Genomic DNA, 72,089 nt, shown 5'->3' with positions numbered 1-72,089 from the left:
CAGAATGGAACCTCTAAATGGCCATTCCGGCTGCAGAGATGCATTGCATAGCTTTGTTATAGTAACAAAATTGACACAGATATTGAATAGTCACTAGGAAACAGTGAACAGAGTTCCATTAGGAGTTCCAGTGGTAAACTAATCGTAACATGTTCCACCATGTTAAAACATTTGATAATCATATTGTAAAAGCACAATCAATATTTAAAAGTTGCTATCTTAAGCTGGCTGTCCTGAGAGAAAAAGGTTTCTTTACCCAAACAAATAATTACACATTCCTTTAATTTGCACGTGTTCTCTGATAACTATGGGTTGTTCAGAGGTCACAGAGTTTCTCTTTGAAACTGAATTCCTTTCAGTGGAAACACCAAGGCTGGTGTGGCTGTCATTTATGCAGATAATTTTCAAGAGTGTCATCCTTCCAGTGATCGTCACTTGCCAGAGGACATAATGGGTTAGGAATTCCAGGAGCTGTAGCCCCCCAAAGTAACTTTGTATTTATCCCTGATAGAAACAAAAATGGATCAAGAGCCCAAGATCTTACACAGTTGTCAACTCTTTCAAGCTACAACTTCATCTCAGAAACAAATATAAGAGCTTTGTGGGAAGGATTCTTTGATAATAGATGAAAGTGCTGTACATAAAAATCACAGCTCTCTTCATTTATTTAGAGTGGATTTCTTCAACTGTTTCTTTTAGTTCAAATGCTTTAGTTTCTTTGAAGTCACTTTCAAGTCAGACCTACCTCCTTGAAAACGCACTGCAGAATATCGACAAGGCTGGTACAATGATGAAGTGACTTGGAACCATGATTCAAGCAGCAAATTTGGGGTGTGGCTTTGAGAAAGTAGATTTTTAAATTTATTTAACAGATTTTAATATGGCTTTTCAAAGTAAAGCATCTTCAAAATCAAATAAATTAATTTAGGATTAATAACTGCATACTGTAAATATACTTTTTATTTCTACCCTTTGTAGGAGTATCTTCAGTAACTATTCTGCCCAATTAACTTGCTACTGCCTTTCAGCAAATAGGTGAACTTACAAATGTGATTCATGCAATATTTTAGGGTCTAAGCAATTTTAAAATTAGAGGGAGAACAATTGGTCTCTATCCTATAGCGGTCATACCAGTTGAAGGATTTGAGGAGGTGATATCCAAAACAGTTTCATTTCCAAGGTATGCATGTATTTTTAGTATAGAAAGAACTATTCCTACATAAATGTAGTAATCCTAGTTCAGATCAGTGTAATTGTTCTCATTTTGCAGAAAGGACATGAGCAGGAGGCTGAGTACGGTGATTGTTAGGCAATTCCTCAAAGCCTGAAGCCAAACTCCAAACTCTGCAGATTCCCATTCCTGAGAAAGCTTATCTCTTGCATTTGCTAAAAGCCCCCAAGCTCTCTGAAGAGAAACTATGGTAAATGGTTTTAGGGGCTGCACAAAATACCTTGGGCTGTGAGGTGTGGTCCTATGTATTACCTGCAAAGAAGAAAAGAAAGTGCAACCTTGTGCTTCCAATCTATATAGCTACTCATTAGGAGCCCCCAGTTGTGCAATGGATTAAAACAGAGGTCACAACCTGTGGTTCGTCAGGTGTTTTGGCCTACAACTCCCAGAAATCCCAGACAGTATTAGGATTTTTGGGAGTTGAAGGCCAAAACATCTGGGCACCCACAAGTTGAGAACCACTGGGTTAAACCCTTGTGCCGGAAGGACTGTTGACTAAAAGGTCAGCAGTTCAAATCTGGGAAGAGTGGGTGAGCTCCCTCTGTCAGCTCCAGCTCCTCATGCGGGGACATGAGAGAAGCCTCCCACAAGGATGGTAAAACATCAAACATCTGAGCGTCCCCTGGGCAATATCCTTGCAGATGTTCAATTCTCTCACACTAGAAGCGACTTGCAGTTTCTCGTCGCTCCTGAAACGAAAAGTAAGAGCTACTCATTGGGGAGTCAGTGATGTGAAGGCTGGTCAACAATGTAACAGACCGTAATATTATTTCCACATTAATTAGGGCAAAGGTAAAGGTTTCCCCTGTCACGCCTGAGGCAACGGAGCACCAAGAACCATACACGGAGGCCAATAAACTATCTAATATCTTTATTAAGGAAATATATAAGAATAATAAAAGCAAGTAGAAAATATAGTCCAGAAGCAGACCTTTCAAATGAGGTCAAATATAGTCAAGAAATAGTTTGTCCAATAAATGATATTAGAGTCCAAAGATAAAATCCAATAAACCGAAACACACACTATTGCCAAGCAATAGTGTGGGGAATTGTCCAGGGTCTTTCAAGGTCCAAAGTAAAATTCTCAACAAAGCTGGAACAAAAACTTGATTCTAGGAACAGGGTCCGTGACTAAGAACAAGGCAAGGCAATTCTTGAAATACTTGAATAAGCAAGGCAAGGAAACTGGATTTGCGGACTTTGCGAAGTCCACACAAGGCTGGAACATGATTTCACTCCTGAAGCTGCTCTGTTGACTCCGCACGGAACCAACCATGCCAGGCACCTATATCTGGGTCTCGTTTTCCCGCCAAGCAGGTGTCCAGCATTCTCTTCCCTAGAGAATGGGAAACGAAACCCAGCTTTCCCCAGATGTGAGACTCCCTAGATTTTCCCAGGGGAAACATGGCTAATCAGTGTCTTGTTTGGCTGCAATTCTTAAGCTCCTGCGAACCCGCTCTTTCACTCCCCTGTCTGCTGCAAAGGACTGTCTCCTAGCAAAGGGAGGTGAGAGCTGCTCAAGGTCTGTCTTAATTGGTTCTGGGGCGAGAACATCAACATCAGGCATCTGGAAGGATTCCGGCTGTTGTTGATCCGGAGAAAACCCCATGTTTTCATCCTCATCTGCCACAGTCACACTAGGAGCGGGACTACAAGGCCCATGAGTCATCACATCCCCTGACGTTAAGTCCAGTCGTGTCTTACTCTGGGGGGTTGGTGCTCATCTCCATTTCTAAGCCAAAGTTGTCTGTAGACACCTCCAAGGTCATGTGGTCGGCATGACTGCACGGAATGTCATTACCTTCCTGTCGGAGCGGTACCTATTGATCTACTCACATTAGCATGTTTTCGAACTGCTAGGTTGGCAGAAGCTGGAGCTAACAGCGGGTGCTCACTCCGCTCCCCGGGTTTGAACCTGGGACCTTTCAGTCTGCAAGTTCAGCAGCTCAATGCTTTAACACACTGAGCCACCAGAGGCTCCACATTAATTAGGTTGAGTGAAATAAAATAGGTCAACCAATACCACCAGAAAGTATGGGATTAGATTTAAACCCAAATGAAGCTGGGTACTTTCACTAAAAAAAATGAAGTAAAGATAAGGAACAGGTGACAGAAGGGTTTTAAACAGGTTTGTTGGCAGTCTTCTAGTGTCATGCAATGGAAGTTTATAACCTGTCACAACATTCCAGATTTGTTCTGCCAAGATAAACATACACACTATAGAGCTTGCTCAATAACAGAACCCATTACCAAGTAATACATTCTACTTTGTAATAGATCTTGTTTGATCTTTCCTGAACTACTGGTATGTAAGAGTAGACCTTCTATAAGAAAAAATGAGGCAAATTCCCTCAGGTGGCATGTGTTGAGGGGCAGCAGTGACAGTTCCCCCATCTCTTCTGTGTTTTGGCCAATTTATTCCCCTGGTTCTGGAAGACTGAGGTCTAAATGCCCCACAGCCTGTCCTGTGAACATCTGGAAAATTGCCTATGCTCCCATACTGCCGCCACCCCCCTCAATATCAATATAAGGATGGACAAATAGCAACCTAGGGCTGCATGGAGTTCCAAAGCTGTTTTTGCATTCATTGACCAGACCCCCTTTCTCTGACCATAAGAAAAGGTAACATGCCTCTGTTGGTGACTCCAGGATTGGCAATCCATCCTTACGTGGTTCGCTTCTGACATGATAAATAGTTTTACTTTTTAACCTATTTTCCAAAATCAGAAGTTGACTTCTGACTATTCCGTCCCCTTAGTTGTCCCTGGACAGTCTCAAGACAAAAAAAAATGGTTCTGGCATCTCCTTCAGATAGCCACCTGCTCACCAAGAGAATTTTAGCTCCATGATTCTGCCTGGTAATCTTCTTCATTCACTCAGTCATTTCCACCTCTTCGTGACCTCATGGACCAGTCCATGCCAGATTTCCCTGTCTGATAATATTGGACTGGGGTACATCTTACTCCAAAGCAGAAAAAGCAGATTGCTACTAGAGGTTCATTAATAATGCTGTGATTCCATTCACCCTTTTAATTGGGCCCCCAGAAGTTCTCGGTAGCGTCTAAGCTTTGCAGACAGAACTACAACAAACACACCATTGCTTCCATTTTAACTTAGCGTACTTGGGACTGTATCCCCTAAGAGTTGTCCCATCAAAATCTGTGCAATTTCTTTCTGTGTATACACTTAGGGCTGCACTGTTAGTTTTCAAGTCAAGATACAAGTAGTACATGCTTGATCGCAGAGGCTAATCGCTTTTAAAAACATATTGTGCAGCCAGTAATCACCGTTTGCTGCAGGAAACGTGCTTCTAACTGAACAGGTTTGGGTGGCCCTGGAGGCCAGGCAAGAAAAATCGCCAAGCAGGGCTGTTTAGTATCAAGGACTCCACCCTCTCCCTATGCCTCTACCTAATGTTTGTACAGCTTCAGAAGGAAGATTGCTTAAGGAAAAGCAAGACAGCTGTTGGCCGCTGGGGAAGACTCTTGCAGGTAGCAGCACCTGTAGCTGAACAGCTCCAAGAGTGTTCAGCTGTGCCAGGATCTCACCTGAAAAAAAAGCATAAGGCAAGCTATACTCTTTTTTATTCTAAATTATTATTTGCATTTTGGATCTCTGCCTGATCAGAATAATTCTCCCAGGCTTCTGCTAATAGGATGAATGTTTTCTCCTTTCAAAATTTCTGCCATGAGCCAGTTAGAAAGCTGTGTAGGTTGAGCCTTTGCAGGAAATTTTGCCAGCTTCTTGAACAAAGCCTGGTTTTGTCTGCTTGCCAATGTGGCTAGCATATCTATTATTTCCTCTTGGTGAAGCCTTGAGTTTTGGGCCTCAATTGGTGTTGTTGCTCTTCTTGATCTGTGAAAAAGATATCTAAGGATAATGAGAGGTAGCAGTGTTCCGGCACAAAATATAAAGGATAGCAAAGATATTCCTTCAGAAGGCACAAGGATCCCAGGGTGCAATGATCGGCTCAGTGCAGTTTCTAAAGGGAGTGGTTTACTACTTCTTAACAACCCTTTAAATTTGCTTTAGCTCGGAGCTGGTCACGGCTCCACTATCACTTTGTGAAATGAAACAAGTCCAGAAACCAATAAACTCATTGCACATTCTTTACTAGTTTGTTCTGTGAGTAAAATGAAACAATGGGCTATGTCTGAATGGCTTTAAAAAAAAAAAAGAAAACCTGATGAAATAAGCATTTAATAGGAAACTGGGGCATAATATGAAAGTGGCCTACGTGATCCTTCTAAAAAATTTTTAAAACAGTCAAAATGCAGAACAGGCGTTAACCAGCATTTCTGCAACATTTCAAGTTATGAAGAACATTGCAAAATCCAAGAAGAAGGAAGAGTCCAGAATTATTTGTTGTTTTTTCCCTTCTTGCCTCCCTCTCTGCACCCTGACTCTTAACATTACAAAATAAATACTGATATTAGACTTCAGTCTTCTACTAATTTTGATGAGCCAGCATACAGGCTGAACATCCCTTATCTGGAATTCTGAAATCTAAGATACTCCGAAGTTCGGAATTTTTCACATAGGTGGCCAAGATAGTGATACTTTGCTTTATGTTGGTTTAATATACAAACTTTGTTTTGTGTACAAAATTATTCAAAGCATTGTTTAACATTTATCTTTAGGCTATAAGGCATACACAAAATATAAAGGAATGTCATGTTTAGAATTGGGACCTGTCTTATTCCATTATGTACATATATTTAAATACAGGAATTCCAAAATCTGGGTTGGGGCGGGGGACTCAAAATCCAATACACTTCTGGTCCCAAGCATTTTGGATAATACTCAACCTTATTATTTATTATATTTTCTAGAAATCTTCTAGATATGTGTCCATTTTAAATGCCCCTTCAGTTTGGAAATATTACCCATGACTAACTGCTATGTTTATTCCAATGAAATGTAATATGTTTGCTTTTCCATCTAGCCAGCAATTGCAATTAACAGTACAGTGTATCCTTTCCAGTTTTTCATATGCCTTCCTGTTATAAATATGTTAACAGTTTTCCAGAAGACTCCAACAAAATGACAAAGCATATAATCCCTTTAGTAGACTGTAGTATCTAGGACCAGCATATTTAGGCCTTTGAGCAATTATTGAAGTTAGGTCCACATTTTCTCTAGTACTGGCCACAATATTGTCGCTTTCATTGATTTGGACCACCATTTGCAAGGACCATCTCTTTCTATATGTTTCTGCTTCTGCCACCTCATATCTTTGCTGCTGTATAGTCCAGTTTGTCATATAGCCCTTCATGATTAGGTCTTTTTGTGTAGTTCCAAATGGCAAAATGCTGTACACTTGGCTTTTCGGCACCTGGTAAAGATTCATTCTCCCAGGCCTCTTAATCTTTAGCTTACTATTACTATTAACAATATCATTAAAGCTGCATTTTAATACAGTAGAGTTCTGGTTATCCAGCTTAAACGGACGGGCCCAATCTCGGATACCCAGATCTGTCAGATAACCGGAGATGTTTCCTCCCTCCAGCAGGGGCTTGAGCCTTTTAAGAAGAGCAGAGCACGCCGCCAAGCAGCAGCACCCCCCGCGCTTCCCTAGGCCGGGGCGCCTGCCAAAGGGAGAAGTTTCCTCCTTCCGGCAGGGGCCTGGGCCTTTTAAGAAGCGTGGAGCATATCGCTAAGAAGCGGCAAGCCCTGCGCCTCCACAGATCCATCTCCCCGGATCTCCCTTGGCCAGACCCTTGCTGGAGGAAAAAGTTTCATCCAGCAATGGCCTGGCTGAGTAAAACCCATAGTACGCTCCTCATTTCTCAGAGGGACAGGCCCTTTCTGAAGCAAGGGCCTGTCCCTCCAAGAAAAGCAGAGCACGCCCCGGATCTCCCTCGGCCAGGCCCTTGCTGGAGGAAAGAGTTTCCTCCAGCAAGGGCCTCGCTGAGGGAGATCCGGGGAGATGTCCCTCGGCAAGAGCTCGCCCCTTGGGAAGCAGCCCACGAGCACTACTGCCTAGCAGTGCTCATGGGATGCTTCCCAAGGGATGAGGGCTCAGCCCAGAGAAGCAGCCCACGAGCGCTGCTGCAGCAGCGATCGTGGGGCATTTCCGGGATGCTTCCTCCTCTCTCTCCCTCTCCTTTTCTTGAGCTCCCTTCACTCGAGAGAAGGAGAGGGAGAGGCGGGGCGCTTCCGGGGCACTTGCTCCTCCCTCTCCCTCTCCTCCCTTCGCTCAAGAGAAGTAGAGGGAAAGGGATGGGCACCCCCGACAGTGCCTCGGATGATACGGACGCTCGATTAACAAGAGCTCGGTTAACTGGGGTTCTACTGTATTGTTATTCTCTGTGTTTTCATGGTTGAAATGTATCTCCTGCTTTCAGTTTTTTTCTTTTCAAGTGATGCATTCGCTTTTATAACCGGTGTAGCGTATGCTTTCATTATGGATATGCAGACTTAAGAGCTTTGACTATGGTGCATCTCATAAACTGTACATGGGTCTTCAATTTGCCTGACCATGTATGGTGATCCTACAAAGTTCATGGGATTTTCTTAGACAGGGAATACTCACAGGAGGAACTGCCAGTTAATTTTTTCTGAAATATAGCCCATAAAACCTAGTATTTGTTGGCTGACCTTGCTTAATCTCTAAGATCAGATGGGATTTGGTGCCTTCAGGGTATAGATTTCATAAATACTCTACATTCAAGGGGGTGCAATACATCATTATAACATTACATTCAGGAAGATTATTTGAACATTATTGCAATAAGAAAGCAACATTTATAGGGCCAGAAGGAGTGGAAAAGAAAATTGCCCATTAGTGTAACAAATCGTGTTTGTGGTTTACTTTTGGGAGGGGCTTAAATACATTCTGAGGTGTTCTGATAGGGATTTTTCAGTTTGGTGCAATTTCTTATTAATCCTGCAGTTTTCTTGTTATTGTAGTCCAGAACACAACAAAAAAGCTACATGTAAATAAAATAGTGACCTGCCAAAATCCTATTGGTCATTTTGAAACAATTAAACTGTTAAAACAAAATGAGTTCATAAAGCATTATACAAACCAAAAATAAACAAATGTTTAAAATAACAAATAAAACATCCCCAATAAAATACACCACACCTTCAGCTGATACCTATGAAAGCTTGAATAAGTTGTTTTGTGCCAACTATAGTAGATTCATGAACTCGATTGTTGCATGGTGAGTCAACAAGCAAGTAAATTCCATTGATTCAATGGGTCTAATCTATTTGGGGTTAACAATGAGATTAATGCCAAATAATTGATTTTCTAACATAGTAATAAATGAAAACAAGTTCCTTTTCAACCCCTATAATTTGTACTGAGAATGAATAAGATGTTTGAAAGAAAATTTCCAGGATTTAGGAGAGGAAGTGCTTAACCCTTTTCACCACCAGCTATTTTTCTGCTCCGAGTCATCCTCCCTAACCTGTTTTGTCTTTCCTTGATGTTCTAAGTGCCTGTTTCCCTGCTGAATGTAATGGGGGAGTCCATGCTTGAAGGATATTTAAATGAAGGGCTCAAGCAATCTGGAGGCTCCTCTTCTAGGCCAAGTGGAAGGTGTAAGGCTTTAAATACCACATGAGCTCAGCTGTGTGACTGTTGGAATAGTTCAAGGGTGGTTCTTGTTTACCTTGAGTGACTAATTCTTGTTCCTTCCCTTCTCTCTTGGCGCTGGAGCAAACAGCTCTTAGCTCTGTGTTAAGAATTTGCCCTCCAGATCCAAATTGAGCAAATTTTGGTGTCATACTTTTCTTGAGATCAGGCATGTCAACAGCATTTCTGAAGATTGTCCTCAGCCTGTTTTCTTCTCTCCTCAAAGGAGCACAAAGGTGGTGTCCATTCCTGAGTTTACTGCTGGCTGTGTAGCCGGATATTTACTTAGCAGCAGGTAGTCCTATGTTTGAAATAGTTTGTTTGTTCAACAAATTTTCCCCTTGCCATATTTGAAATACAGGCTAGCATCAATGACTTCTGTATTCTGATTCTTAATATAACTCTGGTCATTCTATTTTTGGCAATGATGTTTCATTGTCCTTGTAGTGCATATTAAGACTCATAGTACTAAAGTGCTCAATGCTAAAGCAGCTTTGACTACTGACTGCTATCTATCTCTATCATCATAGATGTGGAAGCCGGAGTCGGTGGTTTGGATACAGATAACAGATCCTAGATTCTGAATTGCAGAGGTTTCCCCAGGTCATGACTCCAAGTGGTGAATGCATGGCTTTCTCATTGGAGATGTGTAGTCATAGCACTGCTGTGATTAATCTAATTTTAGTCTGAACTGCAAGGGAGCTCTCCAACATAAGAAACCCTGTCTATGCTGTAAATCTGTGTTCAGTCTGAAGCAGAAATAGCTAGTTCAGAGCCAGATGGAGGTACATTGCATTTTGTATTATAATCATTTTTTATTTATTAAGCTATTTACTATTTATATCTCACCTTCTATCATGAGATTTCAGGGCAACATACAACTAAAACAATATGAAAAATTAAAACAAGTCTAGATAAAAACAAAATAATTAAAATAAAACAAAAGTATATCCAACTAATCATTCACAGTGTTAGCATCTTAGAGAATATAAATGTGTGTGTATGAGAGAGAGAGAAAGGGAGTGGTAGGAAAGGGAGAACTTGTGTTTGTTTTTCTCCATAAGGCATGTGTCGAAGGTATGTTTATTTGTAAGAAATTGCTTGATTCTACTCAGTTTGAGTTCAGATGTTGACCCATTCCCAAAAGGGAAGAGAAGCTCTGTAAAGAAAATGTCCCTGCTTTTACATGTGGGTTTGCCTCAGTTTAAATGCAGGGAGCAGATATTATGTCTGGTACTTTGGCATAAAGAGAGTGTGCATTCAGTGCTTTCCACAAATAGCTTGTTCTTTGTCATACTGAGAAATCAGTTGAAGTGTTACAATGGTTTGTGTATCTGGCAAATACCCCCTTGGAACCTGCTTTCTCTTTTTAAACTGGTTAGACAACATTCCCAGTTAACAATTAAAAGCCTGTTAAAAATCTGGAGTTTGATGGACCAAATACATTCATGCAGCTTTGCCAGAAACTTTCCATTATGATAGTATAAACTGACAGTGATTGCAGAATGTCCAGAAACACAACTATATTCACAGTTTGGAAACCTCTGTGTACACAGTACCAGCAGTTTCACATTCCCACCTTGAACAAGAATTCTCAGTCCCCCAGGTGATTCTGTGACAAGCCTGCACAACTGAAGTAGTAGGGGCCAAACTTAAAATAGGCTAAATCTCTTCTGGTCTAAGATAGGATTTTAGCGTGTCACTCAAGGATTGCAAGAGGTGAGTTGCAGTCCTTTTGTGCAGGAAAGAAGTGCCTCAGCTCTCGCTTCTATTACTCTTTCTTTCTCTTTGCCTCTCTTGTCTCCTTCAAAGGGGAAAAAAACACAAACTCTGCACCATTCATTTTCCTCACTTGTGAGGGAGAAACTTAGCTTTGCCTTGAAGACCCGCAAAAACTTTCAGATTCCAGGGTTCAAAGGTGCAGCAAGGCCCAAAACAAGGTTACAAGAACAGCAAAGTCCAAAACATGGTTAAATGCCAAGATCCATAGTCCAACAAGGCATATAACAAGATTTCAGGAAACAGATCTGGGCATGAGGATCCACACAACCTAGGGGGGAAATGACAACACCCATGTCCTAATACAATAGTTCTCAACCTGTTGGTCCCCAGATGTTTTGGCCTTCAATTTCCAGAAATCCTCTGGTATTTTACACCTGGTAAATGGTTGGGATTTCTGGAAGTTGTAGGCCAAAACACCTAGGGACCCACAAGTTGAGAACCACTGTCCTAATAGAACAGATACTTTTCTCCCAAAGAGCAGTCTCTAGCAAAGCACTTTTATGCAGCTGATCACAGCTACATCCTATTTCAGCAGACCTCCCAATGAGCACTACAGCCTGTGAATCCTCACTGGGAAAGTCACTCTGACCTTTTACAAACAGGAGGAAGATTAACCTCCTCCAAATATTCCACAGCAGCTAATCTACAACCACCAAAACTGCTGGGCATGACAGGTACCCCCTTTGCTACAAGTCAGTTTGGTAACTTGAGGGCATAGAGAAAGGAAATGTGTGAAGAGGGGAATTGTGAGTTCCAATTGTTACTCTGCTGTAGTGCTATATGCAACCTCTCTCTCTAAGGCTTAAACTAAGAACTGTTGCAGGCTGCACCAAATCCTTGTAAGGGCTGTATTCGGCCCCTGGGCCACATGTTGATATGCTTCCACTAAAAGTTCCCATAACAGTTGTCCTGGCAGACCTAGCAAATTCCTAGAGAGGATACGTTTTTAATTTTTTAGGTACTCCAGCATGAAGTCATTTATTCCAATCTGGCTTGCTACTATCCATAGTTTTTTTTATTTCTATGGTAAGTTAAGAAATGTGTCCTCCATAGATAACAGGGCTGTACCATACCTCTATTAACTGAGAAGAAAAATATTTAAAGCATAATGTGTTGTCGAAGGCTTTCATGGCCGGGATCACAGGGTTGTTGTATGTCTTTCGGGCTGTGTGGCCATGTTCCAGAAGCATTCTCTCCTGACGTTTCGCCCACATCTATGGCAGGCATCCTCAGAGGTTGTGAGGTATGGATAAACTAAGTAAGATACCATGCAGCTGTGGACCAGTATACATAGGGACCACCAAACGCAGCGCCCAAACAAGAGTCAAAGAACATGAAAGGCACTGCAGACTAATTCAACCAGAGAAATCAGCCATAGCAGAACATTTGATGAACCAGCCTGGACACAGGATATTATTTGAGAACACAAAAATGCTGGACCATTCCAACAACTATCATGTCAGACTACACAGAGAAGCCATTGAAATCCACAAGCATGTGGACAATTTCAACAGAAAGGAAGAAACCATGAAAATGAACAAAATCTGGCTACCAGTATTACAAAACTCCAAAATCAAAACAGTAGATGGGAACCAAAACTCTGAGGGCTTGACTGACAAAGGATGCCCCCAGGCAAGAGACAAAAACATCTCCAATGCTGATTAGGGTGATTAACTGAAACATTAATGCTGGCTCCCAGTAACAAAGGACTCTTGCCACACCCCAGACTCTACACAGATATATATATTCTTTCCTTTCCTTACTTAGTTTATCCATCCCTCACAACCTCTGAGGATGCCTGCCATAGATGTGGGCGAAACGTCAGGAGAGAATGCTTCTGGAACATGGCCACACAGCCCGAAAGACATACAACAACCCATTTAAAGCATACCTTCTTATTGTTGAGATTGAGCAGGGACAATACTGATAAACCAATTTTCAGCTGTTTTTTGAAATATCTTAGTTTCTCTCTCCTTCTCACACTTTCCTCCTCTGTTCTCAGTTTACTTCACTTGTTGCAAACTGAGTCCAAAGTGCAGAGGTAGCTTGCTTACACTTGATTCAGTAGAGGGGACACAAATCTTACCTTTCCCTGTAGACTCAAGCAAAAGCAAATAGATGTACTTTCTCCTGGCTTGTGTGTTATTTCTTATTAATAGCTTTTGCCATCTTGACCATGCTTTATCATTGCTTGGATACAGGTGTTTGGGGTTTCATCTGTGAAATGTCAAAAGGTGAGGAGAAGTTTTAGGAGTAATTGCAGTGCCAATCCAAATTTCTATATGTATATTGTTGTGTACAGATACACCTTTAAAAATAATGTGTCTTTTAAACAATCCTGTGTGTTCTAAACTTTGATTTTGTATTTTCTCAGATACAGCTGCCACTATGGGAAACTCTTTCTCTTTGGAGAATGAGCCTGAAGACCAAGAACCTGTTCACGGAACAACATATTCCCCAGTAAGCTTTAGCAGAAATATTCCTGCTGTTTTACTTTCATCATTGACCCATCTAAAAGGTCAATTGTATTTAAAATACACAATCTGTATTTAGAAGTCTAATTTAAAACTTGCTAGAATTACAGAAGCTCATTGAATTAATGAGCTAGCAGGCTAGTACAGTTTTTATATTTGCATTTGTAAGTGTATTTGGGTATTTCAATATGCAAAGAGAATGGATTTAACTCTTCTGCCCCTATGTTTTTTTAAAAGACACTGCTTGAGCGTTAAATTTGTTTATGTATTTATTCAGTGTAGTTACTACCTTTCTCCCCGACATGGGACTCAAGGTGGCATATTAATAGCCACTAGGAATGCTGACTGGGAGAAAATGGGAGTTGTCATCTCACATGCTGGTTAGTTCATGCATGGTATATTCTACATTACCATATAAAATGCAGATTATCTGTTTTGAACTGGATTATTTGACAGTGTGGACTCATCTAATCCAGTTCAAAGCAGATAATGTGGATTGTCTGCTTTAATCATCTGGATTATATGGCAGCGTGAAAGGGACCTGAGAATACTGTAATGTGCTCCACTTGGGGTTGCCTTTGAAGATGATATGCAACGTGTATGGTTTTGGTATGATTTGGTGTACAGAACCCAAGCAAAAGCGGAAAATTTTGTTTTTTAAATAACTACCTTTTATGCAAGAAAACACCTTTTCTGGATTTTCCAGATTCTCCAGCACAACTCCGTGGTCACCCTCCACTAGAAGTTGACCATAGAATCATACTAGGTCTTGTAATACGACTTTATAGTCAGGTTCCATTTGAGTTAACTATACAGTTATGCTGGAGGATTTAAACATTCCTAGATAGAACATGTTAATCAAATTCAATAATAATCAAATCCACAAAAGTCAGAATCACAAGTATGGAGGACTCACTATACAGGTTTTAGCCTCTCTAAAATGAAGCAGCAATACTCCTGATGCAATCCTAAAGAAATTTCACAACCTACCAACATGCTTCTGGGCTGGATTTAAAGTGCAAGTAAAAACTTTTAAAGTTCTAAACAGAAGGAATGGAGGCAATAATCAGAAATATTTTGGGAAATGGTTAAAATGTATTTTTTGAGTGTTAAATACTCTGATAAGAAGAATTCCAGGCTGATTTAAAAAAATCTTCAAACTTTGGGACACCCACTAATTTCATACATGGTTGTTTTGTAAAGAAAACCATATACCAGTAATGTTGTTTCTGAAGAAAATGTTGCCTTCCATGCAAAATGCCTTGTGATAATTTTATGCAGAATAAATATGAAATGGGCCCCTGGTGGTGGCACAGTGTGTTAAAATGCTGAGCTGCTGAACTTGCAGACCGAAAGGTCCCAGGTTCAAATCCCGGAAGTGGAATGAGTGTCCGCTGTTGCTCCAGCTCCTGCCAACCTAGCAGTTCGAAAACATGCCAATGTGAGTAGATCAATAGGTACCGCTCCGGCGGGAAGGTAACGGTGCTCCATGCAGTCATGCCGGCCACATGACCTTGGAGGTGTCTACGGACAACGCCGGCTCTTCGGCTTAGAAATGGAGATGAGCACCAACCCCAGTCGGACATGACTGGACTTAACGTCAGGGGAAAACCTTTACCCTTAAATATGAAATGGCAAATAGTCTCCAAAAATTGGGCACTTTTTGAAGAATTTCTGACAGTTTGAAAAAAAAATGCTATAATTATTCATTCATTTTCATCTTTGAGGTGAAATTTGGGAATATTTGCATGACTTTGGAGCCCAAACATTTGAAAGACCACTTTCTGAAAGACTAATTTACATCTTCTGAAGGAATAAGGTCTGCAGAAGATGCCCTCCACTCCCTCCCCTCTGCAATGGGAGCAATACTCTGTAGGAGACCCTCCTTTGTTGTGTTGCCCCATATATGAAATCCAATTGAAAACCAAGCTAGAATCAAAATTGGCTTCATCCCAACATCAAGCTAAAACATAACTTTTTTATTATGACCTTCGGGAACTCTTTTAGCATTTTTAGCTTTTTAAAACGTGATGAATGTGCCTTTAGTTACATTTAATTGTTGTGTTAATTGAAATTTTAAATTATTTTGATAGGATCAATTGATTTTACTTGTTTACAACCCTAGATCTTGTGATTTAGGATGGGATTTACATTTTTAATAAAATAATTAATCTTATTGAGCTGACCCATTGTTTATGAGCGCAGTGCTGATAAAGGTATATGTCAAAGAAGTTACAAACATTGATATTTTAAGTTTTACCCTCTAGGTTTCTTCAGAACCTCCTGATAGCCTAAAAAATGGGCATGTTACGATCCAGCCTGTACAGACCGATCTCTTAGCAAATGGCAACACAGGTATGTCCTGAACAGGAAAGCCCACCCCCTCCATTTGTACTGTCTATTCTAGTATAATTATGGCAGTGCTCTGTTGGTAAGATGAAGGTAGTGTTATTATGGACAGCATAGCTTTAATTATTTTGAGCTGGAAGTGATTGCGACTCTGGATTTTATTAGTGGATTTTAACTTGTATTTTAACTCTGGGTATCTTGTTGTATGTCTTTTAATAGTATTTCATTTCTTTTATTGATGTTGTATCCCGCCTCAAGCCACAGAGAGAGGCGGATAATACATTCTTTATTATTATTATTATTATTATTATTATTATTATTATTTAGTACTGGAAATTGGTGCTCCTCCTCCTTACAGGAAGCCACGGGGAGAGGCGAGTAATACATTTATTTTTGTTATTATTAAATGATGGTAAAATGACAGTACATATGGTCTACAGCAGAGGAACCATCAGTCTTTTAGTTGATGGCTTCTAGCATCCCCTGCAGCAAATAGTATAAATGGAGCCCTAAGCAACTAATTCTCTGCAGACAGTCTCAGAGCTAAAATTCCTATGACTGAGTCATGCGTTTCCTAGGTTGGTGTACACTCCCTCCAACCAGGGTAAGGCCAGTGAATCCTAGGCTTGGCTGTGCTAAATGTAATGCAACACCCAACAACTGATACTAACTTTGACTGTCCCATTCCTAGTTCGTTCAGTGTGGGGATATGGCAGTTGTATTGTAACACATTTGTAGGGAATTCAGAAAAAGCTGATTGAAATTGACAAATGAAATAGCAATTTTGAATCCTGCATGGGAGAAAAGGAGGATAACAATCAATCAAATCCAATTAATATTTTGAATGTACAAATTTCCTGGGGAGAAAAGTGGTTTTGTCCTTCATATAATAGTAATAACAATAATAATAATAACAACAACAACAACAACAACTTAATTGTCAAAAGAAGACAAAGCTGATAAAAGGAAAGAAAATCGGAAGTGTACATTGTGGGAAATGTTCTTAGCCATGATCATGGAGAGTTGTGGCTTAAGGTGATTTCAGCAAAGCTTAAATGAATATGGGAAGCTTCACCTACATATTTCTATTAGTATCTACTTTGCATGAACTTTGTTTTATTTATTTTTTAAAATGTGCACTATTTTAGGTGACAATTATGATCTAATCTGATGTGTTGCTAAAATGTTCCCCAAGAAGTTGTCATATCTTCTTTTTGGTTCCCAACCAGCATACAGATAGTTCTATCCACCACTCATATTGTTGTCTCTTCACCTTGACTTTAGGCAATCTTTCTTCCAAACATCTTCCTCCAACAACCATTATCAGAACTGAACTTGTTATTACGTCACCATCACATGTCTATTCCTATTACACATACAACCTGCTTATTCATAGGTATAAATATCTGGTTTTAGGCACTTCACATCATGCATCTGACAAATTAGATATAGTCTACAAACGCTTATGCCACTCACTTCTTTCTCTTAGTCTCAATGACAATGAAAGATCCTTTGCACGCTGATCCAAAGTAACATAGCTATGTCTTTGAATAATATACTTCAGTGAATCAGCTACTACTGCTGATCAGCCCTAAATGATTGCTATTTGTATTGTAATTGTGTTTGTCAGATATATGTAGACACAAGGCGTGTATCTTAGATCAGTTAGATCATGTTCTAAAACAATATATGTACGTTTCTATGCTAGATAGTTTTTAAATTTACATTTTCATACAACTATGAAAATCTGGGCCATTTATCTTCATTATTTTACATCTGAGACATTCATATAACTAGAAACATGTAAATCATATAAATTTGTGAAGCATCGCAGATATGGGTATAGATATACTGGGAGCCAAAAATGACTGTGAACTAGACAGCTGGAATAAATAAGCATGAGATAAAACCAAGTAAGACCAAATCAGCATGATTCACCAGAGGTCTTTAGGTAACACCTGCTTGCTGGTGTGTAGCATTGTTTCTGCATTACTCCATTGCTTAGTCTACAAAGGTGTGTATTTATTTAAGATTGAGGAAGGGATATAGATAATCAATTTTTCTACCTTCAAAAGTAAGGATGAATTATTTCCACCATTTTCTCCCTGCTGTAAAGGAAATTTCAGCAGGTGGTCTTTCTTAAGCAATTCAATAACAAGCACCAACTGCTAAAATCCCATTTTCTATACTATCATTAAAGGTGCAGGAGCCCTTGATAGTTTTCTCTATTGCAATCTTGAGATAAAATAAGAAATGAAAGAATGTATCTTGGTGGGTCAAGTTTGCTAACCAAGTAAGAAAAGGGAGAAAATAGATTTTTTTTTTTGTTCTGATCAATGTTTAGGAACAAGTTTTTTGTTGTTAAAAAACTTCAGGATTGTTCACTCTTGGGTTTTGAGCCCCAAGTCCCCAGATTTTGTGCTTCATCCCTTCATTTCACCTTGTTTTGTGATCAGCCCATGTAGTGAATTTTCTGTCTTAATTTCTAAACAGGGAAATATATTATCTGTGTGTCTCTGTCTCTCCCTCCCTCCCTCCCTCCCTCCCTCCCTCCCTCCCTCCCTCCCTCCCTCCCTATAGTTGAATGGTAAACTGGAATTAACTGTATGTAGTGGCAAAGTGTGTTAAAACACTGAGCTGCTGACCGCTGTTAGCTCCAGCTTCTGCCAACCTAGCAGTTCGAAAACATGCCAATGTGAATAGATCAATAAGTACCACTTCGGTACCAGCGCTCCATGCAGTCATGCCGGCCACATGACCTTGGAGGTGTCTACGGACAACACCGACTCTTTGGCTTAGAAATGGAGATGAGCACCAACCCCCAGAGTCAGACATGACTGGACTTAATGTCAGGGGAAACCTTTACCTTTACTAGATGATACTCTATATAACCATGCCTAGGTGTCTGGTTTTGGTCCAGAAACTTCAGGACATGGAATGATCCTGAACTGGCAGCCCTGTCAGTCCACATTATGGTATGGATAAAAAGTGGAGATCACATTTGGTTTCTAAGGGCATTTTTAGGTTCATGCTCCACCCAACCCTTTTGATATATCCCTTGGCACTACACCCAGAAATTGTTTCTTCTTGTTTCAGGAGGCTTCCAGCAGTAGTTTTTTTTTTAAACTTAACACAGGATGTTACAGCCCCCCTCCCCCCGGTTATTTTAAAATGAAAGTATGCTTTCAACTATTTCCGGCCTTTTAAAAATGTAGCATTTATGAGCCTATTAAAACCTTACGTAGATATTGAGAGTTGAAACCTTAAACCGAAGTTGTTAAATGTTGACCACTAAGTATTAGACCTTAGAGAAGGTGGTGGCCCTGTGGCCTTCCAGATACTGTTGGACTCCAGATACCATCAGCCCTAGCAATGGTAGAAAAGTAGTTCATTGACATCTTGAGCCCCACATACTCCCTCACACTTGCTTGAGAAGAAAAGGCAGTTCTGTCTAGGGCAGTGGTTCTCAAACTGGGGTTCCCAGATGTTTTTGGCCTTCAACTCCCAGAAATTCTAACAGCTGGTAAACTGGCTGGGATTTCTGGGAGTTGTAGGCCAAAAACATCTAGGAACCCCAGGTTGAGTACCACTGGTCTAGGGCTTGCATCCTTGAAGCTATCCTAAACTGCTGTCCCATGTTGTCCCAAAGTAGAAAATGTAGCTCAGATAAAATTTACTTACATGTTGAATCCACATAGAATTTTCTTTAAAAAGACATTTAGAGGACAACTTTTTATTTTTAAAAAGTCCTACCTGTTGCTACACAGTGTTGAATATAAACCCAGACCTGCTGAGCGTTGCTCATTTTTTCTTGCCTGCACATACTTGAATAGGTTGTGTACAGTCCATAGGTGGAGGTGCTGTTTTTAGTTCCAAAAGCTGATATGTCAATATCATGTGTAAGTTGTGGGTGTTAGCTCAGCAAGATTGATGTTATTTGATTTGTTTCTGAGTAATTTAGAATTTGATTTGTCACTCCTGAGCTCTGCCCTGGTTTCACTACCAAAAAAGAAAGACAAAGTGTTTGTCTCTCTTCTTGTGTATTCTCTCACACAATCTGGCATTCACACTTAGCTTTCTTTAGTCATGGTGAACATAGAATCATAGAAGTGGAAGGGGGCTTTATGGTCCATAGCTTCCAATTCCCTGCTCAGTGCAACAGCAAGAACATCCCCATTGGATTCAGCCTTTTTTGAAGACATCCAGAGGAAGGAGACCCCAGCACCACTCTAGGCAATTAGTCCTACATTTCCCAAATTTTCTGTGTGAAATATTAGAGGCTATGTGCAACTCATAAGGTTTTTTAAAAGAACTCTTCCCAGCAAAAAAATGAAAATTGATATGATGGATTTTTGAATAAATTTAAGTGTTTATTTCTGGTTCTGCAGAAAAGACAGTCAGAATGATTCAGTAGATGAATGGAGTGAAAATCTTTGAATTATACCCCTTTTTTCTTTACTTATTTCCCCCCTCCCCCTTATCTGGTTTATCCCATTTCTGTTTTCCCAGCACCATGCTTGATGTTATGTATCCAACATAATATTTAGATAAAGGGTGTAGTAAACTTGCCAATCAAGAATAACAAAAGCAGACCAAATACCCAGCCTACTCAAATCATTTGCAGGGCCCTTGTGTCCAGAAAGTCATCTTTCCAAGCTTTTGATGAAAATTGACATACTGTTGGGGAGCAATGCTCTGTCTTGTGCCATGATATTGCAGCTAAAGGTTCTGATCAAGTCTACCAGAAATTAGGGCAGACATTTAGCTTCAGAGACATGTTCAGAACACAAGTATGCCTGGTGTCACATGTGTTCCACAAAACTGTTTCTGCAGCCCTTTAGCCTCACACGCTCACTGACCTGCACTGACTCAGGCCTAAAGAGAGAGAGTTAAGTTCTTTCTGAGGGGTGTAGTTATAGGGAGAAGTAAAATAAAGGCATGGCACTCCTCATCAAGAATTTTTCTATGATTAAGACCATAATCTGGGCAACACAGCAGGGGTAGAGTATCCCTTTCTGGCAAACAAAGGGTTAATGAAGTATTGGGTTTAATTTACATTTATTAGGGGCAGTGTTGCAGGAATACAACAAAAACTGTAAGAGACTGTCGACCAATGAGACAACACGCTATGGGACAGCTTTGATATATTTCTGTGATGTCGTCATTAATAATGCCTCAAGGGCCACAAAGCGATGCACACACAAAGAGAACAAAGGGTGCATCCGTATTGGTGAATCAATGCAGTTTGGAAAGGTACAAACACCCTTTGGGAGAGAACTCTCAGCCTTAGAAAACCCCATGGATAGGATCATATTAAGATCACAATAAGTTGGAGATGTCTTGAAGGCATACTACAACAAATGCTCACATTTAGATGCAAACTGTGATGTTCAGATTTTGTTGTATTGCTTTATTTATATCCCATCTTTTTCCTAGGGTGATAGAATACGATAATATATATGGGGTGGGGAATCAAGATTAAAACACTATTAAATCACAACAATATTAAGACCAATGAAAATATTACTTTAAAACAGACAGTTTTGAAGAATGATATAAAGATTCTTTGAGGTATCATGAACTTTTGGGGGAGAAAAGCAAAAGAGAAAGGGGTGGTTAAAGGGTGCTTTACTCTGAAATTGCCAGGAAGAGTGGATAAAGCCTAATTCTTTGGGGAAGTTAACATCCAAGATTATTCATTATGAAATAAAACAATTGAGTTCTTGTTTTTCATTTCCCCTGGCTTGTTTCCCCTTTTACCCGGGATCTCCCAGATATCTAATACCATTCTTCTTGGAGACACTTTTATATTGTTTCTGGTCAGAAAGATCTTCCTGTTGCACACAGAAATTTTACTTTAGCAGTTCAAAGAACACCTGTCAATATTCAAAATATCTTTTGTCTGATATTTTCAGGAACCTTCTATCCTGAACTCAAAGTATAGTTTGTATGATTTCTCCATCTTATACAATTATGATGGCATTCCAACCTATAATGAGTCAATGAAGAATGAAGAACAATAATCAGGAAGTTAATATTTTGTTAAGTTTGCCTGAAAGAATAACAAGAGTGAGACATACTCCACAGGGCATGCAAAGGCTATGCATCACACATATTTTAACGTCTTACAAATTATTCAGTAAAGTTTTCCTTTTACACCTGACATCCTATATTATGATGCAGCATCACCATATCATGAAAATGTGGGTTATTTAAAGACAACATACAAATAAATCCAAAGCCCATAAAGCTTGATATTTTAATTTAATGTAAGCTGTCTTGAGTCCCTTTTGGGGTAGAGAAAGGCGAGATATAAATAGGGTAAATAAATAAATAAATAAATAAATAAATAAATTGGGCAAACTAAAAAGCACAAAATACATCATGCAAGCTTTCAAAGCTTCATTGGGTTTTTTTCATCAGCAAACATGTTAAAAATCATACAGAAGAAGAAAAGTGAAGATGATTTTAACATCTTTGCCTGATGAAGAAGCCAGTGAAGCTTTGAAAACCTGCATGATGCATTTTGTGTTTTTTAGTTGTCCTAATAATGGTACCACTATTCTGTGGATTCTGTGTTTTGCTACATATCCGACACAGAGCTTGCTTACACAGGCACCTTAATCTATAGATGGTCCAAGGCAGTCCTGGATTCTGTGGATGTGTTTTCATGCTCTGCTCTCAGACTTTTGACCAATCAGTCACCCTTACTTTTTTCCATTGTTTCTGGTCATCGCAGTGGCTATGGAGCTTCACAGAGCTTCTGGCCATCACCGACCACCTTTCTTGATGTCAGCAAAGTTCCCCACATGACCTGGGCAAAGGAGGGCAAAGTCAGGGAAAATGGGATTTCACTAGCCTGTGTGAACAGTTCAACTGGTTTGAATTAGAACTGATTCAGCTATTAACATCAACCCTGAAGTATAAGGCTGCTCAGGAGTTTGCTGAAAACTCCAGAGCATTTCCTGTTTTCTGCTAATGTAGGATAAAATTCGGTTAACCAGTTTTACCCTCCATTAAAGGCCAGACATCCCTAAATGTTGTGTAGACATCCAGGAGTGATTTTTGGTACAAACTGGGGTATGTGATCCATGTAGATATGTCCCTAAATATCTTTGAATATGTTTCTGTGATAACATAGTGGCTTTTGGCAACCTTAACTTCTCATGCAAGCTGATACGTCAAAGCTCACACTTTGTAAAAAGAATGGCACGTACACACTGTGTTTGTTTCAACACTGCAATTTACAACCAGTCCATTACAATCAGTCCATTAAACACCCGGGCTGCTATGATTAATAGTGCATCTTTCCTGTCATGAGGGATAATTGCTGTTTTCTTGTTTGCACTTGTAGTGGATGCAAAAGTGACTGTTCTCCAGGATAATGCGGCTATTTCTTCCCAGAAGACAATGGAGATCAGCACCGTCTCTGAGAGCAATGAAAATAATCTTGGGAAGAAGGCCAAGACTCCGCCGCCAGCTGCCAAATCTCGTTTTAGCTTTTCATTTTCACGGCCCGTACCAGGACGTAATGGAGTGCAGGCAACAAATTCATCTGTTGGACCAACTCAACTTGATGTCAGCTCCGAAACCCTGAGTGAAAACAAAGCATCAAGTGAGAACCCAGGCCTTCCTGCTGCAGCTGTGGCAGAGGAAGCTTCAAATAAAAACCTAAATGAGACATCACTCAGTGAAATTGAACTCACAGCACCGGACAAGAGAGAGGATGATACTGTTCCCAAGCCCAAAGAGATAAGCTTTTTTGAACGTATCTTCAAATTGGAAAAAGGGAAAGAAAAGAAGAAAGCCCAAGAAGAAATCCAAAGCGAGGATGAAGTAGACAATCCAGGTGTACTCATCACAGCACAAGAGACATCCGGATTACAAAGCGCACCAGATAACATTCTTCAAGGAACGGCAAGTATATAAATGAAATGTCTATTTAGTTTCTAATTAAGTTTATTAAAAAAATTGCATGGGGAAATGCACTTCACAGCAAACAAATGGGAGAACAATTTTTTCATGAGTGTGGCTAAACAACTATTTGTTGTGAGTGAGCAATAAAGGTTGCTGTAGTTTTAGTGATTGTTGATGGTCAGTGCCTGATTTATGCAGAAGATAAGTAAGCTTAAGGCTTCAGTTTAAGAAGCATCTCTATTTTCTTAAATGAAAAAAAATCAAATTTTCTTAAGAACGGGTAAAAATAAAGCATTAGGAATAACAGACTGTAAAAGACATATGGATTTATTGTAACAAAGGTTGAGTATCCCTATTCAGAGTTTCAAAATACTCCCAAATTGCCTATGTGTGTAGCTGAGAGAGTTATATTTTGGCTTTTTGATAGTTCAATGTACACAAACATTGTTTTGTGCACAGAACTATTGTATATAAAATTACCTTCACCATATGTGTAAAAGATCTATATGAAAAATAAATTTTGTGTTTAGACTTGGGTTCCATCTCCTAGATGGTTATGTATATGCCTGTATTCCAAAATTTGGGGGGGAAATAGTAAAATATGGAACATTTCTGGTTCCAAGCATTGTAAATAAGAGATACTCGATCTGTACATATTTTTGTTACATTTTTGGTTTTCAGACATTTCCTCTCATATGCATTGGAAAATTTACAAATGCAACATTTGTTCATCGTCTGTTTTCATTGCCTTTTATGGAAGACTCATCCCAAGATATCCAAAAGTTACTGTTGTACTGTTGTTAGATATCTTCAAGATTTTCCAAATTTATGATAATCCAACAATCAATCTTTCTTGGCAAGATTTATTCATAGGAGGTGGAAAGAACATGAGCTAGTGGATTTATATGCCTGATCAGCGATTCTTGCTTTAGTCTCTTTCAGGCCTAGTCCAATAATAAAGCTAGCATACAACTGGCAGTAACTCCTCTAGAAGATATAGGTCAGTGGTTCTCAACCTGTGTTCCCCAGATGTTTTTGGCCTACAACTCCCAGAAATCCCAGCCAATTTACCAGCTGTTAGGATTTCTGGGAGTTGAAGGCCAAAAACATCTGGGGACCCCAGGTTGAGAACCACTGGTATAGACAAATGTACCAGTTACAGAGTTACGTTTTTGCCCCTACAGACCCATAGCAGGCCATGTTTACTTGACCTCTTGATCATGATTTGGTTTTTAAGTAGGACTCAGGTTGGTGCTTACAGATAAACTTTTACTCTCGGAGTAAGTTTTTTTTTCCATTTGTGGCTGTCACTGATATTACTTATGTTGTTGTTTGCTGTCCAGTTGGCTTTCAATCATTGCAACCACATGAATGGGAAACCTTCAAGAGCCCTGGTCATCAACAGCCCTGCTCAGATCTGGCAAACTCAGGCTAGCCATAGCTTCCTTTATTGAAGGTTGATCTTCACTGTAGAATGAATCAAGTTTGAAACTAATTTAACTGCCATGGCTCAATGCTATGGAATTCTGGGGCTTATAGTTTGGTGAGACACCAGCTCTTTTTGACAAAGACTAAAAGTCTTGTAAAGCTCCAATTCACACAATTCTTTATCAGTTAAAGTGGTGTCAAATTGCATTAATTCTACAATGTAGATGCATCTTCACCTTGAGTCAATCTGTTTGTATTATTGTCTTCCTTTTTTCCTACTGCCTTCCACTTTACCAAGCATTCATAATCTTTTACAATAAGTCATGTCAAGATATGTCCAAATTATGAGAGCATATTTTAATCCAGCCCTGTGATTGTCTGAAGAACTGGGATCTCACTGTTGACCTAGAAGGGACATTTGACTAAGAGCAATACTGCAGGATTGCAACAATTTTGCAGAATGTTAAGTGTGTCGTTAAAAAAAGAAAATCCGTTTCAAAGTTGTAAAGCATGCAGATAGTCTGCAACTGTCACAATTGTCTTTGGATCTGGTATTTACAATTTGATCATTAAGAACTCTCCATGAATATGACGACTTTGCTGTCATATGTTTGCAGTTTTTTTCTCTATCTCTCTCTTTTGTGTGCATACATTTACTCTGGTTGGTAACAATATAGGCTTTTATGAAGAACTAAGGGATCTAGAGTAAGCAAAAGGCAATGATCTTTAATGTGCAGTATGAACAGCTCTTATGCTCAGGAAGTTCTTCCTAATGTTCAGGTGGAATCTCCTTTCCTGTAATTTGAACCCATTACTTCGAGTCCTAGACTCCAGGGCAGCAGAAAACGAACCTGCTCCCTCTTCCTTATGACATTCTTTCAGATATTTAAACATGGCTATCATGTCTCCTCTCAACAGTCTCTTCTGAAGGCTAAACATCCCCAGCTCTTTAAGCCACTCCTCATAGGGCAGCTCTTTGATCATTTTAGTCACCCTCCTTTAGACATGCTCCAGCTTGTCAATATCTCTCTTGAACTGTGATGCACAGAACAGGGCACATTATTTTGAATGAGATCTGACCAAAGCAGAATAGAGGAGCACTATTACTTCCCTTGATTCATACACTATTCTCCTTTTGATGCACCCCAAAATCTCATTGTTTTTTTAAGCTGCTGCATCACATTGTTGACTCATGTTCAACTTGTGGTGTACTAAGACTCCAAGATCTCTTTCACATGTACTGCTGTTGAGCCAGGTTTCACCCATCCTTTATCTGTGCATTTCACAAAAACATTTTGAAAAACCCACTCTTTACTTTAATTTTCTGTGCTTTTAAAATGCTGGCTTTTGAGAACATCAGCAGTAGAATCTGGTGATTTTAGATAGACCACTGTGGCAGACTCAAAACCAACAACTGACTATGCAAACAGAGAAAATGGTCCATTACAAATAAGGTTCAGGTCACCTTTTAATAATAAATTTTATTTTCACATTGCTGTATTCCTTCATGTACAAGTGCATGGACACACTGACCCTCTTAGTTGACTATGTGCTTTTCAGTGCCATGATGTTGTCTGGATGCAGAGTTCATTCACCAATTCCTTGTATTACATTATGTTGCCAGATGGATGCCCAGTTTCTCACAGCTATTTTGTCCTAGGCCGCATCTATAGGGGCTGCTTAACTTAGAATTAGTCTGGAACTTAATGCCCCAGATCGGCCATGATGGCAGCCAGATGTACTGGGCCAAACCATCTGGGGCACTGTGTTGGCATCCAGACAGATCTGACTGGCTCCAGACTGGCCATAATGGTGGTCAGTTGCATCTGGCCAAATCATCTGTGTCACTGCATTGGTGTCTAGCCAATCCAGCCAGTCTGCTGGGCTGCCCCCTTGTCTTGCCGCCACTCCCCACTGGCCTGTAAGCCCTGCCAGTCATGTCCACATGTGCTGAAGTCACAATGAGGTGCCCACACAACCAGTAAGAAGGGGATAGAGTGACCCCTTTCTGTCTCCTTTTGAGAAGTATGAAGAACCTTGTGAACTTTTCTGGAATCAGTCATGTGGATGCACATGAAAATAGTATTTGGGCCACTCCCCTTCATTCACAATGAATTGTGCATCTGTTCAGGTAAACTTGACTTTTTTGTTTGTTTTTAAACACTCTCCCAATTCCTTTCCCAGACATAATTTGCTATGGTTTTATTCTGAAAAACAAAGTTGTTATTAAGATCTGGTCCTGTCCCCCTCTTTTAGGCTGTCTAGGGGACAGGAAGCGCATTTTCTGATTTAAATGGATGCTATATTTATACTGGAACTCTAAATATTTGGTCTAATATATGATAATTATAATTATCCAGATTTTGCTTCAGGCACACATTACTCTTTGAGTAAGCCATGACTGATAGCTTCTGTGGGAGCTTAATCACATCAAAGCTTTTCCCGCATGTCACAATGCCAACAAACAACAAGTAGTGTTGCTTTGAGAAGGAGAAAAGAGGAGAGAGGCTTCCATTTTAAGTTTTGGTCCCAGGAATTACACAGTCATTCTGTGTTTGCCTGAACCAGGGCCCTATTTTCAGTCTCCACAAAACTACATTCAGGAAGCTGCATAATTAAAACAAGGGTAGGATTCATGAGTTGAATGAAGAATAGACTATTCAAGCCAAGGTAAATGATGTGTCTGAAATGTGGCGCTGATTCTGCCAGGCTTTATGGGAACACAGAAGGCCTAGAAGGGAGATATTCTTTTTATGTAAGATGTCTCTGGGTCACAAAATGGCAGAACTGATACCAATGTGTATGCATTTCATAATGGCTGCATTAAGTCTGACATGAGAATATTAAATGTTTAATCTTGACCTCCTCTTCCTGTGTTATAGATTTTAAAAAGATGTAAGCACACCACAAAATTTACTTTCATAGTACTTGTCTGTTTCTGAAAGAGAATTTGGAAACAAAGATTTTTTTAAAAGTAATTCATTGCTCACATGTAATACATTTCCCTGTCACTGCTTTTTAAATTACCTTTAAGAATACTGTTTTAAGAATCACCCCCAATGGTAATGCTTTAACATAATAAGTATTTATTTATTTATTTATTACAACATTTATATCCCGCCCTTCTCACCAACAGGGGACTCAGGGCGGCTGGACCAGATCTTAATAACAAGTAAACATGATATTGTGTAAACATTGGAGCATTTTCATCTTTCTGGTTAAAATACATAAAAGTAACAATGTTGGACCACATTTCTTAAAAAGTGCCCCAAGTAATATATTACTTTCAGTTCATTTTCCCAGACCGATATAACACAGGTAGTCCTCAATATTCTCATTGTAAATTAGTTTCCTAATATGTGTGCTAGTTTCCAGATTATTTCAAAATAGTCCACACTCTATGACTAAGGGTCATGATGTGATTCTAGTATGTCATTTTTCAGTTCTAAATTCTGTTCTTCCTCCTCCACCCAATTTTTCAAACTTTTTCCATGAACTTCATCATACAGAAGTTCTCCATTTCTTTCTGCTTCTACACACTTCAAAGAAGGTGTTTGAATGAGAGGGAACCCACAAAACAACACAGGACTGCTTCTGGTTTTTACTCGTGGGACTCTTGTTTTCACCTTGTGTAGAAATGGGAAGATTTCAAAGATGGGCAGAAATTGACTCCATTGCTTTCCCTATGCATAGAAACACTTAAAAATTGGTGTTTTTTCCTTCAGATAGAAGGTGGTGGATTTGTCTGATTACTTTGTGACATTTCAGTGTGGATGTTCATATGGGTGTTTTGCTAATGCTTATTTTGTTTCCACTAGTGTTTTAAGGATGGTGTGGTCCCATTAAAAGAAGTGTTTTTAAAAATGTGCATGTCTCCTTTAACGTAGGGGCTTCAGGGATATGACTGCATGGAAAGATGTATCTTGGAAAAGAAAGCATTCCTGACTTCTTTAGAATAGGCTTCTAAAGACACCATGGAAAATGTTGTCACAAAAGGATGCCTATTTTAAAAAGTGTGCTGGTCTCCTTGAAATGGTTCATAGTTCAAGGGGAGTAAAAGCAGTCCTATGTCATGGATGTGATTAAATTCTCCATCCTCTTTAAAGACAGACCCCATAAAACACCAGTAAAGAAGACTATTTTACCTGCGCTCCCCCCCCCCACATACTTGTGGGGGGGGGAGCGCAGGTAAAATAGTCTTCTTTACTGGTGTTTTATGGGGTCTGTCTTGTGGGATGAAGTCACATGTCTACCTCCAGGTCCTCCAAATCCAGTACTGATATGAGCCCTATATATCCTCCAAATGTCTCAGTGTGGCAGGGACAGTTTTAATTAATCCTCTATTTGCTCACTTTTTCTACAACCTTTAAACTTTCTGAATTTTTATCTCCTGCTTCCATTAAGTTACTCAGAAGAAATTAGTTCTTACTTCAGTGGCTGCAAAGAGTTTTTGAAGTGTCTAAGTATGTGACATTCCTCGTTGCTTAGTAGGAATGGATGACTCTCCCAATGTAAATATATGAGAGAGGAAATAATGGCATCCAAGTACTAACTAAAACTGACCCTGTTCAGTTTCCAAGATCAGATCCCAAGCACAGTCAACTCTGGTTACTATTTGGATGGGAGACTATTAATGAATGCCAGGTGTTGTGGGCTATATTTCAGAAGCAGGAACTTGCCAAGCCACCAAAAGGATCAATTGCCTAAGAAAACCCTATGAAATTAATGGGGTCATCATAAGTTGACAGATTACTCACACAGAGCAAATGTCTCCATCTCACTGCCCTACAGATTTTTCATCTATAATCCTGACCAATGATGGCTGGGGTTGATGGAAGGTGTAATTCACCTCAACTGGTGGGGTTGTGGGGGGCTCAGAAGAGAGTAGTTGCCTCGGCTAACTGCAGTCTTTTCCCGATTACATTCTGAGTCATTGTGGTAGGAGCCTCTATGTAAACTCCCTGAATTTATGCTAGTATGTACCTTCAAGTTGTTTCTCTGCTTAAGGTGACCCATGAAGTTCATAAGGCTTCCTTAGGGAAGGAACACTCAGAGGCAGGGAGACTCAAAAGCAATGGAATTCCTAGATTATAGCAGGAAATGCACATTCATTCCTTCTGTGTAAAACAAAAGTACAAATAAATTATTGTAGGTTCCTTACTTAAAATGCCTTTCTGGGGGAGTTACCACTGTGATAACACTGTCTTACTGTGTACAGTGTAACTACTGTACCTTAATTCTTATCAAAACTGGAACCACCCAATTCTCTGAGTTGAGTAAAAGGCACAGGTTTAGTCCTTCCTAGGAGAACCTAAAAGAAGTACCTACCTTTTCTATCCTCTTTACCACAGCACCACTTCTGACCTTTTTGAATGTCTGGGTGGAAAAATGCACCAAGGTTGGCTGGCCCATTTAGTGTGAGCATTTTCCCTCTCTGCAGAATGACCTTCAATCTATCCACAGGTTATATCAAAATCCCTGTTTTTTACACCAAAACCTGCCATTGACTTACACATGAGGCTGACTTTTACACAAGTATGTATAGGTATTTTGTGTGGGACTTTTCTCTTTATCCTGTCCCAGACATCTGCCCCAAAGTCTTGTCATGATGTCACCACTGTGATTAACCAAGTACTGGAAGATCTCTTCTTGTTGGGTAGGACTAAAATATTAGATTTACTGTATTTTTCCAGCTGGCACATGAAACTAGGAAGGGTCTTGACACTGAGCAGGAAAGCAAACAGATAATGAAAAAGAATTTTGCCCACCAGCATCCCAGTACAAGATCATAATGCTGGGGAAAATGGAAGGAAAAAGGAAGAGAGGCCGACTAAGGGCAAGATGGATGGATGGTATCCTTGAAGTGACTGGCTTGACCATGAAGGAACTGGGGGCAGAGACGGCCAACAGCAAGCGACTGAACGCATAAAAAACAACAAAATCCCAGTACATGCTTTTAGTCTTTCTGAGGCTTTCACTGTCAAGCAGCTCATACCATCAGAAAATTATTTCTAATATTTGGGTGGAATCTGTTTTCCTGCTGTTTGAATCCATTGCTATGTGTTCTGGTCTCTAAAGCAGCAGAAAACATTCTCGCCTCTTCTTCAGTATGGTATCCTTTCAAATGGTTAAATGTGGATCTATTGTCCCTCTTAACCTTCTCTTTCCCAAATTGGACATATCCAACTCCCTAAGACACTCCACATGGGGCTTGGCATCCAGAACTTGGATCATTTTGGTCACCCCCCTCTGGCACATTCCAGCTTGTCAAAAGTTTACATACTGTAGGATCTTTAAAAAAAAACCAAAGTATTATCTTGTGCTCTTAACTACCATGTTAAGTTTCTTATAACAAGACATTTTGGAAGCAGGCTGGAAAATGAATTCTTTTTGCTACGCATTTTGTTGAATCTAAGAAGTGTTTTTATTGTGTTGCAGTTCCATAACTGATGCTTTTAACTCTTTGGAGGCAGGGCTGAGAATGAATTCTTTTTCCTGTGAACTTTGCCTGGAGCTAAGAAGTACTTTTGTTACATTGCAATTGCATGCATGAAAAATTCCACACATATCAAGACTCTGAGCTTCACACCCACCACTGTCCCACTCAAATATATGTTCCCTTATAAACCATTCTCTATACATTTCTTAAAATGCCACAATGAAGCACAGCAATATACCAAAGCAATATTCTCCCTCTTGGAATAAATATGGAATAAATTCATATAAGTATTTGATGTATCTTCTGTGAACCCAAAAGCTGCTGGGGAGAGGGAGAAGCACAAAACAATGAAATAACTCATGTCATGAAACTGAAGCTTTACTAGAACTCAAAATCAATCCACATTTTCGTCCTTTTGAATATACCTTGTGTAGATCTGATGTGGTGGAAAGGATACCCTGTACATTCAATTGGTGTTTTCATTCACTGAGTCTTTGGCCACATCTAGGCTTTGAAATTCCCTAGTTTAACCTGACTATAATAATCTACCATTGCAGTATTAAGACCTTTAGGGAAACTGAATTTTTCAACAGCATGTTTTGGTACTTTATTGTATTTTCATCGCATTTTATCGTCTTCTGCCTCTGTCTCTTATATTTCTTTTTCTTTGATCGCTGCCTTTTTCAGAAATGTAGAATACTTTTATGACACAATAGAATAGAAATGTTGTAAAGAACAGACATGTTGAAAGAATGGAATGATGTCATTCATCATATTTAATTGTCTAATGTGGGCAACAGTGGAGGAATTCACTGAATTCCTGAATGTGAATCTGTGGGGCAGCAGGAGAATCTGTCCCCTGCACCAGCACCTTCCCCCATCACGCGAAGGAAAGCATCACTGCCTGTTTCCCCCCCATGTTGTTCCTGTTGCTGACAACGAGAACATAGGAAGCTTCCCGTGTTCTCCTTGCCCCGTCATAGGACACTGAGAGCACAGTTCAAAGATGGAGCCCCATCAGAAGTAGTTGTGCATCCAGTGGGCTCTGTCCAGGAACCGTGCTCTTAGCGTCCTACGACGGGTCTGAAAGCCCCTGTGATGAAGTAGTAATTGTGTGCCTTCAAGTCTTTTTTGACTATGGCAACCTTAACACACACTTAGCGCTGAGATTTCTGGGGCTGAGTTGTGTGGTTTGCCTAGGGTCACACAGTGTGTTTTAATGGCCGAGCAAGAATTCAAACCCTGATCTCCAAAGTTGTAATCCAACACTCAAATCACTATGCCATGTTGGTTCCATGAATTAAATAGCAGCATTATTTATATCAGATCTGTTCATAAAATGATGGTGACACTGTACTGAGTTATCTTTAAGACTAGGTTACACATAATGTAGAGGAACCTACTTCTTAAAAACAAAAACAGTCACCTGCTTTAAAGGCAAGAGAAATTGTGCAGGTAGATGAACAGTTAAAGCCTTCTCTTCAAAATTGTTTCCTTAGTCTCTTTTCTGCCAGCTACCTGAGAACTGAAAGTACCCTTTATTTTACTGTGAGGTAAATGTAAGTGGCTGCAAAAACTGGCTCTGTCATCCAAACATGTATTAACTGCATTTCTCAAAAAGAAATGCTATATTTCTAATACAATATGATCTCTGGTACTTGCAGTTTTAAATACCCACATCCAGTAAAATATATCCTCCCCAGGAATTTCTAGGTCATCAGGCATGATTCTATGGCAACTTCCAGTGGAAGTTATTCGTTTCGATAGGCTACTATCCATGGTTTCCTGTTTCCACTGTAAATTGGGGGATAGTGTCTGGATCCAGGGAAGTCATGCTCCCCCTCTATTCTACCTTGGTCAGACCACACCTGGAATAATGTATCCACACCTGGAATACTGTATCCACCACAATTGAAGGGAAATGTTGACAAGCTGGAATGTGTCCAAAGGAGGGCAAATAAAAGGATCAAGGGTCTGGAGAACAAGCCTAAGGAGGAGCAGCTTAAAGAACTGGGCATGTTTAGCCTGCAGAAGAGAAGGCTGAGAGGAGATATGATAGCCATGTATAAATATGTGAGGGGAAGTCATAGGGAGGAGGGAGCAAGCTTGTTATCTTGTGCCTTGGAGACTAGGATGAGGAACAGTGGCTTCAAATTACAGCAAAGGAGATTTCACCTGAACATCAGGAAGAACTTCCTCGCTGTGAGAGATGTTCGGCAGTGGAACTCTCCCCCCCCCCCCCGGATGGTGGTGGAGGCTCCTCCTTTGGAGGCTTTTAAGCAGAGGCTGGATGTCCATCTGTCGGGGGTGCTTTGAATGCGATTTCCTACTTCTTGGCAGGGGGTTGGACTGGATGGCCCATGAGGTCTCTTGCAACTCTATTATTCTATGATTCTATGATTCATGCTCCATAGATATGGGGGTTGTAAATTATAAAGGGAACTTATGAGTACTGGGCTGTGGAATGTGTAGCTGATGAAATGAAGAAGGATGCCACTCTCCCTGGTTTTGTGATTGTTCATCACTTATTGGCTTAAGCTTGAAAAACAATCAGATACAGTAATAACAGTTGCCATTGGAAAGATCTCATATAATTACGTAATTTTATACATATATATTTTTAAAGCCACTCTTTAAGTTTCCCATTTCATGGAAGTAACTCTGTAATACAAGCTGTCACAAAACATGCACCTTGCACTAAATACATACCATATTCAGGCTGATCTTGGAAGCTAAGCAGGATCACCCCTTGAAGGAACATACACAATTTTCTCATCACTTCAAAACTAACACTCCAGAATACCTTGATTCCCTTTGTTCTTATTCCAGCTTGCTTTCAAATGGTACCAAAAATACAGATGTGCAAAACAAAACAAAAGTGTTTTCTTCCACTTTTTCTTTGCATGGCTGACTGGCATAAAGCAAAGAATCCAGATCATAGTCCAAAGTCCAGTTATGACACCTGTTCTGTGTCCACCCACTCCTCCCTGTTCTTTTGTCAAAGCATCCAACAATCCCTAATTGATTTTATATCTTTCTCCATCTCTAAAATGATGACATTTTCAATGTGTTTATTTATAACACATGTAATTACCACATAGCGTTATGATAATTTGCCCTTACAGTATTTATTCTACACTGGATTCCAAAGAAAAATGCACAAAAAATGGATTAGTACCCTGTTTCCCCTAAAATAAGACATCCTCAAAAAATAAGACCTAGTAGAGGTTTTGCTGAATTGCTAAATATATGACCTCCCCCGAAAGTAAGACCTAGCAGAAGAGAAGGCTGAGAGGAGACATGATAGCCATGTACAAATACGTGAGGGGAAGTCATAGGCAGGAGGGAGCAAGCTTATTTTCTGCTTCCCTGCAGACTAGGACACGGAACAATGGCTTCAAACTACAGGAAAGGAGATTCCACCTGAACATCAGGAAGAAATTCCTCACTGTGAGGGCTGTTCGGCAGTGGAACTCTCTCCCCCGGACTGTGGTGGAGGCTCCTTCCTTGGAAGCTTTTAAGCAGAGGCTGAATGGCCATCTGTCGGGGGTGCTTTGAATGCGATTTCCTGCTTCTTAGCAGGGGGTTGGACTAGATGGCCCATGAGGTCTCTTCCAACTCTACTATTCTATGACTCTATGACTCTATGACCCACCAAACAAAACACCATAGCATGCAGGACTGGTAAATGTACATATCAGTTGTATATGGAAATAATGGTAGTAACAAGAAATTATTGACAGAAGTCACAGTTTGTCTGGTTTGGTTATGTTGGTTTGTGATTACAACTACTGTACAGTATAGAATAAATGTTCATTTTTTTGTTCAACAATAAATGTGAATTCTACTTCATGGAAAAATAAGACATCCCCTGAAAAAAAGACCTAGCGCATCTTTGGGAGCAAAAAATAATATAAGACACTGTCTTATTTTCGGGGAAACACGGTATGACTCTGTGATCCCGGCCATGAAAGCCTTCGACAACACATATGACTCTTTTAATTTAAGATTTAAGTGTCTTTTTGTACACTTCCAGTTTTGATATCTGTACAGAATACTAGTTTTCAGGCTGCAGTGTTGATTATCCACAGAGATAGTTGTAAACGGGAAGAGATGCAGAACTAGAGTCTAACATGTCCTATTTTACACAAACAGTTCATGTTTAAAGATCTCACATATTTCAAGAATTGAGCATATTTGGTATTCCAAATATTTTGGAATATCTAACCCACAATACCTTACCATGGGACTTGTTGCCTGAGGCTTCTAGGAGTAGAAGTCCAAATAGGATCTTTTTTATTTGAAGGGTTCCCAAATTTGAGTTTGAGTTTGGTTTAAAACCAAGAGCCATAAGAAGGAAAAGTAGAGTACAGAAAATTGTTCATCAATAATTTTCACATAGACAACAGATTGAGCAGCAAGAAAGTCTTGGACCCTCTCCATATACTGACTAGACAGCTAGACAATCTTTTACCTGAAGAAAATAGATAGGTGTGAGATAAGGCTTTTCCATTTAGGAATATAACATAGGAGAACATATTGTGTTTCTATGTTCTCCTCCCAAAGGTCAAGACAAATCTCCTCTAAAGAAATCTTGGCAAGAAAACTCAATGACAGGGACACCTGAGGGTTTCTTTAAGTTGGAAACACTTGAAGGCAAACAATAGACTGAAGCTGAAATATTCATCCAAGGGCTTTGTGAGCTGAACTCTTAAATGTCTGGATTCAACCATGTCCCTCTATGTCTTTTAGCTAGATCTGAACAAATAATTTTCTGAACTTCAAGTAATTATTTACTTAAAATTCCAAATCTATTGGTGAACTGGGCTTTGGGGTTCCCTACATGAGATGCAGCTTATCAACATTAGTTCTTTTTTCTCAAACTAAGTTAATAGATAAGCCAAAATCCCCTAAAGTCAAATGCATTCTTTTTTGCAAATCTTTCTAAGCACTAGGGGCTCCCTATGTATGGTGTGATCTGACACAAAGTCTTCACAGTTCAAAACCACAGCGACGTGTTGCTTGCTATTCAGTGTTCAGCTGTTCCAAACAGAAGAGGAGACTTGTTTGGTGTGTCATACGCAACCTGGCCTCTTGTATTTGTTGTTCTCTGTGGCACGGAACAATGTTCCCCCAGCCAACAGCAAATGCTGCATATATTAGACTCGGCTCGCATCAATGCTCAATTGTTCAGGATATGTAGGCTGAAGAAATATGGATGGAATTAGAATTGTGCCTCAGAGAGCAACATGATGCAAGTGGCAAATAGATTACTTTTACCATCTTCTAACTGGGCATTCAAGGGAGCGAAGAACTGAGAGCACTGTTCTCCCTTTTTATTCAGGACGTGACAGATGACAGCAACCAAAAGGCTCTGCAGCAGGGGTCAGCGGATGTCAATTGCTTGGCCTCTGTGGATCTTGCCCAAGAGGAGGTAAAACCAGACAACGTGAAGACAGCCAACGGGACAGACTCCAACAATTCCGTCATGAGTTATTTTAACAAATTGGTGAGAACTTTTCACTTTTTTCTGTACAGATGTGGGTTGTATTGTAAGATTTGTGTCAAGGTTTTTTTCTATTTGTGTTTAGGAAATTTGGGGAGATAGTAGAGTAGGTCATACTCAGCATCAGACTGGAAGAGCGACTTGATGGGCAGTCGTCAGTACATAGGAAGGAAAGTTATATGAGTGCTCTGTATTGTTGGCAAAGCTTCAGACCTGCCTTGGATTAAGAGAGCCTTTGAAAAGAGAGCAAAACTTTGAACATTAGAGCCGTTATTTCCCATTTCTCAGTAATGAGGTACAGCAAAGAATATGGGAAAGGGGAGTGTTGGACTGTAAGTGGCTGGTTGGAGAATTCTGTGAGATGCAGTCCAAAAAGAAAATAAATTCCCAAAGTTTCGGCAAAGAGAATTGTTCCTCTAATATGGAAAAAGATGACAGAACTGTTACAGAAAGAGATGAGAGAAATGTTAGACATTTCCAAAGATCTTTACTCAGAGTAGGCACCACTGAAGGTGGATACATGTAGTTTGACACCACTGTAACCATCCTGGGTCAATCTTATGGAATTATGGGAGTTGTAGTTTTTCAAGATCTTTATTTAAGATAGTGTAAGGATATAAGAAAAGAATTGCTCAAGCAGATTATAGATCCACCATATCAGGACAATTACATCAATATATTTATTTGATTTGATTCATATTTCATCTTTCTTATTGGTTACTCCAAACTAGAGTTAACCCACTGAATCACAGATTGAATGTTGAGTCAACAAGTAGATAAACTCCATTGATTTAATGTGTATTATTTCAAGTCTGGAGTAAGAATAGCTTGATGTTTATGTTTCCAACAGTTGATAACTTGATGCTTTTTGGTAGTACACAAAGATGGTTACGGCAGTAGCATTCTTTGAATCTTCCCCTCCATAGCATCTAGAATCCAAAACGATAGTGCTTTGGAATTTCATTATTCCATTTCAGTTGTTAACCATGGTGAAGATTGGCCTCCTATATGTATTTTCTTGTGAGTAAATCTCACTGCAATCAATGCGTCTACATCCAAGTAGGTATATGCAGGATTGTGCTAAAACTTTTTCTGTGTGAATTTATGTTTGATTTTTTTGTCATTTTGAGCTCAGTATTTTGGCTTTATCAAACCAATGAATGTAAAGGAGGTGCAAAGGACCATTTATGTTAATCTCCTGCCCTCATACAGCATTTTCACAGCTTGGAAGTAATTAGTTACAAAACAATTAACTTTGCAATAACTAAGACATATTTATTTATTTATTTGCTTATCTTTTATTCTGTCTTTTTTGAGACCTATGGCTATTTGCCACAAATTAACTGAGTTTCATTATGATTTGATTATGACATAACTGAAGATAACCTCTCTCATTTGTGGTGCACCTGTAACTGATCTGACTTTTATAGTTACAGGCCTTACTATGTAGGGGGTTTTGCACTATGGGCCAGTTACTTTTATTGTTCTAATGGTCTTTTAAAAATAGAAAAAATAGAATATTGAAATTTCTTTTTGATAACATGAAAATAAAGTATTTTAGATTATTTGAGGATCTATAATAGTAACTATTTGCTTTTTAGAAGTAAAATAAATTATGATATCTGATTTTCTGTATCTGAGGCTTAAGATATAAGACCATTTTAAAGAGTATTGTGGACAGTATTATTTTGTCACTGTTGATACTAGTTGTTATTGTTGTTTGTTTGTTGTGAACAGGCTTTGCATTATTTTGCATGCCACAAAAACTTATGCAATATGCACAGCACAATTAACAGGCGTTCCATATTATTCTATAAATAATTTTATCTGATATATAATTACATATTTTCAGATTTTGAGGTTCTGATTACTTGTCTTTGCATGCTGACAAGGTTCTGATTACTTGTCTTTGCACGCTGACAACTTGTTTTACAGGTAACATGTTCTAGCCTTGTATTAGTTTACAGTTAGGAAGTTATTTTTTATTCTTAATTTCAGTGTATTTTAAAATTGTCCGCCTCTGGTCAAATACCTTAAATTTAAATTTACAGCCCTAATATTTGCTTTCTACTTATAGGGCAAAAAATAATTCAGCGTTTCGTTTAAAAAACTGAATACTGCATATTTCATGAATTGGTGTTGTTTTATTTATTGAAAGGTTTCTCAAAGAAAATCAGGTTCCAAGGCTGACTCTGAGGATAAGGTGCGTATTTTATTTTCTCCTGACAAATTCTGGTCATTATGGACAGTTATTATTTTATTTTATTATCTTCAGAATATTGACTAAGGCCTTACATTGAAAAGCCCTGTATTTGAGTTAGCAGCCATTAGTCAATATTAAGGACTTTCCTGTTGTATTATTGTGATTTGTTCATTATTTCATTCTTTATGTTATTATGTCACTTTTCCTTCAAGGAACTCTAAAGAGCATTCATGGGCTGAGATCCATGAGGAGAGAATGTTAGCCACAGTTCAGCATGTAATTAATGTTGCCAATATGAGTATTTTATTTTTGTTTGGTTTGGATTGGTTTGGATTTGCTGTGTAAGATGCAAGAGGAATTTTGCTGTTTGTTCATTTGAATCCCTACTATATTTCTTAATCTCTGTGTTCATTGAGAAGTGTCAAACGTACGTTAACAGTGTAAAATTATGCTTGCCTATCCAGAAAGCAGTTCCATTTAGTCTGATGTATTTTTATCCTAAGAAGATTTATTTATTTATTTATTTACATCATTTATATTCCGCCCTTCTCACCCCGAAGGGGACTCAGGGACTCACATTACACATATTAGGCAAACATTCAATGCCTTTTTAACACAGGACAAAGACGAACAACATAGCTCCGAGCGGGCCTCGAACTTATGACCTCCTGGTCAGTGACTCATTGCTCTCCCGTCTGCGCCACAGAATAACAAGAATAACAAGGATAGAAAGTGTTTTGGAGTTCAGTTTGCATCTTCCCTTACCACTGGTTGTGCTGGGTAGGTCTGAAGCCCGTTACAGGCAACCATCTTTACAGGACCAAGCACTCTACATTCGTAGTACATTTCAGCATAAATTGCGCAGAAAAGAGAATGAGGGCCCTACCCTATGGCTCATAGGAATGCTTTGCCCTACATGGAAGAGAAAAGAAAAACGATTCTGCCTTATACTAAGTCAAATCCTTGATCCATTTAGCCCAGGTCTGTCCCATGAATAGAAACACAGATTATTAAAATTTTGAAATTTAATGTTAATTTTTTTTATCAGATTTTAGGTGCACTGTGTACTTTTGTCTGCTGGTCCACAGTTTCCAAATAACAATGACGGCACCTATTTTATTATGAAGTTGGGTGCTCCTGGCTCCCAAGTCACATTCTGAAAAGCTCAGTTGCCTACATGCTTCCACATGTTGGCCTCTAGACTAAGACTTCTTGGAGATAATTGGGAGATAAGAAGACCATGTGTGGAACTCCATTTCAGTGGAGTGATAAATCTATTCCAGGCTTTAAGACTAAAATTTCAGTGAGCTTTCCAAGGTACTGAATCAACAAAATAGGTTCAGCACCTTGAACAACTCTAGTAAAAGTTTAGCCTAAAACCAGAAATGGATCGACATGGGAGCCACCAGCCACTATGGAAATAGATACAGTATGCCTTTGTAATTTTCCAGTGAATATTCTATTGGAGCCACCCAGTAATTTATGACAAACAAAGCCCATATATTACTTGCCAAAACCAGTATAATGTTTATTTTAGCAATAAAGTTTTTGTGCAGTCTAATATAGTGCAAGGCCAATGTGTTTTCCTAAAGCCATCCCCTTAGCCCCATGTGATAAGAACCAGTGGGTTGGAAGTGCTGACGTCCACATTGACTCAGCATCATAATGTGGAGTAGACTCTCTTGCTTCAATGTGGACATTGCAGGACCTAGGAATGTATTACTAATTAAAGGAACACTTTCCCTGGTCAGAAGCTAACTTTGTGATAATGGTATGAGAAATAGTGTTGAGCTGGTAGACCAAGAGACCAGAGTTGAGTTGGTAGACCAGAGTTTGTCTCTGCCCAACAGAGCTGATTGCTAGCAATTGCTGTTATATCTGCCACAGATTTCTTTTTATTTAGTTTATTTTTTGATACAAAAAGGTTTAAAACTTGAGGGTCCAAACAGAGCAAATAGATCTGCATTTGTTTACCTGTACATTTAATGAAAATTAATTGGGTTTCATGTAGAGTGTGAGCAAAGTCTGAAAGTCCACTTTTCTGAAAGTTTGGCATTCTTAAATGTCATACACATCTATATTCAGTATAAAAAACATGAAATGTACAGTGCTGAAATGGCCAAAGACTGTTGACTCCAAACCTTTCTGATCCCTGGGATGCCGTAAATTACTTAGAACTACCATTGATCTAAATGGCATTTTGGCTGTATCACGGGGCTGGAAGAAGTTTGAAAATTATGTTTATCTTTTCTCCATCTCACAATTGGCTTTTCTGCCAGAAAATCTTAACCCGAAGACCAGCACTGATATCCTACATTGGCTGCTTAGTCACAAATGCATAATTAAGTAACTCCTCCTATCCCAGTCCCTCAACCCCACCTTAATAACCAGCAGCTACATCAAACAAAGGAAATGTGTTCAGCTGCTGATTGGTATACAAGGAAGATAATGTTTCAAGCCCTATTCTGCCAAACAAGTGAAGCTGGGACAATCTGTAGCGGGACCACTGTCACAATTCCTCATAGCTGCCTCATTCACTAGGAGGAGAGGGCTAGAAACAGCCTTTCTTTCTGATTGGCAGCAGAACATACTTCCTTCATTTTATATGGATGTTGGCTTTTAAGGTGGGTTGGGGGGAGCCATTTACGATTTTGGCCATGAGATATAGGAGCCTTCAGACATATCTTGATGTAGGGGCAGTGTACCATAAAGGATAGTATTGTGTCAAATGCCCTCATCCCCTACTATCTGAGGCTTTAAAAATCAAGGCCAGCACTATTAATCATTACACTTTTCATTATTGTTCATTACACTGCAACAATAATTTTAAATGTGCTTTGGGGGATCCTGATGTTCCTTAAAGTTTTATCAATGATTTATTAAGGGGGGGGATGGTAGAAAAAATTCCACAAAAAAGAGCTTGCCTAACGTAATAGGTTTTCCACTGCAATTGGGTCACAGAACCGTGTGTTCTAGATTGTGTTCATTCAGGGCTATATTTCCTCACACGAGCTCAATGTGCATTTTAGACCATGTCCCAAGAATGTGTTGCCATCTGATGGAAAATATGTAGTACTTCCTCAACAGATGAGTCAGTTCTGGTATGCGTAACAACTTCCTTAAGGACAGATCATCAAAATAGTGCATATGCAACTGTTGGTATGTGCAGTTGTGCTTCTTATAGTGGAAATTATACTAAACAGACCATATTATGAATTTATAGCTAAATTTTATATTGTTTGGGAGAACCAAAAGCAGAATTGCAGAATTCTCTAGGCATGGCAGGGTGTATGCAGAGATGTGAGTACTACTTTATAAAGCTTAGAAATGTTACTTTTTGAACCATGGTTCCCAGAGAACCCCAAACAATATTTTAAAAAATGTAATTTTGGTCTCCAAAAGTAACTTTGCCCAGCTCTTCTATTCTACTATTTTGTTGCTGTATGTTGTGAGCCAAAGGGAACTGGAGCATTCCGTGAAAAATGAGTTTTAACTGATGTTGATGTCACTCATATAAAGGGTTCCCAAACATGTCCTGGTGGGCAGATTCCTGAAAAGAAAGCAGCTGACTCCCCTAAGAAAAGCCCGAAGAAAAAGAAGCCAGAAAGTCCCAGATTAGGACACAACACATTTAGCAAACTGTTTAGGCATAAGGTTGGTGTACAGCAAAGTGTGGAACTGAACCCTGAATGGCAACAGATGAGATTTAAGATGGTTCATCCAGTTAGGGTGAAAAACTGTAATTATCAGGATGCATAGAGATCAAAATCTATTTTAATACTCACCCTCCAGTAAAAGTCAGAGGAGGCTAGGACCTCAATTTTGGAGTCCCTCGAGTAACATCTGTGAATTCAGGGTTCAGGGAAACTTTGAAAGAGTCCCATTGATCACAACATAACAACCATGTCCTGTGTCATTTTAACAAGTCCCTTTGTAACTAACAAAACACATGTCACCATTAATCAGAAATTTAGATGTGACAATTAAGTTTATTAAAATGCTCTTTTAGAATGTACATAATCCATTCAAAATGAATGAAGAATTCTGCATGTTGTCTTTACAAAAATGAATGTATTGCAATAATTATCCTCAAATTGCAGAAGGAGTGGAAATGTGATTGAAAAGTCAGGACTGTCCCAAATTCTAAAATTTCAGCACAAAAATCTAAATAGGGACACATCCTTGTGATGTCATGGCAGGGGGAAGGAGATGCTAATACTACAAATATGATGTGACAAGGTCCATCCCTGTGATGCCAATGAGCATGATTCATACACCCATCAACCACAGGGCACATAGTATGCAATTCAAACAAATAATAATAATAATAATAATAATAATAATAATAATAATAATAATAACGAAATAAAACTTTATTTATACCCCACCATCATCTCCCTGCGGGGACTCGGGGTGGCTCACATGGGGCAATGTATGTGATATGTTCCTGTATTGATCTTGGACAGGCAACAGCTTGTGTGCATGCCAGTGTAAGAACATTTACAAGGAGCTTAAATTAGAATAATAGAATAATAGAGTTGGAAGATATCACATGGGCCATCTAGTCTGACCCCCTGCTATGCAGATAAAGCACAATCAAAGTATCCTTTCCTATCCAGCCTTTGTTTAAAAGCTTCCAAGGAAGGAGCTTCCACCATACTCCGAGGCAGAGAGTTCTACAACTGAACAGCTCTTACAGTCAGGAAGTTCTTCCTAATGTTCCGGCGGAATTTACTTTCCAATAATTTGAACCCATTGCTCAAAGTCCTAGTTTTCAAGGCAGCAGAAAACAAGCCGGCTCCCACTTCCTTATGACATCCTTTCACATATTTATACATTGCTATCACGTCTCCTCTCAATCTTCTCTTCTGTTGGTTAAATATACTCAGCTGCATTGATTCCATCAATAAAACATATTTTTGTAATGTTTTGCTGCCATATTTTCAAGAATTCCCTATTGCTTTCTGCAAGAGAACATGGGGTGGGCTGCTTTTGAACCCTTTTCTGCCAGAAAAAAAATAACACTTTACTTCTGAACTGTTCATTGTAAGGTTTCCCCCCCCCTAAAATATTGAATAATTTCCAGTAAATGGCAGATGTTTTGTCTAATAGCACAATACCTGAAAATGGGCTATCATAATACCATAGTATTTTAGAGCTGGAAGGCTTCTTGAATGGATCTACTCCCCCCCCCCCCCATAATTTCAATGGGCAATCAATATTTATTTAAATATCTCCAGCAATAGAAACTCATACTCCCCATATTTGAAGACAGTTAATTATATATAGAATCCATAATGCTGTATGATGGAACTCATATAGGTGTCTATGGAGCAGATCCTGCTGTGGTAAATCAGCAATAAAGAACTAGAATGAATGCATCCTTTATATTGGAGTAACAAATTTGGATTATAGCATTGAAATTAATATATATAATGCTAGCCATAACCTCCTTAAATTTACATGTTATGTCAATATTTTTGTTCATTGCCAAGTGAAGAACTAGAGAGAAATAATGGTGCATTATTGCCTGTGGAATCTATAGAGACAAAGACCCTTAAGCTGTGCATGGAAAAAGAAACTGATTTCTGAATACAAGAATTTCGCTGTCGTGCCCACATGGAATTTGTGGAAGTAGGAGGTTTATGTAATAATATGTATATTTATTTTGAATATTGCAGAGAAATAAATCAATTAGTTTGGGGTTTTTTTTAAAAAAGAAAAGATCTACACATTCCCAAAGGGGGAATAAGCTGTAAACATCATCATTGTGGAATACTTTTGTTACCAAGTAAAGTCGATCCCATTTACAGTCAAGAAAAAAGTTTGCACTTAAGATTTTATTTAGTGGTGGCAGAACATAAAGCCCCACAAGTATGCTTATGTCCAGGAGTATGAAGGCTCTCTGTACCTGACAATGCCTAACTGTATTGTATAACCAGGCACAACAATTACACAAGCAAGTATTAGATACCTCCATGTGCAATGCCCATAAAAGTACTTTTGCTGGTAAAAACCCTATTCACACCAACATGAGTAACCAAGAGGATTTTAGACAAATGCCTACAGTCTAAATATACCTATAATAACCATACCTGTAAATAAATGACTGAAAATAGGTCAAAACTACTTCTAACAAAGTAAATATTATTAGGACCAACGTAGATGGACGGTATAAGAAAAGCTGACAGGAGTCAGGATTCCAGATGATGTGAAGAGTAATAGTGTTGATCTACTTCCTCTTCTCATGTTTAACTAGGTTCTCAACAGCTGACTTGGGTTCCATATAGATCTCTGGCTAGTGAGGAGTGTGCATGGGCAATGGCATACAGCCAATCCTGATTCATCAGCAACTAGCCCAGAATGTTGTTTGTAACAATTGCCAGTGGGAGCCCCCGATGGCGTAGTGAATTAAAGCCTTGTGACTTGAAGGTTGGGTTGCTGATCTGAAAGCTACCAGGTTCAAATCCCACCCGGGGAGAGCGCGGATGAGCTCCCTCTATCAACTCCAGCTCCATGCGGGGACATGAGAGAAGCCTCCCACAAGGATGACAAAAACATCAAAACATCTGGGCGTCCCCTGGGCAATGTCCTTGCAGACGGCCAATTATCTCACACCAGAAGCAACTTGCAGCTTCTCAAGTTGCTCCTGACATGAAAAAAAAACCAAACGATTGCCAGTCAAATTGCCTCAGAACTATCCCTGACATTTGTTATCTACAGAGAATTCCTTGCCATTGGTGGGAAGAGGATGGCTCTTGCTCATTTGATATTTTTGTATATATTTCAGCATTGCTGGGTTTACCTCAGGCATGGGCAAACCTTTTTGCCTTGGGGCTGCACTATGGGCCTGGCTGGAAGGGCCAGGCCAGAAGAGAGGGGGGCTGTTTGCACACTAGGTGGGCAAGCCTGCAAGGGATTGGGCAGGGCCAGGTTCATGGTCAGATTGTCCTTCCAGCATAAGGACAGGGTTGCTTACCCCATTCTTATGCCGGGAGGAAGGCAGGACACACTGCAACTGCCCTGATCTTCCTCCCTCGATCCTTGGGATGTCCTCTTGGCTTTATGTCAGGAGGAAGGCGAGACAGGTGGTGGCTGAGAGTTCTCCGGAGGGCTCTAGGTGCCACGTGCCTTCCTTGAGCTGTTCTCCTGGCATAAGGATGGGGCTGTTTGCACCATCTTAATGCTGGGAGGAGGGTGAGACACGTGGTGGCTGAGAGCGCTCCAGAAGGCTCTCAGCTGCTGTGTCCCTTTCTCTGCTATCTTTTTGGCATAAGGACGTGGTGGGCTGTGGTGTTTTTATGCCAAGAAGACAGGGAAAATGAGGAGGGCCTGAGGTAAGGACCCAAGGGGCCTCATCCAGCCGCCGAGACTTAGTTTGCCCAAGCCCGATTTTGATCCTATTAATATGTGTCAAAAGATGGTAGATTGGGTAGGGGCAGCTCCACATTTTATACAATGACTCACATTTGTGTTCTCCTGAACAACACCAGAAAAAGAGGACCTAGGTGCTGATGATGTGTGTTTCTGCCTTCAAGTCACCTATTGAATTACAGCAAACCCATTTATTTCATTGAGTTTTATTAGCGAGGAATAATCAAAGGAGGTTTTGTCAGATCCTTCCTCTGAAATATAGCTTACATCACCTAGTATTTGTTGGCAGTCTCCCATCCAAGTATTAACCAGGGTGGCTCCTTCTTTGCCTCCAAGATGAGATGGTTCTGGTCCTACTGTTGATGGCCAACCTCAAATCCCCTCCCCCAACTCTTATGGTTCCTGATTTTTAAATTGGACATGAATCAGGAAGCCCTACAAACTGTATGCATAATTGTTTTCACAATTATGCATACACATACATCAGAAAGGCATGTAAATCATGAGAGAAATAAATGTTTCGGCCCACTTTGAATGTTACAAAATAGAATTGAGAAGTGAATTACTAGTCATTTATGCTTCTTGTTCTCCTTGTGTTGCATACCACTGGGATGAGAAGACATTAAGTTTTATTCATTTTTTAAATGGAGAACAGGAAGCACCAGTAATCCACATTCCTTCCCTTGTCATATTTCATAATTCTTCAAGTCAATGTTATTATCTCTCTTCCTTCCCAAAGATAACACTGTGTTTCAATCCATAGTCAGGCAATACCTTTATCAAAATCACCTAAAGGTATTGTCCAACTGTGGATTTTTCCCCATGGACCAACTTACCTACGTTCGTTTTTGTAATTGTTTTTTAATGTATTTTTGTTAAATACTAACTGAAAGCTGTTGTCCCTGAAGTAACACAGATAATAATTGCTGCATAAATTGCATTGCTGCCTTGGGATTACACAAGGTGTTCACAAATTTACATGAGAAATTAATGGTAGAAATTTTAAAAGCCTACCATAGGTTCAAAAATGATGTTATTTCCATAAGATCATTCAAATAACTTCATAATGGACCTAGAAAAGTCATTAAATTGTCATCTTGATAATAACATGGTAGAAATTTTTTCCAACAAAATAGAGATTTTAAAACTTTATTGCATAGTGCCCAGACAAGTAGCAATATATTGATTTTGTCATCCAATAGCCCCTCTAATCCAGCATTCTGTCCCTACATCATCAACCAAATGCCTCTGTAAAGCTCAGAAAAATGGCATGAGATCAACACCATCCCATGTTCATGTTTTCTCACATGTGATATTGAGCCTGTTGCAATTGTACTGGAGGTCATGTATAACCACGAGAACTAGTGGCCATTAAGAGCTTTGTTTTCCATGAATTTGTCAAATCCATGTAAATTTATCAATGTTCACCAGTACATTGTGTGGTAGTTTAACAGTGCACTTGGTGAAGAAGCATGTCCTTTGACTGTCCTGAATCTTCATTTCATTGGATGACTCTAGTTGCAGTATTGTTGGAAAGGAAGAAAGGTTTCTTCCTTAACACTTTCTCCAGATTATCTTAAAATTTATTTTTTCCATCTTCATTATTTATGTGAATGCCTAAAAGACATGTGTAGTTTCAGATTCCAATTTATCACCTATTGAGAAACTTCAACGTAACTGGGTCACAATATCAGCAGGCTCAGTATGTGTTGACATAAACACAACATAAACCACCATGCAACCTCCATGCTAAAGTGACTCCATCAGGTCAACCTCACTGAAAAATGTTTGTATTAACTTGTTCATATTAGACCCTTGAAAGTAATCCCATGGCACTCCCAAAGGTATTGTAAGGAACGTTCCCCAAATGAATTGTGTGCATGTGTTTTCCCCATTTTAGGTAAAGAAAGATGCGCAACAGACAGAAGATACCAAAGTGAGTAACACTGTTGAAAAGCTTGCATGCCAACCTTGCTAGTCAATTGATGTAAGGATGCCACAGTTTTTGGTCTAATAAGTAATGGAATCACGAGTTGGATTATCAAGATGTAATATCCGTGAAAAACTGATAGATAAAAGTGGGAGATAAAGGTGTAATTAGCAAGGATAATGTTACTAAGAATATATCATTTGATATATATAGTGAAATGGTGATGGATTTTGATATTATTCTACCTGTGTGTACAATAAGAACATATTTTAAAAAGATGTAATCTTTATCCTTCTTATGACATATTTCACTTACACCCTGCAGTTTGTAGACTGAATTGTTTTCAAGATGTATTTACTGATTCTCTTGATTTCCACAGTATGATCCACTTCCCCATATCCATGGGAGACTGTAGCAATGTAATTATTTGCAAAGTTCCATTCTCAAGGGAAACAAATTTAACAGTTTGCTTCCTGCTGTGAAAAAAATCTTTGAAAACTGTGGAGTCTTATCAAAGGCTTATTCAGCTTTTTATGGAAAACAGCAATTTCTATGCAGAAAATATTTTGTGTGCTCAAAGATAGCACTTCTGTGAAGAAATATTATTTTCTGCACCACAAAAACCTTATAAATTTTGCACAGAAATAATGCTGAACTGCAAAGATTTCTATCAGACTCTAAGATATAACGTTCATGCATTTTTGAAATCTCTTTGGAAGATTCTTTCTAACCAAAATAGTTTGTACTGGTTCTATAGGTGTGCTTTAACTGTATCCTCGTCATTATATGTAGTACATGCTCCCGTTGGTAATGCTCAACATTTGTCTTTTGGTTTACTTATTCCCTTTTCATGGGGCTTGTAGATTACTGAGCAACCTGCAACCACCACAACTATTGTGAAAACAGAAATAAGCATTCCTCCGCCACAGGAAAATTTAGCAGCAAATCAGAACATAAAAGTTCCTGAACCTCCAGTTCAGCAACAAGCGACAGCAACAGTGGTGATCACTAATGAGGCTCCAAAAGAGGTGACAAAAGAGAGATCTCAATCAACACCCACACCCCTCAGTAAATTCTTTCGAAAAAAGGTAATTGGGATTTTGGTACAAAATCCATGTCTAATCCTAACTGTAGATAAAACAGAAGTACATTAGGCCTCCCTCTTTCCCCCAAAGAAAGTGGGGATGGGCAGGGAACCAATTAAAACATTTTTTAAAAAATTGAGAGAACACCTCTCTGGAAATCTTAGGTACTCTGGTGCAACACTCTCAAGCATTTAGAGAGGAGGTTATATAGGACCTTTAGCACAGACACTACAGAACAGAAATAGCATGTTATTATGGCTAAGTTGGCTTTTAAATTTTACACTGTCACTAATTTTTAATCTTATGTCTTGTCTTTCAGTGTTTAGATGTGGAATGTAATTTTTGTAATGTGATTATTTAATTTTTATAGCATGTCTTTATTATTATGGCATTGAATACTTGCCATTACTTGTTGGAAACCATCCTGAATCCCCTTGGGGAGATAGGGCGGGATATAAATAATGATGATGATGATGATGATGATGGTGATGGTGATGGTGATGGTGATGGTGATTATTATTATTATTATTATTATTATTATTATTGTCAACTTTTATAGAAGTGTGCTAGAGAACATAGAGATTCCTGAAGAGCTATTCTCTAGGAATCTCCAGGTCATCTGGCACAACTCTATTGTTAACGTCCATCAGAAGTTGCACTGGAGGACCTAGAGATGCCTAGTGAGGCCATATTAATCAAATCCACAATCCTCATGTGGATTTTAAAATTATATATACATTTTAAAAAACAAACTGAAAAATTCAATCACACTGGATCTCTTCAGAAACAGAGTTAGTGTGTTGATTAAAGTTGTCAGCCTGGGACCTGAGGATTCAGTTTCAGATCCTCACCCCACAGGGTTGTTGTGAGGATAAAGTGGAAAGAATATTGTATACCCTGCTTACTGTTCACTGCAAAGGTGGCAGGAGATAAACATATCCGAAAGTGCCATAAATGATAAATAAATAAAATCAAAGTGAAGGCATCAGAATATCATCAAAAGTAGCCATCATCATTGTCAGCATGAAAGGCAATTTCATTTTAATTTCCACGATGATGACAGTGGTCATGGTGATGTTGACTGCTTTGGCAAACCTAGGATAGTCCATTAGATTTCCTGGGTAACAGAACACCCCATTGTTTCTGTGAATACAGTGGTACCCATATTTATCTCCAGGATACAGTTGTTAATCATAAATGAAGCTAAATCCTTTGCATGAGTATAGTGTAAGAGATAAAGCACATTTGGACTGCAGCTGTAGCAGCACAGCTGTAATGTGATCCCACCCTGTGCTATTTTTTAAACAATATGAATTCATAGAGGACAGTGTTTGCTGTATCATTAAAGCCTGAACCAGCTTTGGGAAGAGAACCAACACCTGCAGCTAAATAAGTGGTGACTGCATGTCTGATTTGGAGGAGTGAATATTAATACCAGACAGGTAACAGAAGTAAAATGGTTAAAGTAGCTGCTTGTGGCAATATGCCATCAAAGATCTGCAGATAAAGTATACAGCATCAACATTTGTTATTTTAAATGTTTTAAAGGACTTTATTCAAACCCTGCTATTTAAATGAATATAGTGTGCTTTACATTTAGTAGCTCTGTTTAAATATTGGATATTCCATTTCATTGCTTTACTTCTTCCAATTTTCCCCTTTCTGACATCTGATGTTACATTACAGGGTTATTATTGCATTGTATATCCATGAATATAAAGAAAAATATATAACAAAAATGGCATGGCGAGAACAAAACCCTTGCTTGCTATGACAAAGAATAATGATGCTGGTTCTTTTTAATGTCATTCTTTTATTGAATCACAAGTGCGTACTGTTTCTTCTGACTAGCTATCCTTGTCAGTAAATGTAACTAACAGAATTCTATTTCTTTCACAAGAAAAATGGCTAATTAATACTTTGAATTTAAGGATCAAACCACAAGTTACAATGAAAGCCAGTACAATGTAGTGGTTTAAGCATTGAATTGCTGCTCTAGAGACCAGGGTTCAAATCCCTCCTTGGCTATTAAACCCACTGGGTGACCTTGGACAAGCCACATTTTCTCAAGCTCCGAGAAACCCTCTCTGAACAAATCTTGCAATTAAATAAAAACATTTGATAGATTGTTTTAGATTGCAAGTTACTTGAAGGCACACAGAACAACCAAAACCCGCCCAGAATGTGAATATCCCATATTGAACTTTCTGTCTTTTCTACAACTATTTTGCAAACTTTAATCATAACATCGCAACACTGTGAGTTTCCTGCAGATAATTTTCCTCATAATTTTTAACAACTGGTATGAAATTAGACAGATGTCAAAGCTATGGGAAATTTCACTGAGAGACTGTGTCCATGCTGGCGAGGGAACTCTAGGGGCTGCCCCTGTTGCAATTTCCAACTTATGGAGACCCCTAAATTCATCTCCAACTTCTGGCAACAATGAGGCTGACCTAGTATAGATTTTTCTTGGCAAGATTTGTTCAGAGGGGATTTGTTTTGCCTCCCTTTTAGGCTGAAAGAGTTTGCCTTCCATAAAGTCATCTAGTGGGTTCCTGAATCCAAGTACAGATTTGAACCCTGATCTCCAAAGCCATAGTCCAATGCTGAAATCACGATCACTGTATCATGTTAACTCTAGTAGTAGTCCAGAAAAGCAACTTTTTCAAGCTCTGCTTTTTGCAACACATTGCAAAGAATAGGTGGGAGAATTTGGTTAGAAAATGCCAGTTTTTTTCAACAACTTGGTTTGTCTTGAGAAGGAATGTAATTTTTTTCTCAAAGGCAATGGGTAATTGTAGCAATTTTCTTCCCACTGTGAGAAAGTCTTGTCAAACCATGCTGCTTTTAAAGTCAGTTTGCAATTTATGACTTCTTCAGTGCAAAATTCGCATGTCAACCTTTTTTGAATGGCATTGAATATTCTTTTCATCACTGCTGAGGAGATAAAAACTTACTATGCATGGATACAATGGGATTACAGAACATGAAACGTATCTGTCCGTACAATACACTCACATAGTAGACCTTCTTGCTTGAACTATTTCATGCTAAAGGAGTGCAATGTGTCATGAAATTCCTCATTGAGGGAAACACAACCCCCTTCATGTAAAAATGTTGCATGTAAGGGAGAAAAAAATCCCACGCACACATGCCTGTGTGTGCACACATACATATTGCTGTAGGACTTTTTCTGTCACATATATACAGTTAGCTATTTGTAGCAAAGAATTAAATTCATACCTCCAATTACAGTATTAGGATCATCTCTTAAAGTCCAAAAATCTAATTTGTTAACTTCTGTTTTGAATATTTTGCAGACACCAACAGATGACATTGAAGTGATAAACACAGAAAAAATTGAAGCATCCCCGGTTGTCCCAACTAAAGAGGAAAACAGAAGTCAGGAAGCTGCAGAAACGAAGTCCAAAGGAGATGAGAAGACCCCCAAAACAAATTTGAGGAAATTTTTCAAATTGGTAAGAACTACATAGCTGTTTGTATCATGGACAACGAGACTTTTCAAAACAGCTTTCCTCCTTTGAGCATTATAATGGCCATTCGCTGGTGGCTAATGACTTTTCCAATTAAATGCTGAACATATGCCTCAACTTTCCCAGTTTGGCAGGGAGAGTCCCAATCAATCCACTGTTACTCTATTTTAGGCTGTTTTTAAAACATCCATTTTTTTCTCCTCCTTTTGTTTTATTACTCTGTCCCAAGCTTATGTCACATGCTGAAAAAGGAGTGCAAAGTGTAAAAGTTATTTGCACTCAAGTCCTCAGGAGGGAGGGAAGAGGAAGAGGCAAAATCTTGCCCTTCCCAGTAAGCTTAGGCAAAGGCAAACTGCTGCAGTTCCTCCTAGCTCGGGATTTCTTCCTGCTTACTGACTTTTATCATCCTGATTGACTTTTGATGTTGCTTAGCCACATGTAATCGAAGGAATGTTGGTGGGAATGGAATTATAAAATTGGAATAGACTACAAGGGCCACCCAGTCCAACCCCTGTCATGCCAGAATACTGGTAGGAAGGTAGGAAGAAGACCTACCATATATACTAATGTATAAGTCAACGCCATGTATATGATCAGGACCTTTACCATAGTGAACAGGCTTGTTAATCAGTGGTCCCTTGAACAATTTTTAAAAATTAGATTTTAAAGGTCAAGTATTTGCTAATTTAATTTGAAGGGATTTGTTCAAATAGCTTCCTAGCTTGAAAACTGTTCCCATCATTTAAAGTGGAAGAAAAAAGTGTGCTTTTTGCCTGACCTTGTTAGCAATTTCAAAAACAGATAAAAAGAGACGAGGGACTAACAGGCATCACCTATGAAGTTTTAATTATGACAACAGCATGAGAAAAATGCATATAATTCCTTGTTGTTTTAGTCAATCAAAAGTGATGCAAAGGTAATTCCTTCGGAAGAGGTAAATGAGCAAGCACCTGATCGCCAAGTAAGTGCATGGGATCATTCCCACTTTCCTTGGTGATGGGTGCAACTGAAATGTAGTTCGGAAGTTTCACCTTCTACTTCAAATGATTTGTACTATACCAATTCCTATGAGACAGTTATTTTCATGCTCATTCTCTGGCCTGTTGTATTCCATCTGTCTTTGTTGTCTAATAATCTTTGCATTATAAGTGGCAGTGTTACATTGTTGCTGTTTAACAAGTCCTTTGGAACCAAATGCCATCAGCCTTTTTTATCCACAGATTTTGCATTTTCAGATTCAACAAATCACAGCTTGAAAATATTTTCAAAAAATAAAATTTGCAAAAGAAAACCTTGATTTTCCATTTTATACTAGGGGTGTCATTTACTTATGCCATTGTATATAATGGGACTTGAGCATCCAAAGATTTTGATATACATGGAGGAGTCCTTGAACCAAAGTACAGCAGATACCAAAGGCATGTTGTATGTGTGTGTATATGTACAGACACACACACACACACATTCATACAGCGTGCCTTTGATGATCAAGTCCCATTATATAAAATAGCATAAGTTAAATTGCATCCCTTGCATATAACAGCAAATCAAAATGTTTAAGCCATGAGTCCTATGTTATAACAACTGATAGGAAAGGAGGAAGCTAACTCTATAAATAGACTCCTGGAGGGTCTTTCTAAGTTGCAACAAGAAATCAACTAAGGCTTGAAAAATTCAGCAACTATGAAAATTTCATGTCATTTTCTTCAAAACCGAAAAATTTGATGAGTGTTTAAATCTGGAACTGCAGGAATACTAACAGTGTCATTTGGTTCCATTTTTCTTTACTTGTAAATCTTCTTGAATGTTAAGTCTTGAAAATATCTTGTTCTTCTTACCTTTCTGTCATAGTGACCTGCCTTGTAATTGTTGGTCATTTACAAAAAATAATATGAAAAAAGAATCCATGTTTTCACATTTTCAATTCCATGTAGAATTTTCTGTGGCGTTGGATTTACTTGATCCAAAGCATGGCTTGTCTGTTTGCTGCTAAAGTACTGTAATGTTACACAATTTGTTCTCACAACTTTTCCTTTCTGTATTATGGTGTGGGTTATCTCTTAATCTTTCAAATGTTTAGCTTTGTTTTTCTTTTAGTTTCATACTGCATGGCTTGTGATGAGAATATTATTTCTGGTTTGTTGTAGTGCTGATGTTGTTGCATGCATGCATGTAAACATTTTCTTTCTCTAGGGCTGTGTTCAAATGGCAACTTTCTGGGCTCCAGACTGGATGTTTCTATTTATTTATTTGCCGACTTATGAATGGACTTCTTTTCTGCCTAATGTTGGTAGATGTCAGAATAGAGTACAGTCAATAGTTTTTAAACAATTTAAAACATCACAATATAATATAATAATATTAAACAAGATTTGTACAGAAATAGAAAATAACAATCAGACAAACAAGCTAATTTTTACTTGTTTCCAAGAACTGAATGTTATAATATATGCTAGAATATATGGTTTGGGAATGCTAAAGTGGCACTGCCCAATGCCAATAAAGGAGCCATTTGGACAAAGCCTTGTGTCAAAATGCCTTTCCTTTCAAAGATGGTCATGCAATAATATATTTGTTGTGTAAAAAGTGTTCTTTAAAAGAAAAAAAGAAATGCTATGCAAATAATTATGCTTTTTTCATTCACAAGAGTAACCTTACAATTGTCAAAAAGGATACTCATGTCTATGAGAGTGGCAGATTTAAAATCTTTGTTAATATATTGAATAGTAACCCCTTGGCCCACATACCAAGGAAGTAAACACTAATATGAATGGTGTTTTTTCCCCCTGATTTGGTGCGGAGAAGCCAACATTTGGGAGAATTTACTTGTTTGGATTACAACTGGATGGAGCATTTTTGTAGTTGTAATCTTAAGAAAATAACTATCCTAAAGTCTGGCTGAGCCTATGAAGAGACTGGGGAGATAATTTTACTTGATTTATGGGGAACCTCCTGCCAAATCAAATGCATTTCTTTTTTGCACAACAATGACTCAAATAACTGCTGTTTGAAACTGCTTTAGACCTTAGACTTCACAGACAGGCCCTTCACCCAGGCTGAGAACAGAGAACCTGTCCTGGGCGAGAGAAGCCAAGCAAGTTCAACAGAGACCCTGAGCAAGCCGGAAGGCGACAAGCAGGAAGTCAAAGACCCACAAGACGTTGTGGAGCAAGAAACAGTGGAGACAGCCTCCTTTCAAAATGGAGGGGATACTGCGAAGGAATACACCCCTAAGAGGATAGAGAAGAGACAGTCCTTCGGAGGGTTTTTTAAGGGTCTCGTACGTTATGTTTCATCTTTCTTTAATGACCTTGCCATAGTTGCCATCTGTGGCATCTTATTGTGTATGAGCAGATTGGGATTAGCTGCAGTGTTTATTTCCAAGGCATTAGATGTATGCCAGAAATGTGGAACTATGAGTGTAATGTATTTCACCGAATCATAGAAAATACCGCAAGGGCCATTCAGTCCAACCCCCTGCTATTTGATTGCATTTGGTGAGGACTAGGTCAGCTTTGCTGGTGGAAAGTAGACCCCGCTAGCTGCTAACTGTTCTCCTTTCTGTGACAGGAAGTAAAATAGTTTGTATAACAAAAGTATGGGTGCCTTCAAATTGCCTGCCTGGTTTATGATCATTCCATGAATTTTATGGGGTTTCTTGGGCAAATAATAGAGGTGGTTTTGCCAGTTCCTTCCTCTGAAATATAGTCTACAACACCTGGTATTTGTTGGCCATCTCCCATACAAGTGCTAATCAGGACAAGACCTTTGGGCTATCCGTGTCTCTATCACTCTACTGTTGCAGGCACTAATTTATTTTGTTTTTAATACAAAATTTGTTGTCAGTTATCATTTTGCTGCTGTCAACAGACATTACTAAAGAACATAGTGGCTTATAATTAAACATGTTTCTATGATAAAAAACAAAATGAATATCACAATTGGGAAATAGTGTTTTGCATATTGGACTACAACTATGGAGACCAGAGTTGGATTCTCCAGTTAGTCATGGAAACTCACTAATGACATTGGGCGAGTCACACTCAACCTCAGAAAATGTCACCATACATTAGAAATTACTTGAAGGCATACAACAACGTACTACCTATAAAAGAAAGGTGGATTACTAGAAAATTTATAGTTTCTTGATCAATATGAGAGGCTTAACTGAAGCTAAATATAGACTTATACTTTCCAGCAGCAGATAATAATGCAAAGTTCAGCTGTTCTGTTTGGACTACAAAACAGTTCTGCAAAGTATTTTTGTTTATTTCAGTGTGTCTGTAAGTAAGGGAAACATTACTGCTAGAAAGTGATTACATTTGTTTGAAAACAGTTTTGTGAAATGTGTCTTAGTTTGTGAATCTGACTGCATGTTTCATAGGATTTGTTCAGAATTTTTTCATCTCCTTTTCTTTTCCAACTGCCTTTACATGTGTATCATCTCTTTTAGACTGTGAACCTTTGGGCAGGGCTTGAGTTTGTGTGTGTTTGTAAATCATTTAAGCAGTGGGCACTAGATTAAGGTGTACTAGAAAGATCAAATGGAACTCATAGCCATAAGGGAAGCTAAAAAATCTCCTGAAATGCCTCGGCATCCATCTGTAAACTGAGATTTTCTTTAAAACTTAAACAAATGCTGTTCTGTAGTTGAAGTAGTATCCATAAGAATTGTGAATAATGATGATGCATTAGAAGTTTTCTGTTCACCTCCTTGTGCTCATAATGCCCTATCAGTTACATGAGTTCTTAAGGAAAAAGATCTGACAGGATAAAGATCATTATATGAACAGCATGGAGCCCTTGGTGGCGCAGAGAATTAAACCTTGCTGACTTAAAGGTTGGAGGTTTCAATCTGGGGAGTGGAGTAAGCTCCTGCCGTTAGCCCCAGCTTTTGCCAGCCTAGCAGTTCGAAAACATGCAAATGTGAAATCAATAGGTACTGCTCTGGTGAGAAGGTAACGGCACTCCATGCAGTCATGCCGTCCAAATGACCTTGGAGGTGTCTACAGACAACGCCGGCTCTTTGGCTTAGAAATGGAGATGAGCACCAACCCCCAGAGTCAGACATGACTAGACTTAATGTCAGGGGAAAACCTTTATCTTACTATGTATAGCACAAAATGAAAAAAGATATGTCCTCTGATTCTTAGAAAATTGGATTGTACCATGAGCTTTCAAATGTAATGGCCACAGGACTATGCATACTTTGTCATTCTGCATAAGTATAGAAAAAGTGTAGAACTTGAGACTGGTGAAGATTCTCAGCTTTTATTTATACAGTTTTGTAGTCCTTATGCAGATAAGGAAAAAGACAGTCTTTAAGTGAGAATGGTGTTGATTCTTGTGACTTGGGTGTGAGATTTTAATATCTAATAAGACCAGAACAAAATATCAAAAACAAGGAAAAATTTGCATATTTTACAAGTCATTCTTAGTATGATGCACAAAATTATTTTTAGCATGAAATGTATGAAGCACTCTAGCTAATCTTATTTCGTATCTGCAGAAAGATACATTGAACATGAATACAAAATGCCCATGTGTGGATCAAACATTGTTTAATCATCTTCATTAATATTTAAAAATTTCTCTTTCTTTCTGCTTCTCTTGTCAGAGCCCCAAACGGATGTCTGATGCACAAGTACAAACAGATCCAGTGTCTATTGTGCCTTTTGTGCAACCCAAGTAATGAACATGCTGAAACAGCTCAAGAATAATTGGAACATCATCATTTTTCTCCTTGAAGTTTAAAAAATGACTTGTTTTGGATCATTTCTTGCTCCTACTCACCCGCCTGCCCATCCTCCTACTTTTAATGGCTATTTCCAAATAAGCAAAACAAGTGGCATTCCTGAAGCAAAGAGTTACGCACGTTTTCAATATTTTAATGTAAAGATTAGCACATAACTAACAGCAAGTCAGAAAGGCATAATGGGTAAATTATTAAAACAGAAGATAAGTCAATAACCAAGGTGGTTAGTAGGCTATTGGATGGCTTATAGGTTGGTGGAAAAATGAAAGAGTATAGTCTAAGGGGTGAGGAGATGTATCAACAGTGTCCCCTAAATCCTTCTGATATAAAATCCCTGTCCCATGTTTCTTAAAATGCCATTTTTGAACTAGATTAGAGAGAAGCTGAAGTAGGTTTGTACATATCTTTAGCTGAGATTGACATGGGATTGTCAATTTTAGGTTCAGTTTGGAAAAGAAACAAAACTTGGCGATGTTTCCTTTTTGTTTTGTTTTTTTGGATCACTAAGTCTATGTCTTATAGGCCATCTAAGCTTGTATTAAACCAACTTTTCTTGCTATGCCTGAACCAGGAAATTCCAACAAAGTTTAGTATAGACTTGACTAAACTCTCATTTAACACATGCTTGAAACAAGATGCCATGATTGCACACAAGCAGAGGAGAGACTGGAGTGATGAGAAACAGCCCTGCTTTGATAACTGCTTCATAGTCCTAAAGTTTATAAAGCTAAAAGCAACTGTCCAAATCTGGACAGTCTGTATAGAGATTGCTGGAAAATGGAGAGATTGGGCAAGCTGCCTTAATCATGGTTTGTTCAAATGACTTCTGCAAACTATGGTTTGCAAACAGAGTTTATGTCTTGTTTTCCAGCTGACCCTGAATTATAGCTCATTCAAATATAGGACATAATAATGGTTGGAGAAAAAATGTATTATGTTAGTAAAGCTGATGTGGGGAGCCATTCTAACCACTAAGGCAAGAAAGCATTCTTAGGCTAAAATCCTAAAAGAGACAGATACCTAGAGGTATGATGGATTCAACGCAGTAGGACTAAGCAAACATATCTAGAATTACATTTCACTTCATAATAAAAATGGAAGAAGGCTAAATGTAACTATGGTTGGATGCATGTGCTGAGAAGGATTTTCTTTGTAGGAAAACATTGTGCAGGTGTAAAATAACAAGGATAAAGCTTTAAAACAACCATAAAATGCCTTTTTAATAATCTGTACATTGATATTTTTTTAAAAATAAAGAGTTCATTGTTCATGGTTATAAGTACAAAGGAAACTGAATCATAAACCTTCAAGAGTATTCTTCATGTTGATTTTCAAGTTATTAATATTATTGAAAAGTCTGAACTGTACAGAATAATTCTTATCTAGTTCTGCCTTGATATGATAAAATCAGGGAAATTAGCTTTATAAAAAAAAGAAGAAAAATAAAGTATTAACAAGAATGCAACACAAGGGGGCAGACCTGAAGCTCTGTAGATCACTGTACTAACTATTTACTTTTGTGTTAATTTCATTTCAGGCATAAATAATGCAGTTCCATAGCCACTTGCCTAGGAGCAAGCCCCATTGAATGCAATGGGATTTACTTAAGGCCAGATATACATAGAGTTCCATTGTATCTTGAGGGAAACCTTCAATTTTTCAGAAATCTTTTGTTTTTGTTAATGTCTATACTCAGCCTAATACCTTGTTTTTAAAAGCGCCAGATTTTAAGACTCAACACCCTTTTGCCTGATTTATAAAGGGCATGTGATCAAGTTTAAAAAGTATTTGTCAGAAATCCTGATACATACATTACTGTAAAAGTAAAGAAAAATAAAACTAATGTTATAATTTAAACTAGCACCTGAAATCTATATAATTGTATATTTTGATTTCCTTCTAATTCAATAAACAGTCCTTAAGAAAACTCATTTAGATTGTTTGTCTCTTATTACGGGTGCATCTACACTGCAGAATTAATGTAATTTGACACCACCTTAACTGCCATGGCTGCTGCTTCTTTACTTGTTCAGTCATTTCCGACTCTTCATGACCTCATGGACCAGTCCAAGCTAGAGTTCCCGGTCAGCCTTCGCTGCCCCCAGTTCCTTCAAGGTCAAGCCAGTCACTTCAAGGATACCGTCCATCCATCTTGCCCTTGGTCGGCCTCTCTTCCTTTTTCCTTCCATTTTCCCCAGCATCATGATCTTTTCCAAGCTTTCCTGTCTTCTCATGATGTGACCAAAATACTTCATCTTTGCCTCTAATATCCTTCCCACCAGTGAGCAGCCGGGCATTATATCCTGGAGGATGGACTGGTTGGATCTTCTTGCGGTCCAAGGCACTCTCAGGATTTTCCGCCAGCACCAAAGTTCAAAAGCATCTATCTTCCTTTGCTCAGTCTTCCTTATGGTCCAGCTCTCACATCCATAGATTACTATGGGGAATACCATTGCTTTAACTATGCGGACTTTCGTTGCCAGTGTGATGTCTCTGCTCTTCACTATTTTGTCAAGGTTGGCCATTGCTCTCCTCCCAAGAAGTAAACGCCTTCCTGGCTGCAGTCTGCATCTGCAGTGATCTTCGCACCTAGAAATATAAAGTCTGTCACTGCCTCCATGTTTTCTCCCACTATTTGCAATTATCAATCAGTCTGGTTACCATGATCTTGGTTTTCTTGATGTTTAACTGCAGCCCAGCTTTTGCACTTTCGCCTTGGTGATAAGGCTCCTCAGCTCCTCCTCACTTTCAGCCATCAGAGTGGTATCATCTGCATATCTAAGGTTGTTAATGTTTCTTCCAGCAATTTTAACTCTGGCCTTGGATTCGTCAAGCCCCGCACGTCGCATGATGTGTTCTGTGCACAAGTTGAATAGGGAGGGTGAAAGTATGCAGCCCTGCCATACTCCTTTCCCAATCTTGAACCAGTCTGTTGTTCCGTGGTCTGTTCTTACTGTGGCTACTTGGTCTTTATACAGATTTCTCAGGAGACAGACAAGGTGACTTGGTATCCCCATACCACCAAGCACATGCCATGGCTTAATGCTATGAAATCCTGAGAGTTGTAGGTTGGTGGGGCACCTGCACTCTTTGGAAAAGGTGATTTCAAACTGCATTAATTCAGCAGTGTAGACATACCATACATACGATCTACTACTACAAGACTATAGTTAAGTGACTATTAAAAATAACAAAACATGCACACTCAACAAACAACAGATCTACACACTTCTCATTATCTATCTGATCATCATTATCCATTTTTAGTATTCTCCCTTTAAATAACATTATATAGTCACCTTTCTACTTTTGGCAACACTACTAATTCATGAATCATACACTTGACAAATGCACCCATCATTGTTGTGAAAAGGTAATGAACAATTTCCAGTCTTTCTTAAAGTTAGTCAAAGATTTCTCCTTTAACCAGCTCAATCAAATTCTCCATATTGGCTAATTCACTGATCTTTATCAGCCATTGGGATAACTGGTTCCTTACATTTCTGAGCATATACAATTCTTGTGACAGTTATCACATATTGTAAACATTTTCCAAATCAACTATGGCTCAATGCTGTGGAAATGTGGGAGTTGTAGTTTTATAAGGTTTTTAGCCTTCTCTGTCAAAATGTAATGTTGCCTCACCAAACTATAAATTATTGTATTTCATAGCATTGAGCAGGGATACTTAAAGTAGTATCCAACTATAATTCTACAATGGAGGTGCATTTTCTGTTGCTGGTCATCGACTGTAATAAAATAAATAAAAAATACAATGGAGGTGCACTCATAGAAGACTCATAAAGGGAGATATGATCCTCCAAATAACCTGTACCTGAGCTGTAACATACAATGAAGTGAGCCAAGAAGATCGTTGTTAGACCAGTTTTTCATCTCTTGTACAGTGGATTTATTTCTACTGGCTTAGGCAATAGAATTATATAAGTGGTTTAAAATATAATTATGCAAGAAGAGGAAAAACAAATTAGGAAATGAGTAACCTTGGAATCGCATCTCATCTGTGTTTTATATAAAAATTGCTTTATTTTCCTATCTCTTCATTTGAAAGTATGAAACAAAAGTCTTGGGAGAACCACAAACGTCGTCTTCTCCATTTAGTATGTCTTCAGCCTCATTAACTTCTCAGTTTAACAGCAGATGAAATGCAAAAACAGGAAGTTCTGCACCAGCTGTTGAAGGTATGCTGATCCGCGAATACAACTGTTGAAATGTGAGCTCTCTGAAAAGAATCATAGATGTAGCAGAGCATTTCAAAATGATTCTTGTATTTTCTTCCAAGTCAGCATAGGAATGGTTTCCAAATGCTACCAATATGTTCTGAATTTTTGGCAAAATAAGGAAGAACGGAATATACCATATAAGAAGGTGTGTAGGAACACATTAATTAAACATTCATTGTATACTAACAAACAAGTGCAAGCTAGAAACATCCATACAGGGATTGTGGTTTTTAGCCTTTCCTGTCGTGACTTTTGCATACAGAGAGCTTCCTTTTGTTTTCTATTAATTCAGGGGAGAGTTAGCCCTCATGCAGCAGTGTGGAGGGAAGCATCCTCACTGTACAAGTATAGATCTACTCCACTTTAACTGTCATGGGACTTTATCCCATTTGGGGCAGAAAGAGTGGGGAATTGTCTTCTTATTATAGCATATCATGCCTTTCTCTCTTTTTAAAAAAATCCTCAACTTACTGAACTATCACATGGGGAAGTGTAGTTTCTACACACAAATTGGAGATATATTGAAATGGTGCATTTTCTGAATATTTTTTTAAAAATACAATTTAAGTTGTATGAAAGATGATTAATTGCAACAAAAGGAACATAGAGGCACATTTTAAGAATGCCCACACTTTCATGTCACTAAGATGGAGAAATCTGCTAGTTCCCATCCTACCTTTAAATAAGTGCCTTTAGCCATTTCTACAAGAATGGGGAACTATAATTACTCCATGATTCCAAAACCCTCCATTTCTACACACTTTAGAAACAGAATCCTATGAGCAACTGACAGAAGTACTCTTGCGTTGTTTGATGGGCTCCATGGGACTACATCTTTAAAATGTCTTCTAAGTGTTTAGAAACAGGGTGAAAGCCAGCATATGATGAGGCCCATGGTTCTTATAACTTAGGCATGGCAGCCACAGGATAGGGGGAGGCAAAATTCCTAGGGAAACACAATTTGCTACAGCTTATTGTCAGGCACTCAAACCTGACCCACACACCTAAAAAAGTGTTTCATCTGTGGTCTATATAGGTGTTAAAAATGACCAGCTGGGGAACACAAGAAGAAAGCTTCTAGAGCAGTGGTTCTCAACCTGTGGGTCCCCAGGTGTTTTGGCCTACAACTCCCAGAAATCCCAGCCAGTTTATCTGGGGACCCACAGGTGGAGAACCACTTTTCTGGAGTATACTTCTCACTTGCTGTTAAAATTCTTAACAGAAACTATTTCCAGCAACCAGAAGATTTGATGAGTCACTGGAAATTATGTTTCTGGCTCACCCAAATTTCAATGCACAAGGAAGTGGGTGTTCCAGTTATAAGCAGCTTAGTCAAAATAGCAGTTCATCCCAATATTTCTTCATTGTATTTGACAAATCTCCAACTTTCCATCCTAAATCCTGTGAAGATGTTTACAGTTTAGTCCTGGTGTCACCCAAACATTGGCAATGGGGAAAACAAGCATTGAGTGTGCAATCATGTGAAAGTCTCTGTCCATTGATATTCCACTGACATCATTTTGATACCAGTGAAAAAAGATGAGAGTGCTATTGGAACAAGAGCAAGGTCTCTTCTGGCTTCTGCCAAGAAAGAGTTAAAAACTAAAATTGAGGAAACTAAATAAAAATATTTTGGAATAATTTCCCCTCTCATTGCCCTCAGGTTGAATGTCGGAGCACTAGAAAATGTAATTATCTTACAAACAAGATTGCCTTTAACAGGTGTCAGGTCAATTTTGAGTAATGAATCACAGATCTTCAGATCACCACACAAGGGAGAAGACAGGCACAGGGTCAATGCTGCATCAGGTCAGTCAAATGTTGGGGCACCCATACTTCTTTTACAGTGAGACATAGATTTTCCTAATCTATACCACTGCCACATAAACTGTGCATCACAACCCCAAGTAGGGTACCCTTAGGTCAACACTGGGGTCCTGAAAAATTTTGCAACGGCAAAAGTTTCCTGAACATCACCTAGACATTTACACAAATCTGTTGTGTAGTGTTTTAAAGTGGATGTTGCAGAAGATGCTTCAGTTGTACTTCATAAAAAGGGAAATCAGCCCGTTTAGCAAGCCTTGCAAATTCTGATTTCTTATCAGTAAATGTTTGATTTTTATACTTTTTTATATATATTCTGGGCAAGTAAAGAATTTTTAGTCCAAAAGGATCATGAGGGGAAAAGATTAAGAAACTATGATCTAGGCAACCAAAAGCTTTGTTATAATCTATAAAGCACAGGCTGATTGTCTTCTGTGATTTTTTGGTATGCTCCATTATACAACACATGTTTGTAATATGATTCCTAATGCATCTTCATTTCCTAATCCCAGTTTGGACATATGACATTTTGTATGATAGTACAGTTTTGTTTCTGCTCTTTACAGACAACACTAGCAATAAAAAGCAGTACTATCAAAAATGTGATACCAGAATAACCTCCTGTAGTGAACTATCTATTGATGTTCATGTTAACCTGTAAACAAACATACATACTGACCAGAATTCTGTTGGTGGCACCCGCAGGCATACACTGTGTATAATCAAGATTTGGAGGAGGGGGGCAATGACAACCAACTGACAGCAGCATGAACTGAGTTGCACATGTGATACTGTTGTATAGGCTAAAGCACATTAAAGCACCTAGAATCAATGTGCATTTCCTGTATGCATTGCCTTTGTGCTCAAGTGCTCTGCAATTGATGGCAATGAATTTCCAAATATATTTATATGTATCTCATGATATAGGCATGATTTCTGCACTTCAAAGAAAAGCATGATTACTATCTCTTTGAATGACCCTTTTAAAATGCTATATAAAACACAAGATATCACATAAAATATAAAATATGTGTTTCATATGTGTGTGTTTACAGCAGTATTTTATGTAAAATAGAAAAATATAATATCAATATGAAACACCAGCTTAAATCACAAATAGATGACAGTACTTCATGATTGATTTAATTATTTGTGAATCTATTTATCTAATTTACATCTTGCCTTTCTCTCAATATGAGACCTATATGATCAAAGAACTCTTGAATCCTATAATGAGACAAAAAAGGGATAAAAATAAAATAATAATAAATGTAAGCTTCAAGCACATAGATTAGAAAATAATGATAGAACTGATTATAGTAGTAGGTTCAGGCACACTGTTTTGTTGCCATGACCTAAAAGAAATTCTGTCCATATTACAATTGCTTTAGAAAGAATACTTGAAATATGAAAAGGATCATCCTTTAAAAATACACTTCAATAGGTGATATAATCAGCAAATGTGTTTCTCTCTTTCTACCTTCTGGTACAAGGAGTGGCTGAAAGGATGTTGTAATTCAGCTGGTTTCAAAATATATGTATTTTAAAAACAACTAAATGTCTCCACCCACACCCCCAGCCATAAAATCCTTAGGCAGAATGAATATAACAATTTTGCTTGGTGAGGAAGCTGCTGGGAGACCAATCAGTTCCAGATTATATATTTTTTCTGCTTGTTGCTTGTTTTCAAAATTTTGGTCAAGCACAACCACAAAGAGATAGAGAGAAAGAGCAAACACAACTGGGAATAATACAATCCAAACCAGTATACCATTTCCAAACCTTGCCCAGATTTATTGACTAAGCACCTTTGACGGTTGCTTCATTTCAGTTCCACCTCTGCTTCCTGTTTTTTTCTGGTGCTTTTCTCATCCAGAGGCATTTCTCATACTTCCTCCTGCAGTGACCAGCAGAGGGTGCCTAGATTTCATTTCTTCTCAGCAAAGAGAATGGAGTGCCCCTGTCCTCACTGGGAGACTGGGACACTTTTCAAAGTTATGCTCTGGAAACCTTCTAGTTTAGAGTGGAAGTCAGACCTCTTCCTAACCTAACAAGACCATCTTATGGTTGGTGCCACAAAGCTGTATCCTCGGGGAACTACTATAGGCTGCTATTCCTGAAGCCCAAGTCTAAGGCCCCTCCTGCAAATGACTGTATGTGCCTTCAAATCATTAGTCATAAGCAACACCATGAATTTTGTAAAGTTTTCAAAGTCAAGGAATACTCAGAGATTGATTTGCCAGTTCCTTCCTCTATACCTTAATATAGCATTCTTCCAAAGACATCAAAAGGCCAAGGGCCCTAAATCAGAATCGGGAACTCCCTTCCCAAGTAAGACAGAGTGTTTTAACCCCTGCGGCTCTTCTGCTAGCTGTTGCTGCTTGGGAGAACTGTGCCAAGACCTTGAAATAGGGAGTTAAAAGTAAAGTAGGTGCCTATAAGAAGTCATATGGTGGAGCTGGAGGAGGAAAAACAAAGTCATATTTCAAAAGTAACCTAAGAAATCGGAAGCACTTTTATTATTTTGAGGAAGATATGCTACTTCTCAAGTGCCTCAGAGGATTTGGAGATTTTTTTCACATTTTATGCCATTCTATTATCAATGTGAAAGCATGTACAACAACAACAACAACAACAACAACAACAACAACAACAAATAACATTGTTGGCATTCATTTATTTTTGTTTTTAAAGTAACCTCCCATACTCTTTGTTTGACTGGTTGCAGGTAGGTGGACTGGTTTCTTTTGAAAGCTACTTTTAAAAACTCTTTTCTTAAACTTTGATTGTAATGTTATGTTTCAGTTACATTTGTTTTTATTGGGTACCCGGCGATGCCCAGGTTGAAAAATGTCTAATTTGTTTTTGGATGTTAAACAATATCACTTAGGTAATTTGTAATGCTATATATTAGAAAAAGTCAATTCTTGCTTTTGTTTTTTATGAATGCTCTCATTAGAAAATGCATAAGGACATAGGTGAACTACAATTCCCAAAATTGTGGGTCAATCCTCCCCAAACCCCGGCAGTATTCAAAGTTGACCATGTTGGGTCTGTGTGCCAAGTTTAGTCCAGATCTGTTGTCGTCTGGGTTCAATGCTCTTTGGATGCAGGTGAACTACAATCTAATATTCCAAGGTTAATCAGCCCCAAACTCTGCTTGAATTTGCAGTTGGCCATGTTGAGTTTGTATGCTAAGTTTGATTCAGATCTGTCATCAGATGGGTTTAGTGCTCTCTGGACAACACCCATTACTACAGCTTTTGATCTATGTTAATTTTATCAATATTTGTATGTATGTTTTTATCCTTTACAATTTTATCTTGTAAATCACCTAGAGCATCTTGGATGGAGGGTGATTAATAAGTAATTAAATGATGATGATGATGATGATGATGATGATGATGATGATGATGATGATGATATTCCAAGGTCAAGCCAAGTTTGGTCCAGATTCTTCATTGCCTGGGTTCCGTGTGCTCTGGAGGTAGGTGAACTACAACTCCCATATTACAAGGTCAATCACCCTCAAACCCCACCAGTATTCACAGTTGGCCATGTTGGGTTGTGTGCCAAGTTTGGTCCAGATATGTCTTCGGCTAGGTTCAGTGCTCTCTGGATACGGGTGAATGACAACTCCCATATTCCAAGGTCAAGCACCGCCAAACCCTGCTAATATTCAAAGTTGGCCATGTAGGGTCTGTATGCCAAATTTGGTCCAGATCCATCATTGGCTAGTTTCAGTGCTTTCTGGATATGGGTGAACTACAACCCCCATATTCCAAGGTCAATCGCCCCCATACCCCCTTCCTGCATTCACAATTGGCCATTTTGGGTTTGTGTGCCAAGTTTGATCCATATCTGTTATCAACTGTGTTCAGTACTTTCTGGATGCAAGTGAACTGCGACCCCGATATTCCAAGGTCAATCACCCCCAATACATCATTCATGGGGGTCACAGTGGTCTGTGGAAGTGAGTGAAGGTACTGAAAATCCCATTGTCTGTGATCCATCCTCTCCTAAACATGGCCAGGATGTAAAGTGCTCAATGGGGTGTGTGTGTCCTAAATATGGTCCACATCTGTCATTTGTGGGGGTCGCAGTGGTCTGTGGAAGTTGGAGCTGAATCAGGAGATGGTACTGTAAATCCCATCATCCATGGCTATCCTTCCCCAAACCACTCTAGGGTGTAAAGTGCATCATGGAAGGTCTGTGTGCCAAGTTTGGTCCAGGTCAGTAATTCATGGGGGTCACAATGGTCTGTGGAAGTGGGAGCCCCGGACAGAGAAATACACCACCTGCTGCACCACTGCCAAATACATACATATATAAATACATATGTATAAACATTCACTTTTATTATATATATAGATATAGATATTGTGACTGATAGCCACCTTACCAGCCATTCTTTGGCAGAAAAACAGCTTATTAAATAAATAAATGCTTATTTGCAGGCCTCAAAAATTATTTGGCTTGCAAAGCAAGTATACTAAATCCTTTGATCTAGAGAAATGCAAAGAAGGAGAGAGAGGAGCAAAAGAGAGAAACTGATAGAAAGAGAAAGTGGGAGAGAGGAGATTGCAAAAGCAGGAAATATACTGATTTACTTAGTTCTGTGCTTTGCAATACTTTTGGGTGAGTGGGGAAATGGAAATAGAAATAATAGTAAAGAGGAATTCACTGTTATGCCTTTCTTGGTAAGAGTTTATAAGCTGTTGCATATAGTATATATTGGAGAACAAGTTTCATTGAAGTTATCAAGAGATAATAATATGATAGCTTCTCCTGGGTGGTTTCCCTCAACTGGTAAAATAATGTATAGATCCTTGGCTCTGAAAAGAAGGCCTGACTGGTGATGTTTCGGAAGGTTACATCACTTTGAATTTAAAAGGCATGCATAAATTGGCTTCACCAGCTTGCTCCAGCAAAATAATGATGTGATAAAGGTGAAGTGAGCATGAGAGTTGGGAGTATGTCATACAAACATGGAAACAAAAACAAAAAAACTGCAGGCCACTTCTTTTTGCTGGATCTTCCCCACCTCTCCAAACCTATTTTCAATTTTTAGACCAGGAGGGGTAATCTCCTGTTTGCTGGGCACATAGGCATCACATTCTGATCTCCAGTGGCCAGGCACTTGGATAGAGCTCTGAGATCAATGGAAGCAACAGCAGCACACCCATTATCTATCCCATTTCCCAGTACTGATTCATGCAGGAAAAGAGTGATAGCACTGGACTCAAACTTGATCCCACTGTCCATGCTGCTCCAGAGCTCCGGGATATTCTGGAATTTCCAGAAAACTTCAGAATATCACTTGAATGAATGCGGGACAAGCACAGTTTCAAACCAAAACAGCTACAATACTCACTGGAAGTTGCCATGCATCATGATGCAGCCAACTGTCAATTCGTGGTGAATATTGGGGTTTTGGTTAATATAGACAACTCCTTCATTTATGTTTCAAAAAATATATCATAAAAATCCATTCTTTGGCATGGTGTCAGAAATAAGCTGATGTTGAGGTTAAAGGGGGGGGGGGGTGCCAGATGCCAGAACCTAGAAGGTCCTCTCCTATGTCCCCTTTCTAGAGACCTCAGTTTTCAGACAGATATGGATAGGGAGAGACACTCCTTCAAGTATAAAAATCCTAAGAAATTTAGGGCTCTAAATGTTATGACCAAGAATGCAAATTCACTCCAGAAGCAAACTGCCAGACAGTGCAACTTCTCCAAAGTCCGTTTAAAAATTAAGGCCCTATATTCTAATTTGTGGATAGTTTTCATTTATTGCTAGTTTACTTTTCAAAACAGGCTTATGCTGGTTGATGTAGCTGTACTTTTTGAGTTGCTATGAAGCTTTTTAAAAATTGTTAATTCATTTTTCAATTTTGTGAATTTCCCTTTTATCTGCTTCACTGCAGAATCAGCTATTCTTCTATGTATATTCTTTTGAATGCCAGAAGAAAATATACCATATGTGGAGTTTGTTTCTAGAAAGTACGAAATTCATCTTGTACCAAAATTTGCAGGAATCAAAAATACTTACTGAGGATATGCATTCTTTTCCAAGCCCTGTAACAAAGTGATTTGATATGTACATAATATTTTAATCCTAGTAAACAGAGGGCTGCCACCTATAACCCATTTTCATGTATTTATTTATTTATGATTTTGTACTTTTTGCAAACAAACTCCACATACATTCTCATGTATAACAAATCAATCTCATGTATAAGTTGAGAGAAGGTTTTTGGTCCAAACTTTATGGATTTTGATATGGCCTATGAATAAATGGAGGGTCATCTTTCAGAGAAGGGAAGGTGCCAGTGTTCCCTAAAGGTGGAAACCGCCCATGGCTGCCATCACCACTGCCATTTTCTGAGGCATTCAAAAGGCCCAAATTGGGGGTCAGCGCTTCTTTTAGGTTCGCCCAACATGGACTGAGCTCTCACCATTTGCCACAAATTTCTAGACTTATACATTTACATTAACTCAAACTTGTATACAAACTTAATTCATTCAAAGATGTGTAAAACTCAAACATAATGTTTAAAAGGAACTGTTGAAAGTGAAAAGATGGCACCTTGCTGAGCTTAGAACATAGAGTTGTGGACATGAATAACATAATTTCTGTCATGGAAGAAAAGAAAAGATCAAACAATAGAGAAATGGAAATATTGACAGGAGACTTCAAAACAATAAGTGGTAGAACAATCATAACCTTTCTGTTTGTCAGGGGATGGATTCTTCTCTTGTTGACATATCACCTTAAAAAGTTTCATTTTCATCACACCTTTAAATATGATTCTTCCAACATCCCATTCTATGCCGTGTTCCTTTGAATGAGTCATGGGTAAGCTTGCCAGTTTTAACCATGTATACTACACCTATTTTTTTTTTTTTAAAATAATCCAGCTCAAACCATGCACACTGTTTGAACACTGAAGGTTGTTTCATGAGTTGACTTAAGGTATGTATAAACAGAATTCCCAGATGGGGATTTCTTAAAATTATAGTCCAGAAAAATATTTTTGCAAGCTTTGATAAATTTCAGAGTTTAACTATACAAAAGGTGAAAAATACCTCATTTTATTTCTCTTGAATCACTCACCATTAACCTTAATTGGATGATCCTCTCCAGCTTCCCTTAATTTTTTTGTACAGGTGCAGATATGCTTGATTAATTCCCCTCTTCAGACCATCAGATACACCTGACAAGTAGTTCTTCAGATGTGTGCATGTATGGAGTGTTAAATTTTCCACTTTTACTTCCATAGCAGCATCTGATGGAGTTATGGGGTAGCTTTCTACTTATATCCTCTCCTAAGATGCATCTACACTGTAGAATTAATGCAGTTTGACACCAATTTAGCTATCTCAATGCTGTGAATCATAAGAATGGTAGCTTGGTAATGCACCAGCATTTTTTGGCAGAGAAGACTGAAAAACTACAACTCCCAGGAT

At 38.7% G+C, this 72,089-nt stretch overlaps 1 protein-coding gene across 3 annotated transcripts; it reads left to right on the top strand.

Moving 5' to 3' along the window:
* The first annotated feature begins 12,971 nt into the window (after nucleotides 1–12,971).
* On the top strand, nucleotides 12,972–60,486 carry bcas1 (brain enriched myelin associated protein 1). 3 transcript variants are annotated; one of them, XM_062978942.1, is made up of 11 exons: nucleotides 12,972–13,058; nucleotides 15,340–15,427; nucleotides 22,776–23,338; nucleotides 36,550–36,714; nucleotides 38,870–38,914; nucleotides 42,434–42,568; nucleotides 48,189–48,224; nucleotides 49,082–49,306; nucleotides 52,627–52,785; nucleotides 55,823–56,080; nucleotides 58,418–60,486. In XM_062978942.1, exons 1-11 carry the CDS (start codon nucleotides 12,987–12,989, stop codon nucleotides 58,490–58,492), a joined length of 1,821 nt encoding a protein of 606 aa, XP_062835012.1. In that variant the 5' UTR covers nucleotides 12,972–12,986; the 3' UTR covers nucleotides 58,493–60,486. The 3 variants fall into 3 exon arrangements, with proteins under 3 accessions (XP_062835012.1, XP_062835013.1, XP_062835014.1); XM_062978943.1 differs by lacking the exon at nucleotides 42,434–42,568; XM_062978944.1 differs by lacking the exon at nucleotides 55,823–56,080.
* Nucleotides 60,487–72,089: the final 11,603 nt, after the last annotated feature.

The sequence above is a fragment of the Anolis carolinensis genome, chromosome 4 (genome assembly GCF_035594765.1).
Source record: "Anolis carolinensis isolate JA03-04 chromosome 4, rAnoCar3.1.pri, whole genome shotgun sequence".
Lineage (NCBI taxonomy): Eukaryota > Metazoa > Chordata > Lepidosauria > Squamata > Dactyloidae > Anolis > Anolis carolinensis.
This window is presented reverse-complemented; position numbering and strand designations above follow the sequence as displayed.

Bases quoted from the DNA above. Each gene is read 5' to 3' on its own strand.
- bcas1 (XM_062978942.1), top strand. From the start codon at position 12,987: ATGGGAAACTCTTTCTCTTTGGAGAATGAGCCTGAAGACCAAGAACCT. The intron at 13,059-15,339 runs GTAAGCTTTAGC...TTTACCCTCTAG, and splicing joins ACGGAACAACATATTCCCCA to GTTTCTTCAGAACCTCCTGA. The intron at 42,569-48,188 runs GTTGGTGTACAG...TCCCCATTTTAG, and splicing joins GCAAACTGTTTAGGCATAAG to GTAAAGAAAGATGCGCAACA.